Source organism: Musca autumnalis, unplaced genomic scaffold (assembly GCF_047663935.1).
Source record: "Musca autumnalis isolate F117 unplaced genomic scaffold, ASM4766393v1 scaffold_1, whole genome shotgun sequence".
Classification (NCBI taxonomy): Eukaryota; Metazoa; Arthropoda; class Insecta; order Diptera; family Muscidae; genus Musca; species Musca autumnalis.
In genome coordinates, this window is record NW_027411644.1 from 243,598,150 (window position 1) to 243,670,238 (window position 72,089).

General features: G+C 35.9%; 1 protein-coding gene across 1 annotated transcript; it reads right to left on the reverse strand.

Moving 5' to 3' along the window:
• Positions 1 to 11,206: 11,206 nt before the first annotated feature.
• Positions 11,207 to 53,321, reverse strand: slou (homeodomain transcription factor slouch). The gene is made up of 4 exons (XM_073964062.1): positions 51,326 to 53,321; positions 43,113 to 43,428; positions 12,678 to 12,958; positions 11,207 to 12,155 (listed from the first exon to the last, which is right to left on the reverse strand). Exons 1-4 carry the CDS (start codon positions 52,754 to 52,756, stop codon positions 11,940 to 11,942), a joined length of 2,244 nt encoding a protein of 747 aa, XP_073820163.1. The 5' UTR covers positions 52,757 to 53,321; the 3' UTR covers positions 11,207 to 11,939.
• Positions 53,322 to 72,089: the final 18,768 nt, after the last annotated feature.

A 72,089-nucleotide genomic window follows, 5' to 3' on the forward strand; every position in this document is an offset into this window, starting at 1 on the left:
TGTTTAAGATAAATGTACTAAAAACCAAAAAATAATAAAATAGATACAGTCGTGGGAATTATAAACATATGCATAGACTAGACTAAAATAAAACCGTGGGGCACGTCAATTGTCTACAAATTGTCTACTTAATGTGCGATAGAAAAATCGTTTAATTCGTCGTTAGGCAGTTGGCCCGCAGACGGTGAGGAAATTACTTACTATTTCTTGCTCATGGAAATTCCAATAGTTATACACTCCATGTAAATAAAAGAGATGTTTCAACTAGTTTATCGTTGGACATTCACACTGCTGCCTGGCGAGGAAGCGTTTCACTGCTCGTAGTTTGTCTTTAATCGACAAAGTACTACTTGCTCACCACTATGAAACCCTAAAACTCGCTTATAATCGAGCTTGCTAGCTTGTTTCCACATTCTAGCCCTACTTATCACACGTCCATCGTTGTCGGTTGAACAACTGCCTAATTATAGTGTAACATTACAAAACAAACATCAACGATTGTAGACAATTGACGTGCCCCACGGTTTTATTTTAGTCTAGTCTATGCATATGTTTATAATTCCCACGACTGTATCTATTTTATTATTTTTTGGTTTTTAGTACATTTATCTTAAACATTGCAATGTATGTTTAACATAAAACCGTTTAACTTAAAAAGTTTTTTACCTATTTTTATTCATTGTTATACCCTACACCACTATTTCAACGCTTTGTTCTATGCAAAAATCTCAGCTTGTAGTAGGGGTATTCTAAAAGTAGGTTGGTGTACAATTTTTAATTGAATTGAATTCTTATCTTTTAATTAATTTTGAGTTAAATAAACCACGTTTAGGCCCTGTTATGGACCCAGGTGGTCTCATTTACTGTTAATATGGCATAGTACTTTTTTCGATCTGGCAACCCTACCGAGTGAGTTCACGTTTACAAAGATGCAAAGTTTTTGTAGTCACACTACAGGTCGAAATTTTAATTGGATCTTCAGAAATTTAGATGGCTGATGGGGGTCCCAGAGAGGAAAAAGGCTATTGATAGTATTCAGCCGTCGTAATGAAAATATGAAAATATCTCCGCTCTTCTAGTACTGGTATTCCAAAAATAAAGTTCGGCTTTACAAAGATGCAAAGTAGTTTGGCGTACCATTTTAATACCCCACACAACTATGTGGGAAGGGTATTGTATGTCGGTTTTGGCCAAAAAGTTTGTAGCATATCGAAATAATGTTTGTAGGCGTATACTTATACATACCAAAATGAATGTGTCGACGAACTAAGTCGATCTGACTAATTGTGTCCGTCCGTCTGCCCATCTAAACTTTGTAATCACGCTACAGGTCGGATCGTAACGATATGTTGGTGGTTGATGTGGATGTCAAAATGGAAGAGATGTATAGATTTGAGTGATGGACGGATAATATTCAGAAATTCAACGTTTTGTTTTTGTGCTAATATCTTGGCTTCTAATAGGGGTATTCCAAAAGCAAAGTCTATCACCGGAAGAAGAAATGACACTTTTATAATGACGCAAAGTAGGTTGGTGTACAATTTTGTATTGAATTGAATTCTTATCTCTTAATTAATTTTGAGTTAAATAAACCACATTTAGGCCCTGGTTATGGACCCAGGTGGTCTCATTTACTGTTAATATGGCCTAGTACTTTTTAATCGACCTGGCAACCCTCCCGATTGATGTACAATTTTGTATTGAATTGAATTCTTATCTCTTAATTAATTTTGAGTTAAATAAACCACATTTAGGCCCTGGTTATGAACCCAGGTGGTCTCATTTACTGTTAATATGGCCTAGTACTTTTTTAATCGACCTGGCAACCCTCCCGATTGAGTTCTGCTGAAGATAATATTTATTGCAACTCATGGTAGTCTCTTGGTGAACTAAAAAACTCACAAAACGTCTTATTTTTTAGATATTCCCGGTTTAAGGCCTATATGACATTATTTACATTTAATATGATCTGGTACCACTTTGTTCCATATGGTAACCCTTTTAGTAGGGTTATTCTATAACTAATAACGTTGATACTTGTTAGTAGTTAATCCATATTAAAAATAAAATTCATAACATGTTATGGGGTATTTTTGAACCTTCATTACATTTTGAAAATATTTCTTTGGTACCTTGTTGAACTACGTGGGTTAATTCTTTATTTATACATTCAATCTGGTCTTAAAAAGTCGACCTACTAATTTTTGCAAAAAAAAACTGACGTTTTTATCACAACTATTTGTCATTTTTACTAATTAATACATGAAAAGTGTTCGTTTTCGTAGTTTGAAAACAATTACTTGACAAACTGTACACTAATAATGCCTGTTTTGACTTTCTCGTGCTGAGTTTTTCCAGAGGACTCTAATTACATAGTTTGTTGTTGGACCAGTTTTACATGCTGGGGCAGACCATCATTTAATTTGCGGCCATATAGTGTCGAAATTTGAGAATTTATGAATGTTATATACATATTTGTTCATAGTTCCAAAGTTTTACATAGTTTTTCACACGAAAAATCACTTGATGTTAATCACTTGACGCTAATACGCCGCGATAACATTTTTTATATGTTTTTTAAGGACGTTGGTTCAAACCCCAGCTGATTTTTATTTATTTGAAAATTTTGCCTATTAGGGCGAATATTATTCTAATATTAATTATACCTTACACCACAATGTGGAAAGGGTATTATCTGTTGTAATTCCGAAAATTCGAGTAATACCGCGAAATATTCGTCGTAGCTTTCCCATATGGTATCCAAAATTCATATCTCGACGAGATAAAGTGATTTTGAGATGTGTGTCCGACCGTCCTACAGCGGATCCACCCATTGGTACAACATTTTGTTTCATTCGAACGCGATCTTCTTAAGAATAGCTTCAAAAGTTGTTGTTGTTGTTGTTGTAACAGTGTTTTTGTTATGTTTATTTGTTCGTTCCTCTGTTCAATCTGGCTCTGGGTCTATCTCCAGTTCCAGAAAAGTGGCTGCTTCGATGGGATGTAGCCACAGATCCACTGGAGTTAGATGGGTAGGTTTGGCGGGGCAGTTAAAAATGTGTTGTGTGTCGTGCGGACCCATGCCGCATGCCGGCGCGATCGATTTCCGCCCAATAAGAGGCGACTGCAATATCTCGAGCGTAGGTGTGCCAAAACCACTCTAGTTTGTCGTGGCAGCTGACGCTCCTCAGCTGCGATAGATGGAGGATGTACTCCGAGTACTTTATTCACACTATAATTGCTTAAGGCCTTGGCAACTGCGTCCGTGTGAATGCTATTCAATCCTGCTTCATATGCTTGTTGATCTAGGGGTTCTCTCCTGTATCGTTGGACCTCTCCCTCTAGAGCATGTATATCCTTCCTGATCTCCCTGAATGGGCCGGGCCTACCCACAAGATGGTGATTGGGATGGCTCACACGATAACATCCAAGCAGGTACTGCAACGAAAGCATCTCATTGTGTTGCTTTACAGGAAGAATTTTTGCCTCCTCATGTAGATGGTCCACTGAAGATTTGAGGAGGCACCCTGTCGCTTTTCTCAGGGCGGCATTCTGGCAAGTTTGAATCTTTTTCCAGTTCGAATCACACAATCTCGGGGACCAGACTGGAGCCGCATAGCTTACCACAGACCGACCTATCGCGTTATATGTGGTCAACAAGGTTTCTTTATCTGCACCCCAAGTGCTGCCGGCCAGGGACTTGAGGACCTTGTTCCTACTTTTCAACTTGTCGCAGATAGCTGTGGCGTGTGCGCACGACGTGAGTGTAGTGTCGAATGTGACCCCTAAAATTTTAGGGCAGTTTGTGGTCGGAATTCTGCTACCGTCGACCACGACATTCAACTCACGTCCAAACTGCGCTGTCCATGTGGTGAACAGAGTGGCTGTAGATTTTGTTGGGGAAATCTGCATATTCCTCGAATGGAAAAAGGTGGTAAGGTCAGTTAAATAGTTGTTCAGTCTCTCACAGATGTCATCAGGATAGGTACCCGACGCCAAGATCGTGCAATCATCCGCATACGTCACGATCTCAATGCCGTCTGGAGGGGGTGGAATACAGGAGAGGTAGAGGTTAAACAGTTCCGGAGATATCACCCCACCTTGGGGAACTCCCTGTTTCACTCTATGGGGTTTGGACTTCTTATTCCTGAATTCCACGTACGACTGGCGTCCACACGTATAGTTGACTATCCAACGTTTCATGCTTGGCCGGAGGGTTGTCTGCTCAATGTCCTCAAACTGCGTGGAGTGCCTGACTGTATCAAAGGCTTTTGATAAGTCAAGAGCCACCATCACTGTTCTATCGCACGGCCGTCTCTGGTTGAGTCCTTTACAGATATATGTGGTAATGGCGTGCAGCGCTGTTGTCGTGCTGTGCTGCTTACGGAATCCATGTTGATGATCGGCAACTTGATAGCTATTTCTGATACTGGGGAGGATCAAGGCCTCAAGTGTCTTTGCTACGGGCAACAAAAGCGAAATCGGTCTGTACGATTCACTTTTACTGGCATCCTCGCCTGGCTTTCGTAGTGGGACCACCCTGCCCATTTTTCAGACTTCGGGAACAACGAGGGTGGCTAGCGACAAGTTGAAGACTTTGGTGAGATACTCGTCTCCCGGCTCATCCAGCTGCTTCAACATTACCATGGAGATTCCATCAGGGCCCAACGCTTTGGATTATTTAGCGTTCCTGACGGCATTGGCAACATCATCCATTGTAAATTGTGGTGGTTCATCCTCGGCAGGAAGAGATCTGATGCGACGTAATACTCTTCTCTTCGCCCTGTCACTCTCGGGATGCTCGACAAACTGTAGGTTGAAATTACTTGCGCACCTCTTCGGGTCAGTCAACGTAACGTCGCCAAACGTGACTGAGGTCCTATCTTCCCTTCTTCCAGGGTTCGAGAGTGACTTAACCGTTGCCCACAATTCACCTATACCGTCTCCAATGTTGCAGCTCTTCAGATGATTTAACCATTTGTTCCGCTTCTGCTCGCCGACAAGCCTGTTAACTTCCAGTGTCAGCTCCCTGACTCTGGGGTCATTGGGGTTGATACGACGAAGCTCATCACGCTCGTTTGCTAATCCCGTCGCCTCTGCTGGGAAATTTGGTCTTACTTCGGGTATTCGACCAGCAGGGATATGGCGAGCGGCTGCAGCAGTGATGATGTTCCGGAACGTCCTTTCCGCTACCCGAACATCAGAAGGATTGGGAAATTCTCTGAAGCGGTGATTGGTGAACTCTCTGAAACTCGGTCAATCAGCTTTTTTATTAATTTAATTAATCGAGCTTTTTATGACCTAAGGATATTACATTGAAAAATTGATATCTAGCGAAGTCCTACACACACGCATCAACCACTATGCGACGATCGTTTCGTTAGCTGGTTAGGCTAACATCATCAGGCATATTAGATGTTGTTGTTGCTAGACAATTTTCGCCATTTGGAGCTCCTATTTATGATTGACGAACGTGCGGCGTTCAGAGGTGATGAAGTCGGGTGGTCTGCTAATGGGAGATGGTCTGATCCAAGGCAAATGACGGGTTGCCAGGTAACGTCATTTGTCAGACCAGGTGACACGATGGTTATGTCAGGCGAACTGCGACACTCTCCTCTAATTCTGGTAGGGGCGTCCTCATTGACCGTGCAAAACGTAGAGCTATCAATCTGCTCAGCCAGCGCTGTACCTCTCTGGTCGTTTCGGAGGGCCGAATGCCACATCTCATGATGCGCATTAAAATCCCCCAGGACCAGACGATTATGACCTTGCAAGAGCGGGCTAATGTCAGGCCTATAATCAGGGATACAGCTATTTCTCGGCGGGATGTATACATTCAGCAACTCTATCTCGGGAGCTCCACACCTGACTGCTACCCCCATACATTCCATGTAGGGGTCATTAGAGACAACAGGCTCAAGCGAGATTGGACAGACTGGTGCAATAGGAAAGCCAATCCCCCACCTCCACTTCTGGTGCGATCTTTCCTCAGAACATTGTAACCATCACAATGCTCTAAGCTGTGGTTGTTGTTCAGCTTGGTTTCCTGCACCGCCGCGACCTTGATGTTCTTCCGACTCATAAAATCTACTATCTCCTCGATCTTACCTCGGAATCCATTGCAATTCAATTGCAAAAAGGCTGCATTTTCGGGGATTGGGACAACAACGGCTGGTGTTAAAGGCTGCGTGTGCGGTTGTTGTCGAGGGGACTGCGGGGGAGTTTCGTAATCAGACGACGAGGGAGTCTCGTAATCCGACGACGACTCACTGGGAACTGTGTTCACACAGCATGCAGCAACATAGTCCCTGTCGTAGTCCCTCACGTGGACGAGTCCAGAGCAACCCCTTAGATGCACCCACTCCTGACATCTATTGCATCTCACCGAAGCACAGAGGACGAAATCATTGATCTAGCGGCGCGAAAGTAAAAAAATCAGAGTATAAAATTGCGAAATGTTTTCCATTATATCGATTACAGACACTCTGCTGACTAAGATTTTGTTTTTACTTTTTTGTTGTTGTTAATATTCACTCAGTTATTCAGTGTCAAGTGCAAGAAATTTTGACGGATCAGATTTTAATAAAATTGTTGCTAAAAACCTGATCTCATATTTGTTTAATTGTTAAATAAATTCGTAATAAAACTAAACAAAGTTTATTTTTTATTGATAGGGGAGGGTTTAAGTTAAATTAAAATAAAATGTTTGGGGCCTGAAGTTACATAGTTATAAAGCAATAAATTTTCAAAAATTATTATTTTTTGTATGTTTTTAGTGCAATATATACTTTTGTTGGATGGAGCGTAACTACAAAGGTCCACCGAGGTTCGGTCCAGTTATTTTTTTAATAATTAAACTGGACTCCCTAGATTCCGAATAACCAAAATTTAGCTGCAAATCTTGCTGATAAATGGTCTTGAAAAATAACTTAAATTCTCAAAATACCCAAAATCTGTCGGTACGGTTATATGGGGGATATATCAAAATGTAGACCTATGTTCGCAATTTTTGGTGGAGAATTTTTGTGTCCACTGGGAACCCCAAATACCAAATTACACCTAATTTGGTCGGAAAATGTAGCTTTAAATCCCCAAACTACTGAAAGTCGGGAGGTACCTTAAAAGGGGCCTATACCCAAACGTGGATCTATGTCCACAATTTTTGGTGGAAAGATTTAGTGATCACTTAGAACCCTAAGTACCAAATTACAACTAATTTGGAAGGAAAAGGTGGCCTAAATCCTCAAAATATCGAATATCAGGAGGTACCGTTATATGGGGGCTATACCAAAATATTTGCCTATGTTGTTCATATTTAGTCCATAATTACCCACAGACACAGATTGAGTTTGTGCAAAATTTCAGAAAGATATCTTCATTCGTTTCCAAGTTATTAATTTCGCGCCGCTAGATCAGTGGTTTCGACCACTGTGCGAAGGTTGGATGTAGGTGAAGATGCGAATGTGACAAACTGAGCACAGATATATTGATCCTGGGTTTTCCTCCGTCCCGGCTCGGACCAATAGAATACGGAGCAGGCATTCCGGGATATGCTGCTCCCAACACAGAAAAACGAAACAAATACGAACATGTACACACTGAGGTGGCAGCCGCAGGCTGGAACATTGGTTTTGTGTTGTTCCGGGTCAATCCGGTACGAAAGAACCGGTACCGTGGGATTGAGCTTCAAAAGTCGGAACATTTGACTGATACTTTTTGTTGTGAGTACAACCTATATTTTAAGTGCAAGTAAATGTATTCAAAATATCGCGAAACTAATACGTAGAGCAAAATATTATAGTGGATTTTGAAGGGGGAGGTAATAGCTTAATTTTCATTAAAAATTGTGTTTTAGCGTGTTGTGGAATTCTAGTTAGCTGCATATTTTCTTAGTGTATTTTGTAATGCCAATTCGATCATATACTTAAATTTGACCTAAGGTTTTAATCATGATGCCCACCAGTGCCCACCTCGGGAATAATTTTCCAAAGTAGTTCATGGGTTTAAGATTATTCAGTATTAAAATCAGCTGCCATCTAGTGCCAGACAATAAATGGTGGGCCGCTGACTAAAGCTGCCCTAGAATAGGGTTTCTATGGATATATTAGCGTATAACTCTGTTATCTGACCACGTACATTAACATAATTGGTATCAGTGGCAAGATGAAGAAATCTTCTTCCAGATTTGCCTTACGTTGGCGGTACGTGCTTTCCAGTAAGAACGCTATAAGATCAATATTAAAAATTTTACCAATTTTCAGACAAAAATGTTGATTTTTTTAATTCGCTAAATGCTTGGATTTCATGTTGTTTTGGAGATTTTTTTGTTTCCCCAAGCCTATTTTTGCATCATAAGATAATCGGGACCTTTGTTCATGTCATTTTGTATTAACACCATAAAACAATTCTTACCGTATGCCCCCTCCAGAGAGAAAATGGGGAAGAATGTTACGCTCGTGGTTTCTTAAAACGATATTGCAGCGGTTCTAAAGGTCGCAATGATAGTCTGATCTGCGCGAAATTGTACGTAATGTTTAGGTTTACGGCAAGGAAGAAGCGTGCTGTTATCCCACAGTTTTAATTGTGTGTAGTGTAATTATAACGAACCTAGTGGTCACAGTTATAGTTCAATATTGAGGAATTTTGGCACCAGGTAATTGGGTAATGGACTGAGAGTACTTAGCGGGTGAAATTGACTATTATTATTGTGAAAAAAATATCCAAATTTAATTCTATATTTTCAATTCTGGGGACTTATTCCGTCAATTTAATAAAACGAAGCGTGAAAACCAACTGTTAACTACTCCCTTGACACAAATCGGTTATATAAGGGAACCACTATCTAACATATAAGTGGGTTTCCTTTATTCTTGTGGGTTTTTTTGTAGAGAACTAAATTTACCTTCCATGTAGAGTTGTGGCAATCTAGTTCAATTGAACGACCTAGTTTTTTGGCTAAAATTTAGTGCAATACCTCGAAATATTGGCTGGAAAGGCAAGATTCGAACCTACCCATCCACCATTATGTGACCGATTTCGGTTTTTTCCAGTTTTTACTTAGCTGCGTTTTGGCTTTTGCTTCCCAATTCCATTTTTCTTACGTAGAAAAAGTGCAATTTTTATACCCTCCACCATAATATGGAGGGTATAATTAAATTTGTCATTCCGTTTGTAACACATTGAAATATTCAGCGGAGACCCTATTAAGTATATATATTCTTGATCAGGGTAAAATTTTAAGTCGATATAACCATGTCCGTCTGTCCGTCCGTCGGTTCCTCTGTTGAAATCGAGATACAGCTCGCAAGACAAGCTTTGTAATTTGGTATAGATGTTTCTATTACTCCTAGGACGTTTGGTATTGCAAATGGGCTATATCGGCCCACGTTTTGATAAAGCCCCCATTAGCCTCATTATCACACAGAAATGGCTGAAATTTGGTACTAAGTCTTCGTTGTGGGTACAAAACATTTCCCCAGACATTTGTCGGTGTAGGTATACGCCTTCATATAGCCCCCTTAGAACGGTACCTCCCGATTTTCAGTATTTTGATGGTTGTGGCCAAAATAATCCACCGAAATGGCAGAAATTTGGTAGTTGGTCTGCATTTGGGGTATTAAACGTTCATTGAAATTTGTTGGTATAGGTCCACATCTTAATCTAGCACCCACAGCACGTACCTCCCGATTTTCGGTGTTTTGAAGGTTGTGGTCTCAATATTCCTCAGAAATGGCTGAAAGTTGGTATTTAGTCTTCGTTGAGGGTATACAACTTTCCCCCAAGAAACTTGTCGGTAGAGGTCCGCACCTTAGTATAGCCCCCACAGAATGGTACCTCCCTATTTCTGGTATTTTGAAGGTTGTAGCCTCAATATTCCAGCGAAATCGCTGAAATTTGGTATTTGCTCTTTATTTGGGGTATTAAACGTTCCATATGAATTTTGTCGGCATAGGCCTACGCCTTCGTATAGTGCACATAGAACGGTACCTCCCTATTTCCGATATTTTGAAAGTTGGTGCCACCGTGGTGCAATGATATGCTCGCCCGCCTTGCACGCAGAAGGTCGGGGGTTCGATTCCCCGGCCAAGCAACATCAAACATTTTTCAACGGTGGCAAAATACCCCTCAGTAATGTTGGCGACATTTCCTGAGTATTTCAGCCTTGAAAAACTTCTCCATAAGTGGTGTCTTAAGACACGCCATTCGGACTCGGCGATAAACAGTAGGTCCCATATCATTGAGCTAAATATGAATCGGGGTGCACTCATTGATATGAGAGAAGTCTCCCTTGTCCCGTATAGGATGTTGTGGAACAATGTTTTTTTTTGTCCTCAATATTCCACCGAAATGGTTGAAATTTGGTATTTGGTCTAGGTATAGGCCCACGCCTTCATATAGCCCCATAGAACAGTACCTCCCAATTTTAGGTATATATTTTGAAGGTTGCGGCTCCAATATCCCACCGAAACGACTGAAATTTGGTATTTACAGCCAGTTTCTGTATGTCGAAAGAAGAATGTGTGCGAAAGAAACACGTCCAAACTCTTGTGTGTGTTTCAAATTTGTTTTTTGTTGTAAAGCAAAAGCAAAAGTAAAACTATTTCGAAAACTAAATTTCGGGCGTGTTTCATTCGCACACATTCTTCTTTCGACATACAGAAACTGGCTGTTAGTCTTCGTCTGGGGTGTACAAGTTTCCAAATGAAATTTTCGGTATTGCTCTAAGTCTTCATATTTCTAGCCCCTCCGAATTGTCGGTATTTTGAAGATTTTGGCCCCAATATTCCACCAAAACGGTAGACATTTGATATATGGTCTTTGTTTGGGGTATTAAACGTTCCATAAGAAATTTGTCATATAGCCCCCATAGAACGGTACCTCCCGATTTTCGGTATTTTGAAGGTTGTGGCCTCAATATTCCACCGAAATGGTTGAAATTTGGTATTTGGTCTTTATTTGGGGTATTAAACGTTCCATATAAAATTTTTCGGTATTTGAAGCCCCATTAACACACCGAAATGCCTGAAATTTGGTACTTTCTCTTCGTTGAGCGTATAAAACTTTAACCCAGAACTTTGTCGCTCACAAATATTAAACATATCGCATGTTGTGTTTGCATTTAAATAACAATATATTTTGTCCTTGAAAAACCAAATTCACTTTGCTTACAACTGACCCACTTTACCCCATTAAGAAAAACACACAATTTGAATTATTAATTATTTGTTGTCAATAATGCTTAAAATGTATTTATTATTTAATTTAGGTTATTTAATTAATTATTATTTTTGATTTTCTTTGGCTTTTAAATGTGTATTTAATGCTAATTTACAAAACTAATCTGTAATAATAATAATACGTATTAATAATGGCAAACATGTACAAATTTTTCATTTGAATTTCAAAACGAAATTATAAATTCTTATTTTAAAATAAAATTGTCTTCATGTTCATACATAAGTTATTAAATAATTTACAACAAATTTAAATAAATAATAAACGTAATGAATGAAAACGGTAGTTAGGCATTTATTTACATTAAGTAGTTGTTGAGTTTTTCAGTTTTAAATCTCTTGGTAATTGACAAATATTCAAACTATACAGAGAGCGGGGGCGACAATGTGTGAACATTAGTTTGAAATTTTATTTTCAATATTGTGGAAATAAAACAAAAACATAAAATTGCACTGACCCTTCTGCGTAACATTTTTGTTGTTGTTGTTAGGGAATTAAAATAGTGTTGTCTTGTTTTTTGGTTTTAAATAGCTTTGTCATCTTTGTGTTTTTGTTTGTTTCGTTTTTCTATACAATTAACATCACATTTGTTTTTTTGTTTTGTTTTCGAGAGCCCAAACAAAAGTGTTTGTTTAGTCTTTCCTTAGTCCTTGATATTTCCGCATTTCCATTATTTGCAACAACTTATGTTGCATCTTACAATTTTATGAATGCGAATGACTCAAATGATGCGCCGCGCCCAATGGATGAAAATATGGACCATAGGGTGAATAGGGCATTGTGTGTGAATACAGCAGACTACTGGCGTATGCTCCCGGGCCAAAGGATCCTGTGGGTGGAGGAATTGTGGGACTATTGACATCCATACCGGGATTTTGTTTCTTCCACTTGGTGCGACGATTTTGAAACCATATTTTAACCTGCAAAATAGAAGGGAAGAAAACAATTTGAATATAGAACAAATTGGTAAATTTTTTCAGGAATAAAAATGCTAAAGATATTTTTGGAGGGTATACACAATAAGTTACAGTGTTTTATTTATAAATGTACTAAAAAATTCTCATAGCCTCATGATTATCTGAAATAAAACGCTCGTCGTTTATTGGTGGTTAATATTGTCACCATTTTTAATATAAATGTAAGCGTTTTATTTTGAAGAAGAATATATTTATTGAGGCTATGAGAAAAAATATTTTCTTGTTTTTAGTGCATTTATAAATAAAACACTGCAACTTATTTGTTATTTTTATTTTATTTTTTTTTTATTTTTTTTTAATTTTATGCTTTAAATAAAAAAATTTCGGTCTTTCGATTATAAAAAATCGTTTAACTGATTTGTTTCGACCTCTGATTTTTGTGCTTGTTATTGTTGGATTCCGTCCTTTATATCCTGTTCCACACTGAATTAATTACTAAACTGTATTAAAGCTTTCAATATTTACCTGAGTTTCTGTCAGCGATAAACTCAATGCCAAATTCAAACGTTCACACACACTAAGATAACGTGTTGTCTTAAATTTATTCTCCAGGGACACCAACTGTTCATATGTGAATGCGGTACGAGCACGTCTGGGTTTCGAACCACCACCACCACTGCTATTCGATTTGCCATCACCAGAGCGACCATCACCCTTCTTCGAATCAGTTTCACTTGCATGATCATCAATATCACTCATGCCATCATCACACATGTCATCCTGATCCATGTCATTAAGGTCTTGGGCTAGAAAAAAAATGAACAAAAAGAAGAGAAACAAATATTAGATAAATAACAATAGGCAAACAAATACGTAATAAATTAGCAATTATTGATGTTAAATAGAAATAATGGTGGAAAATTGAAATAGGCATCATCATCAATCACTGTAAATGGTCAATTTTATTTTGCTTATTTTGCAAAGGGAGAGTTGTTATGGTGGCTATGTGATGATGATGACGGTGATGGCCGGTCACTGATGACCATTGCAATAAATCGTAACAAAAATTGTCATTCAAAATATAAATTGAAATCAATCACTTTCAATTTTTTTCTCGCAGTTACCACAACCATCATCATCATCATCGTTCACAACAACAGCAGAATGTGTCAATGTAATAGCCAGTCTTTGATGTTGGAAGCTGTAACCTCCCACTCACCATTAAAATGCAATCAATATTTTGTTATCCATTCCCCTACTTCCTCGTTAGAGATATCAAGGGGAAGAAAAACAAACAAAAAAATGGCCAAATTAATTGGAAATAAATCTGTGTTGGTCTCTGGTGAGAGTGAGCATTCAGGTGGTGAGGCATAAACATCCTTGTTGCCACCACTCAATTCAATTAAAATAGATTGTAGTAGCTTTTTTTTCTGCTGTTGTCACTGTTGTTTGCCTCATCCATACATACACATGTACTAGTATGTATGAATATGTAGAGGTGAGAAGGCATCATTTTGAAATTGTGACAACCAATTATTTGTGATGTTACAACAATTTATGTTATAACAAATTTGTTTTCACTTAGAGCGGAGAATAGTTTGTTAAAGTGAATTTAATGACGCAGCAAAGCCAAGTCAACCTTTCGATAAAATACCTAATCATATTACTGAAACTTTTAGGTTAAGATTTCGTGGCAAAATTCTTAGTATCCACATTCTATTAATTTATTTTTATGTTCGCATTTAAAAGTCTTTCCCAATATGTAATTTACATTATCTAATTTTTTCGATTTAAAATAATAGTATATAAAAACTAGGGACAAACAAATCGATGTGAAATCATTATAAAAGTAATAAGTTTTACTTTAAACCAGTGCCGCTCTGACATTGCAAAAGCACTATCTCCTTGGCATTAAACCCTTTGTCTTACATTACACCTCTTTAAATTATTTAACATCATTTTAAGCCTTTAACAACATTTTTTAATAAAATCAATCATCTCCCAACAATTCCATCAAAAAATCAACTTGTTTCACATAAAGCTTCACTTACACACACTGTTGCATTGAACCCTTCACTCAATGGAACCCTTTCCTTAAAAAACAAGCACAATTAACCTAAACTTTACTTGTTAACAAATTAACTACACAACAAAACAATTTAGAAACCTCAGGCAAGTTTAAAACATTTCCATCAAAGCAAAAGCTTCCATCTCCTTAGTAAATCTTAACCAGGCGAAAGTAAAGTTACCAAAGCAAACAATCAAATCGTTTTAAAACCCTTTCGGCATGGTTTTGTAGAAAAATTTCTCCAGCAAATTGGGTGGTTGTTGCTGTTACGTTCTTTAAAACGACATTAGGTAGCATTCAAAGTGCACTCAAGCATTTCGCACCAAAAACAAGTCCGACAACAACAGCGACAACAACACACCATTTCATTCTTGTTAAGGATATTAGTTGAATGTAAATTGGAATCAAATTGTTGTCTACAAATGAAAAGTTTGAGATTTAAATAATTCCCAAAAAAAGGGGTTGCAGAGCAAGTTAAACTGTCAAACCCTTTTCAAAACAAAGGACTACTACCTTTTCGAGAAATGGGGTGTAGGCGTTGTGGTACTTGTTTCATGAACTACTTCGTTGAATGTGTAAATTCCAAGTTGTTGTAAATGTCACCAAGAAGTGGTGTACACAAGAAAATGTGTAAATTCAAGGTATTACCAAGAAGGACTTAATCAAAGGATATTTCCTCATTTCTTAAGGGTGCATGATTCTTTTTGTGTGTGGAATCTGTTCCTGAATATTTAATAGGCAATTGATACATTTTTTCGGAAGGAAGTATGTAAAAAATTCTGTGGATACAAGTGCGTGATGTTCGTCGCAGTTGAAGATCTCCCAACAAGAAAGAAAAATATCTCTAAAAGTATGAACTAGAGGACCTCCCCAGGATCTACATGTGATAAATGAACTTGAAATGGCTATTAAATAGAAGGCCAGCCAATTATTCTTCTACAGCATAGACCTCATGGAGTGTGTAATAGGATGGAGGACCGCACAATGTGTGTTTTACAGAAAAGTAGAAAGACCCGCCTTTAGGGGAGTAGTTCTTAGTAAAGTGGTCAGCCTTGTACACAAGTGGTCTGTACATAATATCTGGACCTCTATAGAAGAGAATATATTATAAACTATAGAATAGAGGACCTCCAATGAGGTCTGACAAATGGTACCTGACCTCGAAAATAACCTTCTATAGAATGAAAGAGCTACCAAGGGGTTTTCTGCACACCACTTGGATGGATGACCACCCAAGGGGTTTTCTACAGAAAAGAAAAAGTTTTCAATAAGGATTTGCTATAATATGTCTCCTGAAGGATTTTACATAGAAAATACTACCTCCCAGATCAGAAACCTCCCTAAAGTCTAGAGCTGTGCCAATTGAACTATATTGAACAATCTAGTTCACTATCAGGTTCAATGGACACCGGCCGTTTGTATGAACAAACTGCGTATACTTAATATCACACGTTAGTTTGTATGACGTTACTCATACGTTTTTGAACTAGGATAGTGAACTAGGTCGTTCAATTGTCCAACTCTACTAAAGTCAAAGTGAGATCCCACGAGTAGAGTGGGGGTCTTCTAGGAATATATCGAATATCCATTGGAAGAAGACGTTTTCAATAGAGTGTTATCCATAGAAAAGTGGACATACCCGGGTGTTTTTTATGGACCCCTAGTTCGAGAGTCTACTCAAGAATATATCCAAGTGGTCATCTATAGGAAAGAAATACTCCCAAGCCACTTACAGAATAGAAGACCACCCAAAGGTTCTGACATATGGTAGCTAAACTCGAAATAGGCCTTCTATAAAAGTGAAGCCCAGGGGTTTTCTGCACATCACCACCCAAGGGGTATTCTACACAAAAGGAAATCTGTCAATATGGATATGCTATAATATGCATACTGAGTGATTTTCATAGAAAATACGACCTCCCAAATCAGAAACCTAAAGTCAAAGTGTATTCAATAGTTCAGGAGACCCCACGAGAAAGACCCCTTTTATAGAAATGAAGATCTTCTAGGACTATATCGAATAGAAAACCATTGAAAGAAGAAGTTGATTGTTGAAGTAGGTTGTTGTCAATAGAAAAGAGAACATAGCCGGGGTTCTTTTATGGACCCCTAGTTCGAGATACCACTTAAGAATATATCCAAGTGGTATTCTATAGGAAAGAAGTTCTCCCAAGTTACATATAGAATAGAAGACCACCCAAAAGATATTTTATGAAAGAAGACGTGTCAATAGAATGGGAAAAACCACTACCAAGGGCACTTCAATGGGTGCCACCGTGGTGCAATGGTATGCACGCCCGCCTTGCACGCAGAAGGTCGGGGGTTCGATTCCCCGGCCAGGCAACATCAAACATTTTTCAACGGTGGCAAAATACCCCTCAGTAATGTTGGCGACATTTTCTGAGTATTTCAGCCTTGAAAAACTTCTCCACAAGTGGTGTCTTAAGACACACCGTTCGGACTCGGCGATAAACAGTAGGTCCCATATCATTGAGCTAAATATGAATCGGGGTGCACTCATTGATATGAGAGAAGTCTCCCTTGTCCCGTATGGGATGTTGTGGAACAATGTTTTTTTTTAAGCGCACTTCAATACCCCTCGATAATGAGAATTTCAGAGATGTACAACTTCTCTAAAAGTGGTGTCTTGGGACACGCCGTTTGGACTCGGCGATGAACAGTAACGTGGTGCACTCAGCGATATGATAAAAGTCTTCGGTTGTCTTCTATAAAGTAACACCTAGCAGGTGATTTCCAAAAGAATTAAGACTTATCAAGGTATCTACTAAAGGAAAAATATATAGATATATAGACATAGAATATGACTCCCAAGGGACCTTCTAAAGAACAACAATAGGAGACTTCGAAACAAGATTTCGATATATTAGCAGACTTCTTTGGGCGTTTTCGATATCTATCGAAGAAGCAAGGGGTTTTCGATAGAATAGAGGAACTCCCATGGGGTCTTCCATGAAAACGAGGACCTGCTAGAAGCTTTCAATATAATAGAATACCTCATACAGGGGTATCTTATCGCCATTTTTATGAACCATCTGTAGAAAAAAGACCTCCCAGCAGAGGTATTCAATGGAACAGAATGCTTAAGATCAATGTATATTTAATAGCTCAGAAGTCCATCTGGAACTTATCCGAAGAGAATTAAAGGGCTCTCAAGAGGATTTCTGTAGAATAGTAGAACTCTAAAGTGATCTTCTACAGGATATAAGACCTGCCAGAAGTTTTCAATAGAATACAAGATCCCCCTAAGTGGACATCAATGGAGCAGGAATCGTCCGTATTGATTGTCAATGGAAGAAAACCTCAACGGGGCCCTATAAGATCAAAATGATCTCAGAAGACATAGGAAGAGAATGAAAGTACATCTAATGGGTCTTATATGGCATATTGAACCCTCGAAAGTGGCTTCCATATAGGAAGAATTCCCTAGAGGGATTTTGTCGACGAAAATATTGCAAGGGGTCTTGATAGGGACATTGCAAGGGGTCTTTGATATGGATTTTGGATGGGATAGGAAACCGACCATGCGGTTTTCAATAGAACGGAAACAGAAGAAAGTGATCTTCTAGAAGTAAACCTCTCGAGGGATTTCCTACAGAAGGGAAAGCCAACCAAGTGATCCTCTATAAAAAAGTAAACCTTCCGTGGGGTCTTTAATAGGATCGAAAAATAGAAGGCTTTCCAACAATTCACCTTTAGAAAAGAAGGCTTACCAAGGACTCATCTATAGAAAATATAACTTTTCAAAATAGAATGGATGGTCACCCAACGAGCTTCCATTAAAAAATAAGATTTTCTATGGTTCCATAGTTCCATAGATGAGGAGACCTTACCAGCAATCTTTCACTAATAAAATACTTTCAAAGGAATCAACAATTTTGAGAATAGAGACCCTAAAATAGAATGTTCCAATATAGAATAGACTACAGAAGGGGTGATCGCATTAAAAAAATAACTTATGCTATGCGATTTGGGTTCTTTAGAGTAGCAGAAATCCCCCCACAATATATCATTCACTAATATAGGGGAGGGTCTTCTACAGAATATAAAACTCCCAAAAAGATTCTTCCATAAAATAGCGGGCCTCCCAATGAGGCTTTCTAAAAAGAGGTAGACTTCCCAGTGAGGTCGTTGTACATAAGGGCCTAACGGACTTTATTCGATTAAGCAATCATCCTAATGAGGTTTTCTATAAAGTAGACAATTTCATTATTTGGTCTTCATACATGCCAAGGGGCCTTCTTAGATTAAGTCGTCCCTGGAGCCCGTTAAATAAAATAGAACATATCTATAGAGATATTCGGAAAAACTTTGCATTGGTTATCAATAAAACATATGGTCATTTAGGGGTCTCGATAGATAAATGCACTTCCCATGAAGTATTTTATAATGCATAAGACCTCCAAATGGAGTTTTATCTACAAACCTTCCACCTGGTATACAACAATGAAAAGAAAAACTCCAAGGGATATAAAGAATAGGCGGTCACATTCGTTGAATTCTCTTGATTGAACGGAATACCTCCGAATTGATGGCAACACTTTTAGTTGTGTGCTACAGAATAAAAGTTGCTTCCAAGGATATGCTCTAATGTAGAAAAATTTCTGTGTTGTTGTTATTGTTGATCTGTTTTGAATTTATCCTTTGTTTGGTTTATTTCGGCTTTAGGTCAATAAAAGAATTGGTATATTTTATTATTTTCTTTATTTTCCAATATTTCGGCTGCAATCTGCAGTCATCTTCAGGGAAATATTTACTGAGAAAAGCAACAGGTTTCTTACACCACGTATAGAACAAGGTTACAATACTAACACTGCATTGACCGTCAGTTCTATGAACTTTATGCAGGGTGAGACCAAAACGTCAGTAAAAAAGTCAAATGATGAAAAGCAACAAGCCACACCTAGAACAAAGAAGAACTTCATTACAGCCAGAAGTTCGGGCCCAAGGAATCCATTCCGATTCATTCCATTCCAAACGAACAATTTTCCTTTTTTGGCCAGTTGTCCTGAAAATGTTCCATGCGGAAAATTATACTGAGGATTTTTGGTACTTGCGCATTTTCTTGACTATTTCTTAGAAGTGCAGAAATCCTAAATGAAAATTAAACTGAATCTATCTCTTCTAGCTACATCCATCTATACCACATAGCAGGCCTAACCTCATTTCAACCTATTTAAAAAAATGATAAATCTGGAGAGCATCTCTCCTCGAAATTAGTCTCCTCTCTCCATTTCAATCCCCACTATATTTTCCATCATGTTGTCCTATGTGTCATTTCAACTATAAAATTGACCATTTTTAGGCAAATAACGTTGCAAGCAAGCCATTAGTCATTATTTTTCTTTCCATTAGGCACAACAGTTTGCAGCCACAACAACAACAGCATCGCACCCACCCGTGATTCGTTCATCTAATTGTAACCCCATTTTATTTACCACTAATTAGTTTAGGTGTAATTCTACTTTTAGCCTAAAAGTAGGCAAATAATCGTTGATTTTAATTGCACCTAAACCACATGCACTTAAATTTGCCACTCACGCTCTACACAAATTGCATTGCAACTCTACATATGGACATGGTGCGTAGTGTGTATTATAGGGCGAAAGAGAGCGACAGACACATGGTGTATAGCACATTAAAAGCGTTGGACTCTCAATATAAACAGTGCGGTAATTAATCAGTTAATTAACAGCAATGCTTCATTTAATATTGAACATTTATTGACCAGTCAGTCGTCGTTGCTGGTAATAAACACAATTACAGAGAGAATTTGCACACATACACATGCAGAGGAGGACATTTGCAATTGCAGTTGTATACCATATATGTACATGGTCGTAGCTTTAGGGAAATATTAAAGGAGTTATAGACGCTTCATTTCTATAAATCGAGTAGCAGTGCAAACTAGACAATGACAAGGAGGACTACAAATACCATTAAAACTCTCCTTAATCTCTTTAAATTCTACAGTCTTCATGTTCTAGCTATTATGTCCCCTTATTGTTTTCCCAGTTCCCAGCTATGAAACGCCCCTGCTGTTGTTTGTCTAAGACCTGCATGTGTGTATGGCACGTATGGTACGCGACGCGTAATGGCGGTTACACTGAGCAAACAACATTTATAAATAGGTTTACTTTTGTAATGGATGTCTGTTTGAATGAATGAACAAACAACAGATTGTTGGATGGTTGGTTGAATGCGTCTCGCAAACTAAAACAACCTGCAGTCAATTTTCATTTCCGGTATACATACAGCGTCAACAATCTAAAAACACACTCCGCGGATAACGTTGCTTACTGTTTACATGATGATGATGATGCTGCTGCTGGTGGTTCCTTTCTTCCTTTGGCTGAACCTGAACTTTTGTTTGAGGTGTTTATTTGATGGTCTGTTAAGTTGCTTTTAAAGAGACGAAACGAAGAGCGGATTTCATGCTTGTGTAGCCATGTAAAGAAAAATGATTTAGTCGAATGCCAAAAGGATGTGCCAACATGACTTACATACATGTCTATATTGTATGAACATACGTCCTATTAGAGTGTTACACAAACACACCATTTAGATTGGTATTAATTGGAAATCTATTCAGACTTGGGTCGTAAAAAAGATAATGTGCTTTAAGTTGATTAAAATTTGGTTAGGTTTTTTTTTTTGAAGGAAGATATGAGCGAGCCCAAGGAAAAAATAGATCCATGCATACCCCTGGTCAGGACCAAAAATTTTTTTATAGATTTTTAGGGAGAATCATGGGGCCTATAAAGTTTGGATTTTTTATTATTTTAAGTGAAGACCTGGACTTTTTATAGATTTTAGTAAGGACCAAAGAGACCATAAGGAATTGATTTTGTATAGATTTTTAGTGATGCCCAAAGACGTGGATTTTTATAGATTTTTATAAGGACCAAAGGCGTGGACTTTTTATAGGTTTCTTTGGGAGGATCAAAGGCAGTGATTTTTATAGATTTTTTGTGAGGACCAAAGGCGTGGAGTTTTTATAGACTTTTTGTGAGGACTAAAGAGGCCATAAGTTATGAATTTTTATAAATTTTTAGTGAGAACCAAAGACGTCAATTACCGTGGATTTTTTATTGATTTTTTAAAGGACCAAAAAGCCCATAAGGCATGGATTTATATAGATTTTTAGTGAGGACCAAAGACGAGGATTGTTTTATAGATTTTTAGTGAGGCCCAAAGGCGAGGATTTTTTTTTATAGTTTTATTTGTGAGGACCAAAGGCGGATTTTTACAGATTTTAGTGAGGACCAAAGGCTTGGAGTTTTTATAGACTTGTTGTGAGGACCAAAGAGGCTATAAGTTATGCATTTTTTAAAGCTTTTAGTGAGAACTAAAGACGTCAATTGGTGTGGATTTTCTATTGATTTTTTGAAAGGACCATGGCGTGGATTTTTATTGATTTTTAGTGAGGACCAAAGGCGAGGATTCAACATAGATTATAGATTTTTTGTGAGGACCAAAGACCCGACAGGGCGTGAATTTTTATAGATTTTTTATGAAGACCAAAGACTCAACAAGGCATGGATTTTTTATAGATTTTTTGTGAGGACCAAAGACTCAAGAAGGCGTGGATTTTTTATAGATTTTTTGTGAGGACCAAAGACCCAACAGGGCGTGAATTTTTTATAGATTTTTTGTGAGGACCAAAGACTCAACAAGGCGTGGATTTTTTATAGATTTTTTGTGAGCACCAAAGACTCAACAAGGCGTGGATGTTTTATAGATTTTTTGTGAGCACCAAAGACTCAACAAGGCGTGGATTTTTTATAGATTTTTTGTGAGGACCAAGGACTCAACAAGGCGTGGATTTTTTATAGATTTTTTGTGAGGACCAAAGATTCGACAAGGCGTGGATTTTTTATAGATTTTTTGTGAGGACCAAAGACTCAACAAGGCGTGGATTTTTTATAGATTTTTTGTGAGGACCAAAGACTCAACAAGGCGTGGATTTTTTATAGATTTTTTGTGAGGACCAAAGACACAACAAGGCGTGGATTGTTTATAGGTTTTTTGTGAGGACCAAAGTCTCAATAAGGCGTGGATTTTTTATAGATTTTTTTGTGAGGAAAAAATGCTCAATAAGGCGTGGATTTTTTATAGATTTTTTGTGAGGAAAAAATGCTCAATAAGGCGTGGATTTTTTATAGATTTTTTGCGAGGACCAAAGACTCAATAAGGCTTAGGTTTTTTAAAGATTTTTTGTGAAGACCAAAGACTCAATAAGCCGTGGATTTTTATAAATTTTTTGCGAAGACCAAAGACTCAATAAAGCGTGGATTTTTATAAATTTTTTGTGAAGACCAAAGACTCTATAAGGCGTGGGTTTTTTATAGATTTTTTGTAGGGACCAAAGACTCAACAAAGCGTGGATTTTTTATAAATTTTTTGTGCAGACCAAAGACTCATTAAGGCGTGGATTTTTTATAGATTTTTGTGAGGACCAAAGACTCATCAAGGCGTGGATTTTTGATAGATTTTTTGTGAGGACCAAAGACACAACATGGCGTGGATTTTTGATAGATTTTTTGTGAGGACCAAAGACACAACAAGGCGTGGATTTTTGATAGATTTTTTGTGAGGACCAAAGACACAACAAGGCGTGGATTTTTGATAGATTTTTTGTGAGGACCAAAGACTCAACAAGGCGTGGATTTTTGATAGATTTTTTGTGAGGACCAAAGACTCAACAAGGCGTGGATTTTTGATAGATTTTTTGTGAGGACCAAAGACTCTCAAAGGCGTGGATTTATTATAGATTTTTTGTGAGGACCAACGACTCAAAAAGGCGTGGATATTTTGTAGATTTTTTGTGAAGAAAAAAGACTCATTAAGGGTTGGATTTTTTATAGAAGTTTTGTGAGGACAAAGGGCTCAATAAGGCGTGGATTTTGTATAGATTTTTTGTGAAGACCAAAGACTCAATGCGGCCTGGATTTTTGATAGATTTTTGTGAGGACCAAAGACTCAACAAGACGTGGATTTTTTAGAGAAGTTTTGTCAGGACAAAAGGCTCAATAAGGCGGGGATTTTTAATAGATTTTTTGTGAAGACAAAAGACTCATTAAGGCATGGATTTTTTATTGATATTTTGTGAAGACCAAAGACTATATAAGGCGTGAATTTTTTTGTAGAAGTTTTGTCAGGACAAAAGGCTCAATAAGGCGGGGATTTTTAATAGATTTTTTGTGAAGACAAAACACTCATTAAGGCGTGGATTTTTTATAGATATTTTGTGAAGACCAAAGACCCAATAAAGCTTGGATTTTTTATAAATTTTTTCTGAAGATCAAAGACCCAATAAGGCTTGAATTTTTTATAGATTTGTTAAGAAGAAGTGGGTACCAAAGACTCCAATTTGCGTTTATTCATTTCCCTCAAACTTTAGTCCGGTATACAACACGCTTCACAGAAATACCCATTTTATGTTGCAATGTATATTAATTCAATCCTTTCCCTTATCAATACAAAATAACCCCCACTTCTACACGAAAAAAAAAATCAATAAATTTGCCACTCACGCTTTCACCAATTTGCATGAATCCCCAATACACACATTAATACCCAATAGCAGAATGAGAAAGAGTTGGTCATTCCATTTCATTGAAGTTTGCAACGACGCGACCACCAAACACTCAATTTAAAACGATAAACAGTACTAATTTCCAGCCGCATTTAATTTGATTTTGTGGCAAATGAATGTGGCATCGTCGACTACTACGTGGCGGAATTGAACCACATCACCAGCATGCCACCACCAAGCAAGTATAAAATGGAAATTTGCACCTCGCGCACCAACACTCAAATGACCACAAATACGCAATGAAAGGAAATAAAAGGTGAAAGCCTTTTTTCGTTGATGTTGGCTTAAACAGATACCAGTTTTCCCTGTATGTTTATGTAAACCGGTTGTGTGTTTGGGCAAATAAACACAGACATTACTCAGTCCATGAAAGGTGGGAGCTTCGGAGAGATTTTTTTGCACATTATATCTGGACAACACTTTTGGCGGTATGTTTTACGAGTCAAGCGAAACTTGAAATCGATATGAGGGGAGTTGATTTGGGTACCTGTTAAAAGGAATTACATTCGATTGTGCAGCTGTGAAAGTATAATTTCGTTTAATGCTAGGGAAAGGGAGCTATTTAAGATGTTTGCACATGAACATGATCTTTTTGGGGTATATTAAGCCCGTATATCATCACTTAGAAAGAGTTTCGACATTGGAAAAACCTACACCGAAGGCCAACCACTAGAAAAAATATCGAATTTAGAACAACTTTGGTTCGCTTAGTGGGTAATCGTGTGTGTCGCTCAGAAAAAAAGAAAAGATTCTTGTATTGAGAGTAAAACAACCTACATGGAGAAAAAATATTGGGAAAAAATCGGAAAATTTTTACAAATCTTCAACTGTTCTTTTATTTGCCATAAGCTCCAAATATTTCCCTCCACTCCCTTGAGTCCATTGGTCAATATTTTTTCAGCCATTTTTAATTTATTATTATTTAGTTTCCCTTCTTTCCATTTCACTTTTGCTGCCTTTCACAATTTAAAAGAAAATATACGTGGGGGGGAGAATACAAAAATACTCTCGTAACCACCATTACTTCAATATGAAAACATATTCCATGCTTCTATGGTTACGATGATTTGGTCTGGTCTGTTAATACACCCACAACAACAACAAACAGTCTTACATCCACACAAACACACACACCTGCACACAAAGTAATAGCATACGAGACTACTGGTTGTTGTCACTACAGCTTTAACAACCATCGTCTACTGCCAACAATCCAATGGGAAAAAAAATCCTCCACCAAAGTTCTTTGTTACAAATCTGTGAACAAACTCCCCCGCATCAAATGGCGTCACATAAATAAATGGGTATACAGTAGTTATGGACTCCTCGCCCGCCACTTCACATCCCCAATAGTTGTTGTTTGTTTATTACAGCGGGTTCGGTAATGGCTGCAAGCAACCCCTAAGTTGTTCTCTGTATTGGGATATTGAAGTGGGTGTAGGTGTATGGATGTGTAATATCTGCATACATATAAGGGGTAGTTTTTTTTTTTTTGGTTTGGTTTGCTTGTTGAGAACTTCTTTAATATCCCAACCACTCAGTTTTATTTATTTTTTTCTTTTCACGGCTTTTATTTCCATGTTTTCACAATTTTCCATGATTTCTTTTAAATTGCTACATTTATTTATATTTTCTGTTGTTGTTTTTGTTTTTTTTTCATTCTTGAATGCAGATCATCATTTATGCATGAGATTTTTCTTGCGTCTGTTTTTTATGTGTTATTTTTTCCACAGCTAAGGGATATTGAAGCTTTTCTTGAACGCATCATTGCCATTTGTTTTGTGAAGGCCAATGACCATTATTATATATCATTGGAGGGAAGAGTGAAATTTTGAGTTTAAAAATAGTTCTTCTTTGTTTTCTTAAATATGTTAAATTAGATATTTTATTACGAGGGTGATTTCTTGAAATATTTTCTGTACTTCTGAATGAAATATGCGTAATTGGAGATTAGGGGCAAAATTGCTACACGCAAACATATATATTAGAAATATGTTTGGATCCAAACAACTATATGTTTAGAACTGGTTGCAAACAAATATAAGTTTGGATCCAAACATATTATGTTTGGGTCTAAACAAATATATGTTTGCAACATTTTGTTACATATCTCAAATTTATTTGTTTGGGTGCCAACATATTTTTATCTTAGAACATATTTTTGTATGGATGGAGAAAGGATTTTTGCCAAAGAGCGTAACAACAGGGCTCTCGCTTAAATTATTATTATGTAGAGCAGTGCGTATGGTGCCAATGAAGACGCAGAAGCCACGACGGGAGGGTGAAAAAGTTTGGTTTTGCTTTGGTGGTGTGTATGTGGCCAAATATTTTTCATATACATGCGTATATTTGAAATATATATGTACTTATTTATTACGTTTCAGATAATTTGGAGACGATTATATATCGTTCGTCCGTCTGGCTGGGTGGTGCATACTACACTTCACTCTCGTAGTATTTTGTCCAAACATAGACCAAGTACGATCCACTCATTCGGTCCAATTTGAAATTGTATAATTGAATCAAAAAGGTGAATGGAAATATTTCATTGGACAAAGAAGAAATCGCATTTAATATTGGTAATGACATTAATACATTTTTCATATACATACATGCATATATTTGACTTATTTAATTCCAGATACCGGTTTCGCGTTTATGATTTCAATGTGTTTTAATTAATAACTAACGAAAATCGTTCCGTGCTGTTTCATTACACTGTGCAACATTTTTGAGGTAATCTTGTGCAAACAATTTGAGCTGAGGATTTTTTTAAAGTACATAGCCAAACGACAAAAACCCTGGTTGGGTTTTGTTGTGTCAGATCCAGCATGGATTTTATGGCCAAATCTAAATGTGGTTAAATATTGACTTTATAAACCAATTCTGGGCTATATCTCGGAAACCAGAACACACCATTGTTGTAGATTGCCACTATCATGTCGTTTTCAGTATATTTTTCAACGACGATTTAATAAACATTATTTGGAAGATTTTTGCAAAAGGTTACTTTGCTCAACTCCCAATGGCTTAGCTGATACTGACCAGAATTTCAGCAATAATGTAAAATTTTCTATATTTTATCGATTGTGATGTCCTAGATGGAGTTTTTCGTATAAAGTCTGTTCAAAAGATAAGTTCTACTAGTTTAGGGCTACAATACTCGTATTGCCAAAGTCAACAACACCAAATTCCTAATCGTTTCTGAGATAAAGGCCCGATAAATGCAAAAAAACTGTAGACAATTTGGAGTCAATTTAGCAATGTCCGTCCATCTGTCTGTCCATCTGTCTATCTGGCTGGAGCGCACGATAATTCTCCAATGGATTAGCCGATTTGATCCCACACGTCGCTTTCGTTTAAGCTTTGTTTAAGCTTAGTTCAAGTTCGAATATGGTCCATATCGGTGCACCTCCCCCACAAAGTTCAATTTTTTCGCAAAAATTATGCGTACGATAACTCTCGAAGGGACAAACTGATTTGGTCTATACTTTGCACATCGTAATATTTCTACAAGACATAGATCGAATATGGACTATATCGGTCCACTACTTCGGTTGCCTCCGACACAAAATTTCGGTATAGTGCAGATTAAGATCTCCTCTCGAATCCTTTTGATTTTTGTTGTGGTAACATGTATTCACTGTCCCCATTACGACGGTACGAGTTTTTTCAGGGGTAAGTCCATACTTCCTGAGAATACGGCCAGAAAGCTGTAAAAAATTTGCTCGCGAAAGGTTAAACCGATTCTATCAAAAATTTGACAGTCTTAATATGTTGACCAAACTTAAGATGAGCTTTATCGGTCTTTTGGCTTCCTCCCCCACAAAAGTTCAAAAGTTTTCGCTAAAATGGTGCGCACGATAACTCTCGAAAGCAACAAACAATTTGGTCCATATTTTGGGCATCGTAATATTTCTACGACTCATCATCATATCAACTTCTTCGGATACCTCCCACAAAATTTCGGAAAAGTGCAGGTTAGAACCTCCTCTCGAATAGTTGTGATTTTTCTTGCAACAGGTTGCATTCAAGGTCCCTATTACGATGGTATAAGTTTTTTCTGTGGCAAGTCCATACTTCTTGAGAAAATCACCCGAAAACTGTAAAACAAACCCCTAGGGCCAGCATGTGTTGTGGCTGGTGCGCCCGACGATCCTCCAACCGAATAGTATTCGGTCCACACATTGCATAAGGTAATATTTCTTCGAAAATTAGATAAAATTCGAAGATGGTGCTTACAGGTCTACGCCTTCCGGTACCTCCCCCACAAAAGTTTGAAAATATTCGGTAAAATGGTACGAAAATGTTTTATAAACGGAGCAACCAATGTGGTCCAAAATTTGGATATCGAAATATTTTGTCCAAACTTAGTTTATGTTCAAATGTGGGCCCTGTCGGTCTACTTCTTAGGGTACCACCTACACAAATGATCAATATTTTTGTTTAAGTGCGGTTAAGGGTATGTTCGAGGAACCTATGGAAAGGTACTAATAGTGACCAAGTCAATTTTTCATGATATAATGGTCTTATCGATAGAAATGACTCCCGTAAAAAAGATACACTTCCAAAATGGACTATGTCGGCCCATTCCTTTAGGTTCCTCCCCAGCAAAAATGTTGATATCTTATCAAAATAAATATCTTTTTCGGCAAGTTCTTACGCCCAAAATTTTGAATACCCCCTAAAGACATAGTTTTTTTTTTGGGAAAAAGGTGTTTCAAATCACACAGGCTGCGGGTATATCTCTGCCGGCAAAGCCGACTGATGCTTGTTACTTGTTTTTTCCCTTCTAAAAGTGTGACAATACATTTTTATTTATTTTTTTATAAATATTTCTATTCTGTTTTTCATTCATTAAAGTCTGTTATGCATTTCTTGTATTTGGAATTTTGTATGTACCTATGCGCCTGTTGTTGCTTTTGTGTATGATATTTCTATGCAGTTCAATAAAAGAAGCAATCAGCGTTTATAAATGTGTGTGTGAATATTTTTTAAGGTTTTTGGATTTGTATATTTGTTTGCTCCCAAACATATATGTAATTGTTTGCAGAGCCAAACATTTTTTATGTAAGTGACTGTTGCAAACGTATATATGTTTACTGCAAAATCTGTTTGGGACATATATTAGAGAGACCTTATTTTCCTACGAATTTTTCATCAGTACATTATTTTCCGCTTCTTTGGTGCTGGTGGCAATCTAAGAGCCTTGTATATAGAGGCTTATGAGGTGACATCTTGGATTTATGACCAACAGATATATCGACTTATGTTGCTGCATACAGTCAAAAATATTTGACGTATGTCTATAGTAGCTTTAATTATTTTTTTAGCATTGCAGTACAGATATGAACGCAAAATATTTTTAGGTGGCCCGGCTCCTAACCCAAGTTATTTTTTTCATACACTTTTTCAACATTTTGTTTACAAAAAGATCTATTACTCTCTCCCTCCCTCTTTACTTTATGTTTCCTGATGTTATAACTTCGATAGTATCCTACATGTTGCCAATTTTTTTAATCTTCCACTTTCTTCCTATTATTTTGCAAAAATTCCTAATTTAAATTTCCATTACAAATGATGCCCATTCAAAATTTGTTGTTCACTTATTCCTCTTTTTGCTTTAATTTACCAAAACTTCCTACTTCCAACATTAATTGTCCTTTTGATGTTATTTATAATTCCATATATAGCAAATGAAACAACACAATTCAAATGCTCCCCCGGGAGCCATTCACCATATGATGATGAGCTTGAGTTTCATAACAATAATTGAAGTCATATTAAAAACCACAAAGTATACAGGACTTGGCAGGAAATTTAAATGACGACGATATGGCTTGGCTGTAGTAGCTCTAAGGACAAAAATCTACAATAAACATAGGCTATGACAAACTTTTGGTTCCAACTTCCATAAACTTGTTTCTCTTGTTGTTGTTGTTGGAGAAATAAATGTTACCTTATTTTGTTTGAAATAAAAACCAACAACGACAACAAGTTTTATGGATGGCCATCATAATTAATACTCTCTGATTTTATAATTAAGTTTATGACTTTACAGAAAAACACCAAACGACAAGAAAAATATTCATGTATATCTTGGTGTATATTATTAAATCTCTCACAACACTCACACCCGCACACACCCATACACATAGACTGGGTAAATAAAGTTTTCCTTCTCTTCAATTATGTTTGTCAACTTGCCAACCAAAAGAGAGGTAGGTGATAGGAGCTACATTCATTTTCATTTCATGACTAAAGTTGATTGTCCTTGCCTTGTTTAATGTATGTGTGTCGAAATTGCGTTGTGTTGGTGAATATAAAAGAGATGGCGTAAAACTCGTTGTCGTGTTGCTGTTGTTGCCACCATCGCTTTTCTCTCCGTGTATATTTCATAAATGTAATTTCACAAAACGGTTTGTTTAATGACTGTTGAAGAGCTTTTAAGTTAATTATCGCCATAAACGGATGAAATTACTTCCAGTATGGTGGTTTAAGTGAAGGTCTATTACATTGTGGTTTGTTAAAAAATGTGTGTACATTTTAAGCAATTAAAAATAAGTTGGGAGGTAGGTTTCCGAAGAAATAACATGGTAATGGTTTGATGAAGTACTGGATGTTAGGCTAAGGAAGTATTTTAATTATATTTCATGTGGAAACATGTGTACCCCACAGTGTAACCAGGACCCTTAACGCCCCCAGAAGAGACACGAAAAAATAGTAATAATAATAATGGCGAAAGCAATGCTCAAGGTGAGCCTTAACTATCTCTCAATGAAAAGTGCTTACACCTGAAAAGTTTTCTTCGGATTCTGAAACTACAATGTTAATATATGAGAAAAATAAAAAAAATCGCTGGAGGGACTCTTAAATAAATCGCGGTCAAAGGTCATATTTTTAGGGTGTTTTTAGGTTTTCAGGATAATGCTTGGAAACCACAAGCAATATCGAAATGGGACCAACCCAAATGTTTTAGCAGTGCAAGTTATCTACATTTTCTTTATGGCCTGTTTCTCTAAGACGATTCGAATTCTATTTCGTTCGAATTACTACCAAACTCCTATTGTTGTAAAAAATGTTGTTTCATTGAAAACAAAATTAAATCAAATATTTTTCAAAAAAAAACCGAAGTTTCGTAGTACATAGTTCGAACGAATTAGAATTCGAATCGTCTTAGTGAAAAAAGGCCATTAGTTTCATTTCGATAGGGCTTCCGATTTCCAAGCAAAATCCTAAAAACCTAAAGAACCCCTAAAATGTAACCTTTGACTGCGATTGCAAAATTGGAAAAGAGGACATATTTTAACCTAAGCCTCGAAAATGTTTCCATTAAAAGAATGAGGCTAATAGACGTGTGGCGAAAACACAGCTACCACCAGGCCAAGTCCCAATATATTCTGATAGTTGGCGGGCCTTCCATTGCTATTGGAGTGTGTTGGACATCCGGTCGATTCAAAGTCAGAACATCGACTCGGATCACTATCGCGATGCAGCATAAATTGCACACTATTCAACTTAGGGAACAAAATACGATCGAACACGAAAGGTGGACTTCGAGAAGATGCACTCATCACAGACAGCAACAACAACAGACTCCACTCAATAGCATGACGAAGGTCCTGATATAATATCAGTGAAATGAAAAATAATTACCGACTCCATATTAATAGCCATAAGACTACTCTTCAAAAAGTAGTAAGACGCAAATCACGGGAGTGGTACCAGGAAGAAAAGATAAACGAATCTGTTTCCGCAGCAAACAAATGAAAATTGATAAACGGAAATTCAGAAATATTGGAATGTGCAGGAGTCAGAATGAAGCCCGAGTGCAACTTAAAACTGATGTAGAGATGGCCAATGTTTCTGGCAGCAGGTCCAAACCCTGATGATGTTATGGAAAGTGAACTGTTCCTAGTTTTGGAATAATTGCTATTGGTCAACAATCACAGAATCAATACTTGGGATTGATATGGGACCTGATATGTGCTGAGGGGAATCGAAATGGTCACTGTAGCTCCGTGGTAAGCACGATAAGTATCCTGCGCAGTACCTGTTTTCAACTTTTGATCAAGCGCTAGATGGAATTTATCGGTCCAATACTTCAGGCAGTTCAACTATTGAAATTCAAAACTTTTCGGCTAGAAACAGTTTGATGCCGCCGCAGTGACAATTTAAATTTTTACAGCAGGTATTTCTTAGAAGTTAGCATTAGAATATTAGAATGTTGTTGTTGTTGGGGAAGCTCATAAGTAAAAAGATGAGGGTCCGGAAATTTCCTAAATTTTGTGTAAAAGAATGGGGAAATAATATATCGCATTTGAATCCAATTTAGGACACACTCGTCAATGGTTTTTACAGCGAGTAGTGTTAATGGTCCTGATAACAAGGGTTTGTTTGCTGAGGGTATACAGTCGCCCAGGGCGATTTGAAAACTTAAAAGGGCGCGTCGCCATTCAGACTCCTTGGATTGTACTGAGCAAAAAAGTCTACTGGACCATATGTCTACGGTGAAAATCGAGCCTCTCGATTTAGACTTGAAGTTTTTTATCTACGTTTTTTGCATATTATTTGGCATATAACAGCCAAACCATTGAGATTTTCGATCCAACACAAAGAAATTGAAACGCTCCTTCAGTCAGTTTTGGCCTTGAGAATGTGCACATTTGTCGGAAAATGTCGATAAATGACATTGTGCTACAAAAGTTGACCAGAAAAGTATTCAAACGTTCTGGTGCAACAATTCTATCATGTTGAGGTTCGTGGATAACAAAATTTTTTGGTTTGTTTGGGTAACTTCTTCCTGAGGATTTCTAATTATTGTCTTGGCTAAAATTTTTGTCTTAGTATTGGAACGAAAATCTCAATGGTTTGGCTGTTATATGTCAACATATTTAAAAAAAAAAAACGTGGACAAAAAACTTCAAGTCAAAATCTGAGGCTTAATTTTCACCGTAGACATATGGTCCAGTGGACTTTTTTGCTCAGTACAATCCCAGGGATCAGAATCACGACACGCCGGTTAAGGTTTTGTTCCTTCCATACAAAACGCCCCGCCCTAGTATACAGCCTTAAGGCTAATTAGGGTACATAAACTTTGATGCAATCAAAAATGTTCCGCATGGAAATATTGTTTCCAGACTCAACATATTTTTGTACGAAATCTGTTTCAGACAATGTGGAGTCAATAAAGTCCTGTTCGTCCGTCTGGCGTGCACTATAACCCTGGAAAAGGTCAACTGATTTTATACAAAAAATGCATCTCGTAATATTCGGTCCAATTTTTCTCTAAAATAAATAACTTTCGAAGGCGTCAACCGATTCTAAAATTTGGTTCTCATAATATTTCTTCGAGACAGAGATAAGGATCGATCATGGACTATATCGGTCAACTCCTTCGGGTATTTCTCACACACAATTTCAAAACATTTCGCATAAGTGCAGTCTATTTAGATGTTTTTTGCATCAACTTGTCCTGTTTACTCCTGTTGCAACTGTACAATTCCTCGAGAGCAAGTCCATACTTCCTAAGATAATAGCCCAAAAGCACTAAAAACCCTGCCGGCAACAACTAAAATGACTGATGATCCGATTACTTACTAATTGAGTATTTGATTTGGCCAAAACTTTTCATTTCGTAAAACTACTTCCGAATTTACATTAAGTTCCAAGAAGATCCATATCGGTCTACACTTTCGGGTACCTCCCTCACAAAAGTTCAAAATGTTCTCTTATGTGTTCTTTAAGACCTGTTCGATAATGGTTTTTTTGTGGCCTTGTTTCTACTTCAAGACATTATGTTCCAGAACCATTTTCATTTCAAATGTTCATAGAAACAAAATTGAGCCTCAGCTAAAAGGCACATTTATATAGGGTAGAAGTGACAATCAGCTGTATTTTTACTTTTTTTTAATGTCAAAGGGTCTACTCATGGAATTTTAAACTTCAAAATTTGCTACCATAAAATACTTCTTTTCATCGTAAACATGTAATAAAAATAACCTACCACCGTACTGAATGCTTTATATTTACATTTTGATTCAAATTTGTTCTGTTTTAGAGGATTTTCAAAATTAATTTATGTTTTTTCCTGAGAAAAATTTTAGAACGACCCTATTATTCAAAATTTTCTTTGACATTAAATGTTCTATAACAACAATGTTGTTTTTGTAAATTTGTTAATTGTTGTAATTCATGCATTTACCTTATATAAATATGCCTTGCTCAGTTACATAAAATGTGACAAAAAATATAAATAGTTCATAGAAAAAAGAAAGGTCTGCTCCCTACAGACAACTCCTGAAATGTCTTTCGTCCCAAAGAATAGGGATTTGGTAATTGTTTTAAGGAATCAGAACTAGAACTACCACCATAATCCTGTCTAAAATCAGATAAAATTTTTCAAGATACCTTATGCGAAACGAAACATTATAAACATTATCAATAGATATTCGGCCTACATAAAACGTTCTGATGTGAAATGTGTTCCACATTAAAGGACCTTTCGAAAAACTTGTCACCTATAGAAAAGCTCTGAATATGATCCCTCTCACAGTATATACAGTCGGACACTCAGCCCAAACTAGTTAGCCCTGACTATTTAGTTTGCTGTCAAATACATTGTTGTGACATAAAATACAAAGGAAATCAAATCACAATAATGAACAATCTATTATTTGTTTGTTGTCAAAAGTTGTTAACAGAACTCTGAATGGCCGACTTTCTGTAGGCCTTGATCCCTCTATTGAATATCTACTATTGTTGTATAAGACATAAAAATCCATTACATTTCCGTATTTAATATTTTATATTTTCCGTACAATTTTGAATTCCAGAACACTGTGCACCCCAGTAAAACATTCTAGTAGAACAACATATTTTGTTAATTTCACATTAATTGAGAAGCTTGTTAATTATGACAAAGCTTAATAATCAAACACACTACAAAGGGGATGCTAAAGTTAGCTCCACATTGTGGCCTGAGGAAAGAGGGAGGAAACTGGTAGTCAATGTCTGCATTTACAATAAGTTTGTTTTTGAAAAACTTACACACAAAAGGGTAAACCCCAAATGCATACTTAAAATTATGGCAACACAACAATGATTGTCCCCAAACTCACACACACACGGACACAGAGTTATTATAAACTACCCCAACAGTAATAAAACTGCAGTATTGAGTCATGGTTGTAATGGCAACCATTGAGTAGGAAGCCACCAGTCTAACCGTTTGTGTGTATCCCCTCTTTTAAAACCATGGAGTTATGGTATGTATAACAACGGGGCTGTGTGGTATGTGTGTGTGCGTGCTTGCTTGCTTTGTGGAACATGCGCACTATAACTTGTCACTTAGCCACCATGGCAGACTTAATGACGTTAAAACGATAAATTACGTTTTATTATGTTTTTAAGGTGTTAAGTGCTTATATGATGGTCGGCCATAATTAGCAATTTGGGGCAATTGGATGGATGTTGAATGTTTACCAGGCGGCATGAATGGCTGGCTGATTGGTTGCCCAGTTCATTGCCTACGGTTGGTGGAGACAGGGGGGTCACTGTTGATTAGATTGTCGTTGTAGTAGTCCATGCAATGGATGGAGATATAAAGGGGTAGTTGGAAGGAATCCTATTGTTTAGCTTGAATTTATTATTGCCAACACCCCAGGCAAATTACGTGTCGCATTAAGGAAGGATGCCTTGTTATTATTAGATTTTGAATTTCATAATATGCCGTGATGATGATGACGTTGAGTGAGTGGGTGTTTGAATGCTGGGTTATGGGCCATGATTTCGAGCTGTGGCATAATCAAACAGCAATTATTATTGTTCGACGAGATATAAGATATCAGTTTTATGCTATTGTTCAAAATGACAATAGTCGAAAACAATACAAGCGAAATCCTAATGATTTTGGGCATCAGTAATTTTTGAATTTTAATGAATGTTTTAGTGTTAATTGTTAAACAAATGATAAGAACCCTCCGCCCGTCGGGCCATAATGAAATGTAAACAAAATTCTGCGGCAAACTAATAACTAAATAAATATTTGCATACAGATAACATTGTTTGCAGCGAGCAAAGTGAGGCTATTGGTTGATTGATATGCACGTTTATATGTATATATGTACGTATTTTGCCTTTGGTAGTTTTAATTTGTATTATTTATAATAGGTGGCATGAATAAATTTATGAAAGAAAATTAGCAAAGTGTCAGGCAATTTAATTATTATTTATTGTGTCTCCAAACCAAATGGGGATTATGGTGAAATTAATAGGATAAATTGGAAAAATGGTTTAAATTGAGAATTATTAGCAAAGGAGAATGAGCGCAACTAAAATGGAATTTAAAATAAAATAAATTAAAAGGAATAAAAGAGAAAAGCCTAGGACAGTAAAGAAATAAAAGAAGAAAAAGACTTTAATGTCCTGACGCCCACCGGTCTCAAAAATAATTTTAAATTAATAAATCAATTAATTTATTGGAATAAAATTATTTAGTTTGCGACAGTAGGCCAATTATTCCACTAACAGATTACAGAAATTTCTAAATTTTAGTCCATAATCCATAGATGTATGGTCATTCAAATTAATAAAATTATATCAATGTAGAAGAAAGCACTAGGACTATAAACTTTATAACCATTCGAGTTTTAATATTGAACTGCACATACATAAGTTCAGCAATTTCGATGGAAGCTATCTTTGGGAGTTTTTCTTTCCTTTAATTTTATTTTTAGTGTGAAAAGTTAGGCCTACGTCAATTAATAACTATAATGTTGTAAACAGGACCAAAAGGATTACCTGATTAAAAAACATCAAGGCGATCTAGGCAGTAGTCTAAAAGTGCAGTTAACTGATAATTTGCTAACTTTTGTGGGTTTGTACCAGAAAAAGTGGATCGAGATGGAATTACTCACAAATGTAAGCTTCGAATAAATATTACGGTTTTGTTTAAACTTCGTACATTTTAATGATTTAAGATGAACCAAATCGGTTTACACTGGTAAAACGGGGCGGAAGTAACCGATATGGACCAACCTTTCCTCATCGTAATATTTCTTCAAGGCATAGATCAGGATATATTCGAACCTATATTTCAGTATCCAATAAGGATCGCCGAATCTTTGCATATAAAAAAATTGTTCCTCCCTCACGAAAGGTCAAAATTTTGTCTAAAGTGCAGATTAAGGGCTGTTCGGGGATCATTTTGAAATTGGTTTTAACAGGTTTTCCTGGCAGCACCTATTACGACTGTACAATTATTTCGAGATCAAGCCCACAATTCCTAAGATAATTACCAAAATGCACTAAAACAGAGAGTCTCGGATCTATCTGATACTCAATTCGTATGTTAGAGTGGCCCGAAACCTGGCACATCGCAAAATGTCTTCCAAACGTACATCAAGTTCCAAGAAGGTCTATATTGGAAAATATGTTCAGGTATGTCCCTCACAAAAGTTCAAAATCTATGCTTAAGTGTACATTAAGGGATGTTTGAGGATTTTTTAGTATTTTTGCAGCAGATTGTCTCAACGGCTCCTATTACGACGGTACAATTGTTTTTGGGGCAAGTCCATACTTCCTGAGATAATGGCCCAAAAGCTCTAAAAACCTCCGCCGCACAGTGTCACGACCGTGGCCAAAAATGGTCAAAATCAAGTACTTCGGAATACAAATTTATTGATGAGAATTTATAGTAAACATTTCAATTTAAAGGAATTTGAATTATGGTATTGATTTGTCAAGTAGTTTTGTCCAACCCGACAGTTGTTGGAAATATGCATTTTGTCCTTATTTTACTAAAATTAATAACTGTTATTACGCTCCAAAATTTTAATATTTAAAGTCATTTATCGTTCTAAAATAAATGTCTAAAGTTGCTTTGGGTGTAATAAACATAGATTTAATTTTGTTTGGAAGTAAATAGTCATCATATGGTGTTTACAGTTACCCAAGGCTGTGGTTTTTAGTACATAGATTTTGTGAACCAAATTTTAAAATTTGTAGAGTGGGAAAAAATTTTATGAAATTGTATATCTATATTATTTGTTGTTTAAATTGTTAAAAGTGAGGTTTGCAGAAGAACATGTTATTTCTCTTTTTCAGCGACCACCTCACTAGGGGTTACCCCCTATTCGAACAAAGCGTTTTGCGGTGTTGGCTGTAGCGCGAAAACGAATGAACCGATCATCACATATTTTTGTGGGCTTATTAAGTACGTAATAAACTTGCTTTACATTGAGAGACTTTTAAAAATATCAATTTAAAAAAATGATGAATAGCGAAAATCAAAATTCGATTTTTTACAAAAATGGACCCTTTTTGACCATTAATCGGTCAAAAACGTTTTTAAAGGAAAATTCTCATATATAAAGACAAGATTTTGATGTATTCAATATTCAATTTCAGTAATTTCGGGTGGATATTAAGGCCACAGCATTCAAAATATCGAAAATGGGGAGGTACGGTTCTATGGGGGCTATAGGAAGACGATGACCTATACTGACAGATTTCTGGTGCAAAATTATAAGCCCACAACGAAGACTTAATACCAATTTTCAACCATTTCGGTGTGTTAATCAGGCTAAAACCTCCAAAATTCTGAAAATCGGGAGGTACCGTCCTATGGGGACCATATGAAGGCGTGGATCTATGCAGACAAATTTCAAGGTGAAAGTTTTATGCCCCCAACGAAGACTAAATACCAAATTGCAGCAATTTCGGTGTAATAATGAGGCTAAAATCTTCAAAATACCGATAATCGGGAGGTACCGTTCTATGGGGGCTATATCAAAACGTGGACCTACACCCAAAATTCTCAGTTGGAATGTTTCATACCTCTGCTGAAGACTAACCAGAAAATGTCAGTAATTTCGTTTGGTCATTATGACTAAAACTTTCAAAATACTGAAAATAGGAGGGAGGTACGGTTCTATGGGGGCTATATGAAAACGTGGACCAACCATCCCAATTTTTTGTGCTGCACCTACAGCAACTCCTTTTATTTTTGGCCACAGTTAATATGAACACGCGAGATAGTGCGCCGCCTCAAGCTGAAATGCCTGAGGAGCGCAATAACTTCCTAACTAATGAGTATCAAATTTGCCCAAAACCTTGGATTTCGTAAAATTTCTTCCAAACGTACATCAAGTTCTAAGAACGTCTATATAGAAATACATCTTCAGTTACCTATCTCACAAAAGTTCAAAAGTTATGTTTCAGGGCTGTTTGAAAATCGTTTTGAAATTTTTATCGAAAATATCCCTTGCGGTCCTGTTTATAGCGATATAATGTGGCATAATGGTCCAAAAGCTCTAAAAATTCCTGGGTGACCAACTGAATTGGCTGTTGAAAATCGTTATATATATATATATGTACCTCTTAAACTTAAATAAAGTTCGATGATGGACTAAATTATATAACTCTTTCCAATACCTCCCTCAAAAGCGTTAAAATACTTGCTGAACTGCAATTTAACGGCTGTGAGAGGATTATTTAGAAATGTTTGCAACGATAGAATGTTTTTGGTGGGCATCCTGACATAATGCTTTAAATTCCTAAGAAAGAGACCAACACCTAAGATTTCTGTTTGGCACGATAACTATCGAAAGGAATAAAATGCTGTCACTTTATTCTCTTTATTTTTGTAATTTTAGAAGGGTTATATGTCTATTTTACCTGTCCCATAAACGCCTATCAGAAATTGATTTTCCTGGCCAAAAACCCAATTTGTTGTCGTCACCGATTATCAATTTCCATATGGGACTCCATAGTAAACATATCAAAACTAAGGAAGTCAAAAACTGAGGATAAAATATTGGAAGGTGTTGGCGTGGTGTGCCCTTAGAGACAACAATTTTTTTTTTCGCAATTTTAGAAAATACGTCATTATGGCAAATTTCTAGATAAAGAAATAGCTATTTCTCAGAAACTTAACAGATATTGAATTTTTTCCTAGGTAGGTAGCATTGTTGTTGGGTGCCACCGTGGTGCAATGGTATGCACACCCGCCTTGCACACATACCGTCGTGAATTCGATTCCCCGGCCAGGCAACATCAAAACACTTTTCAACGGTGGCAAAATACTCCTCAACCATGTAAAACTTCTCTACAGAAGTGGTGTCTTAGACACGCCGTTGTAACTAGGCGATAAATTGTTGGTCCCATATCATTGAGTTAATATGAATGGGGGTGCACTCATTGATATGAGAGAAGTCTCCCTTGTCCCGTATGGGATGTTTGTGGAACAATTATTTTAGGTAGCATTGTTGTTTTTATAAAACTATAAATAAATTTCCGTAGCGTTTACACGAAGTGAGCTATTTTATTTTTCCTCAGGTATTAAATTTTAGTGAAATTCCAAATTTAGTGGACTAGAACTTATAGGGAACAACATGGAACAAAGTTCCGTTTTCACAGAATGATGCCTGAGATTGTCCTCTTTCAGTCCATATGTACTTTTGTTCCCGTTCCGCCCGTTTAACATTTTTTTACATTAGTTGAAATGGCATGGGTAAAAATGTGTGTTTTTTCATAACGTTTCCCATAAAAATTACAGCTTTTTTACCCAAATGGAATTTTTATAACACTTATATGAAAAACCAAGGAGTACTTTTTTATTTTTGGAACAAATTTGTATTTTTTATTCTTTTTTATACATTTTTTTTAAAAATTTTAATTTAATTTTTATTTTTTGTCAGCTACGAAGAGGCTATTTATTTTTTATTTAAGGAATCTGTGCATGGAAACTTTAGATCCACCATTCCTGTTATTTTTTTATTTATAGGTTGAGGATTTTTTGCTCTCGAAAAAGCAGACTGTTTCCTTTTACTTTTTTAGATTTTTTTTAAAATATAATTTTTTTCGCGTAAACAGTTTAGAATTTTTCCATAGAACGAAGTTATCTACTGTCAAAATTTAATGTCAGGGTTTTTGCTTTGTCACTAATACCTCTCCTCTGCCTCTCCTTAACTATTATTACGGGGATTTGCTAGTTGAAAAGTCATTTAAAGTTCACAAAATTCCGTGAGCTTTACACACACACACATTTCAGAATCGTGTAATAGCTTCAAAAACTCCTGCAACAAATATTAACAATGTCACGCACACATTCTTGCCACAAGAATCCAGTTCAACGGCAAATTCCGAACAAAACAAAAATCACACACCCACACACACTCAATTTTCCCAAGCACACTCCAACACACCATTATGTCGATGTTTTATTATGAAAGTTCAGTGTGGCGTATACTTAACGCCAATTTATGGATTTTGTCCGCAACAGAGAACAACATCAATCTGTAAACGTTTATGTCTGTGTATGAAGTTATTCCATGAACATGATATTTCCTAGAATGAACAGCTAGCTATAGACGACGTGTCACTGTATGTGTGTTGATTTAAACCAGCCATCATTGATGAAGTTAATTGTGTTTTATTAACACAAACAATAGCGTTAACATGTTACCGAAGGCTTCAACGAGATGAGAAGAGAAAAGCTGATGACGCTGTCGATGACGAAGCCAACAACAACAACAATAATAACAATGATGATTCTTGTTAATTGTGTGTTGTTGTTGCCTCTGCCATAATTTTACATAATTGGCACTTTGTGATAAACATCCCATTTATAAAATTGTCAGACCAAATTGTCGGCGAGGAAGGAGACTGAGTGAGAGAGAGGAGATGTGTGTATGTGTCATACTTAAATCTTACCCAAGAATAAAATACCTTTGGGGTAGTTAACAAAAGAGCCTTATAATGACATAAGTTTTAATTACATCATTAAATTTTAAATGCAATCTATTTATGGGACGTGATGTGATAACAACAAAACACATTTTATTAAAAAGTTTTGGAATAATTATTGGAAATTTATATTTTTAAATTTCTGTTGCAGTTATGATTTCCAGAGATAAACGAAAATGAAGTTCCTAGGAAAATTCATGAGGTTATAGGAGAGACTTCTATATATTGACAGAATAAACCTGACTCTACTTTGGCTGATGAGATGAGGTCATCTTTTTATCAGCTACTCCGAAGGACGTGGAGAACATAGTACGACACCACATTCAGTCATGTTGTGCATGGCTGAAAAACTTCGCAAAATATATCCCAATATTAAACTGTGGCTAACAGATGTGACAGAGAGTTTTCCAACTGATAAATTAAAGTTTTTTTAATAAAATATTAAAACAACGACTATGGAATTAAGCCAGACAATTTTGAAAAGCAAACTAGAAGTCGTCATCCCAACCCTGCTAAGAGTTGAAAAATAATTTTTGTTAGCAGAAAACTCGAACTCTCGGCCTTCTGTGTAACACTTCATACGGAGTCACGGGGGGTACCTTAAAACACTCTTCCCAATGATAGCAGATTAAGGTAGTACCACTTTCTCTACATAATTTTTCATCAATATATTTCTAACAGGATTGTGTTAATTTTCAAAAATATTACAATTGCTTATTAAAAAAGCTCGCACATTTGTTTCCCATTCATTCTAATGCTTTATTCCAAAAATATATTTAATATGAAAAACAAATTGAAATTTGTTATTCAATCTCTCCCTTACAAATACTAAAATCAAATAAGTCTACAAATCTCAAAGCTGTTTTTCTCTATATTTTTACAAAATTCCAAAGTGTTTATGTGGGAAGATGATGGAATAGTACTGGGAATTTAAAAATATTATGTATTTTACAACAACGTTATGCTGGAATATTGCACTCGAAATATTTGTAGTAAAAGTTTTCAATTTGATTGAATGTATTTGTAGTTCATATGTTTGGGCACTTATGTAAATATACATGCACACATACATGTGTGTGTGTAACTGTAGACATTCACATATGTATATGCATTGTATAGAAAACAAATAGAATTTTGATTGAAATATTCGTACTTTTTTACGAATTTTTATATTGCACTTGCCAAAAGGGGGGAATAACCAAACAAACAAAAAACGGCTCATCGTATTTCATTCACACACACTCGCACAACCAATATGTGCCTTTTATTAGATATTTTGCAAATCTTGCTTTGGTCAATTCAACGCACACATACATACACAACAGTATTTTAATTGATTTTTACACAGCCATACATAGACATTTTAGAAATTTTTGTACAAGGACTTATAAAAAAGCGTTGAAAAAAAAACAATGGCATTCAGGTGAAAATTGAAAAAAGGGATTACAGTTATTTTTCCACAGTGCTTATATTTCGTTTTGCATGTTAAAAATACATTTTTTCAATATTTGTTTTTTATAAAACTTACCCGACATATCTTCACTATGTTCATCGTCATGCATTTCTTCATCGCGGTCATAGTTACTGCTACCACTACAACTCCATTGTCTTTGATTTGCATAGTGTTGTTGTTGCATTTTTCCCGTGAATTTTGTTGGATCCAAAATATTTTCCACGGAAAATGCTAAACGTTTAGTTGTTTCTTTTTCGCTGGTGGTCGTGTTTGGTGTTGTTGTTCCTGCTCCCGCTGTTGTGTTGTGTCCTGAGTTGGTCGATGTTGGTGAATTTGTTGTTGAATTGAGATGTCCATTCGGTACAGAACGGGTTAAATCAACCGGGCAGACCTGAAGGGAAGAAAACAAAATGGAATATTATATTTTAATGAAATTGCAATTGGATTTATAAACAATATATTGAATAAAATGGGTATTTGAAAATAAAATTAAGTACATTATCAAAGAAAAAAGAAAAAAAAAACAAGAAAAAAAGAATTAACTAAATACTCTCAGCCTATGACTGCACAAAAAAACAATAACAGAAGTGGTGGACCTAAATATACTAAGTAATAATTGCTTAAGTCTGGAGTATTCCCCCATTGGCTTAACTTAATCATTACTTTCTATTACAGAGAGTAATGTTTACAAAACGCACTGACAACCTGCAAACATTTACTGATCGCTACCAATATCATGATTTCATCCCGTCGAAGGGATTTATCAATTGGCTTTTCAGTTTTCACTAGAAAAATCATCATTTCAAAAACTGAAAATCCAATTGATAATTCCCTTCGGCGGGATGAAATCATGATATTGGTAGCGATCAGGCTTCAGGCTGTCAGTGCATTTTGTAAACATTACTCTCTGTAATAGAAAGTAATGATGAAGATAAGCCAATGGGGGAATACTCCAGACATAAGCAATCATATAATTGAATCTTCAACTATAACAAAACAAACAATATACTATGTAATATTTTAAAAAAAAATCATTTTCCAAGCTTCTCGACTATTTGGAATTTTCCAGTGTACATTTTTAGACGCTTGTGGGTTTGGCACCCTAAACAGTTGGCCTATTCAATTGACAAAGCTAATTACTACATTAAAAAAGATGGGTTTTTTGAATATACAAAGTGACATAAGGAGAAACGGTCGTAACCGGCTTTACCTTGGCAAGGCCCAGGACTTATTATGGCCCCTCTTTCACCTCAAAAGGAACCATCACCTGGAACACTGCCATTAATACCCATAAAACAATAAAAACCGGGTGAGTAAACTACCCATATAAAACAAGTAACAGAGGGCTATAGTCGGAGGGATTGGTGGACCATGTGATACCCTACACCATTTCATCTGGGCACTTGTCATTCATTATTGACATAATTTACATCAAAAAAGAGGTCAAGAATTGGCTTTCAAGTTTCGTGTTCGTAATTTGTCGGAATATGGCACCAAAATTTAAAATTTGGACAAAAAATTTAAATTTGAATATTTTTCCCACAATGCACAGTGGTGGCACTTACAAGGGAAGGTGTGACAAAAATACTCTGACAAAAATATTGTAGTCCTAGGTCCAAGTTTTCGCCTGGTTCCCATGAAACGAATCATCCTGAATTGTAATATTTTACTGTTACCAACACATTGTTCAATCGAATTTGCTGTAATCCGGTACCAGGAATTCTTATTTCATAGTAAACCTTGCCGCGGAAATTTGTCAGTATTGGTCCATGATTTGGTATACTCCCATATGATTTATATCTCGATTTATTGTTAACTAAATATTCAAATTCAATGGGTTTTAGTAATGAACTCTGACACCATCTTATAAAGAAATGTGATATTGGTCCACTTTTTACCACAGCCTCCATATGAGGTTACCATCCATTTTTCGACACTTTATAAGATTTAATCACCTTTTTCTGCTGAATTACCTATAAACCGGTACCGGTAAATGGCCAACTTCTCCCGTGATAATTTTTCAAAACATTTGTCATTTTCCTGAACCACACTTTTTACTTCAAAAATTTGTCACTATTAAAATATACCTGCGACCTCTAGCGTGATTATGGTTACACTATACACAATTTACACTGTGGTACCCTGTATATACTAGACATCAGTGGAAAGGTCAAGAGGTCCTCTTTTAAATAAAGACGTACCCCTAAGATAAATAGGAATAAATATTTAGTAATTATACTAGACATTTTACCACCCGCAAAATATTACCTGTTCATCATCTTAAATTGCATGCTTCTTCTTCGTCGTAAACCCAAACCTTATTTAAAATTTCGCACCGACCACAACATCATTGCGACCTATGGAGCCGCTACAAAATGGAATAAAACTGGTTTTTGGTATATTTCACCCTCTAAATATTTAACGATCTAATCGTTTCTATTTCCGACCTTAATACAACATTTCGTGACGATTGGTCCATAATTGCGGCCTGGAGTTTGATTACAATTTGTAATGGACGGACGGACACACATCTAAAAATCGCTTCACGTTGTCAAAATATGATTTTTCGGAAACACAATCTTATAAATTCCTATAATTTTCCCTTTTCAACACACTGTGGAAAAAGAAATTATAGGAAATTATAAGTTTGTTTACCGAAAATCGGTATATACGTCTATAACAAAAAGTGGAACTATATTGAACATTTTTGGTGAAAACGTTTTGTGACGACTGGGAATTTCAAATGCCAAATTACAGCTAGTTCGGTTAAAATTTGTAGCTAAAATCCTCAAAATACTCGGGAGGTGCCGTTACGTGGGTGCTATTCCAAAACATGGACCTATGTTCAAAATTTTTGGTGGAGATGTTTTGGGCCTCTAGGAATCTCAAACGTCAAATTACAGGTAGTTCGTTCAAAAAATGGTTGCTAAAACCTTCAAAATACCGAAAATCGGGAGGTACTGTTTTATTGGGGCTGTACAGAAATATGGATCTATGTTGATAATTTTTGTTGAAGATGTTTTGTGATCGCTGGGAATGTCAAATGTTAATATGCAGGTAGTTTGGCCCAAAAATATAGCTAAAATCCTTCAAATACCGATAATCGGGAGGTACCGTTATAGAGGGGCTATATCCAGTCATGGACCTATGCGTACAGTTTTTAATAGAGAAATTTTATGACCCCTGGGAACCTTAAACATCAAATTACAGGTAATTCGGTCAAACATTATCCTCAAAATAACTAAAATCGGGTGATGCAGTTATATGGGGGTTATACCAAAACATGGACCTATGTTGAACATTTTTGGTGGCGATGTTTTGTATCTCTGGAAACCTCAAACGTCAAATTACAGGTAGTTCGATCAAACAATTTTTCTAAAACCCTCAAAATATCTAAAATCGGGAGATACCGTTATATGGGGGCTATATCGAAACGTGGACCTACGCTGAAAATTTTTAATAGAGACGTTTTATGACCCCTGGGAGCCACAGGTAGTTGGGTCAAAAAATGTTTGTTAAAATCCTCGAAATACCGACAATCGGGAGGTACCGTTATATGTGGACCTATGTTGAACATTTCGGGAAGAGTAGTTTTGTTACAACTAGGAACCTTAAACGTCAAATTACAGGTAGTTCGGTGAAACAATTATGCTAAAATTCTCAAAGTACCGAACATCGGATGGTACCGTTATATGTGGGCTATACAAAAATGTGGGCCAATATAGCCAATCGTCTAACTTGATCTGCCTAAGAAAAAATACACTCGGGTGCCAAATTTAGCATTGTAGCTAAATTTTGCGGACGCTAGACGAACATGGTTTTATCTACTCTTAATTTTATACTAATCAAGAATACGAGGAGTACCAAAAAACCTTCTGGCGCGCAGTGTCGCCAGGCGTCATTCGATTTTTTTTTGTGGAAAGTTTGACAGTTTTTAGCCTTAGCGTATTCAGGACAGTTTGACATGCGACCATGTGTTGAGTTGTTTTCAGCGGCTTGATTGATGCACCTCAAAAACATGGTTTTCGAACGCTTTTACAGCAATTTCTGGCGACGAAAATCGTTGACCACGCCCTTTTTTCTTAATATGCTGCAATCAAATGAATCCATTGGATCCCCAGTCAGGGCCTTACGGCACATGACCCATCAATTCCACGTTTTGTCTGGTCAAACAGGCGCTGGTTTGAATCGATGTGTGAGAGCTCGCATTGTCAGGATACAGAACGACTCGTCTTCTCTTGTTCGTTTTTCGAATTTCTCAGGAGACTTCAGGCAAACTAATTGTAGTGTAATGCTCAGAATTGTCTGTCCTACATTTTCCAAGCCAGGCGACCATTTGCTTCGAAGGACTTCTTCCCTGAACAACTTTCGTTGGATTTGGCTTGTTTACGAAGACCCAAAAGGTCGATTTCGGTTTTGTTTCGGGCTCCTAAGCATAGATACGACGATCTTATAAATGTCGTTTGAAGCATCGCGATTGTTTTTTTTCCACAATTTCTTTGCACAAATCCACAAGAGCCTTTTTTGAGCGATTGACCAATTTTGCTGGATCTAACGAGAAAAATCCATTTTTGCGGCCAGGTGTTCATGCAATATCAAATTTTAGTTGGCGGAAGAAATGCCGAAGGATGTCTCTATCTCACGGTATATAACATGGCGTTCCTGCATTATTCGTTCACTAACGGCTTAATTTTATTCTGGCACAGCGTCCGATTTTGGGCGACGCTCACGAACTTCGTTTTTTTGCGAGTGTCGGCCACGATTAAATTAATTAAGCCAGTTTTTCATAGTGCTATAGAATGGCCCTTTATCGAAATACAAAGATTTAATTTGATCGATGCACTCTTACCGTGATAATCCACGTCGAAAATTTTGAAAAATTATAGGACGAAAATGTTCCCAAATAAATTCCATTTTTTCGCAAACTAATTTTTTCCAGTCACTGTAAGCAAAAAAATGTGAAATGACGCCTGGCGACACTGCGTGTTGCCTAGGCCAGAAGGTTTTTAGTACCCCTCGTATATTGTAATATGGGGAGGCTTCGGCACGGTTTCGTTCAAAATGTTCTCATATCGATAAGGTTAAAATTTTTTCAAATATTATTTGTTCTTTATTTCAAATATTAGCATATCTTGACTATAAGTTTTGATGTATAAATGATTATAATTTTGTTTTTAAAATATAATTCTTGAGAATTTACAAAATATATAGAAAGTGGGGAAGCCTCCAACGGACTCTAAAATTGTAATTTACCATACTTCTTCCTTAAATATCAACATTATACAAAAAAGGGACATGTTTTCTATTGAATAATCAGAAATGATTCTAAAATTCGCAGAAAGAAACAAATTCTAGCAGTTATTTGAAGTACAGTATCGGCCAAAACTAAAGCACCCCCTCAGTAAATTTTTTTGAAATGATAATTTTTTATGAAAACTAAATTATAAATTTATATTTTATTTTTCTTTTTATTTATTTATATCTTTATAATTGAAAAATACAAAAATAAGGAATTCAGAATTTAATAAACAAAAGTTAAAATTCGAAAAATATTTTAGGTCGCAAATATAAGCGGACAAAACTAAAGCACCCCCCAATTTGAGGTACAACAAAAAATATTGAATTCAATATTTCGTTGCATATCCTCTATTCTGGATGACACAGTCACATTTTTTAGGCATAAAGGATACTAAATTATTAATTATTGCAGGCGAAATAATCAATTTTCGGAAAATTTAGCTTAAATCCTCAAAATACTGAAAATCGGAAGGTACCGTTATATGGAGGCTATACCCAAACGTGGACCCAGGTCCACGATTTTTGGTGGATATGTTTTGTGACCACTAAGAACCCTAAGTACCAAATTACAGCTAATTTAGTAGGAAAATGTGGCTTAAATATCCAAAATACCGAAGATCGGAAGGTACCGCCTTAAGGGGGCTATACCAAAACATTAGCCGATATTGTTCATATTCATCCAAAAATGATGCTACAGCATTCTCTGGTCAAATACAATACGCTAACGTTTAAAAATTAGCAAAAGAACGAATTACAGAAGAACGATAGACGCCGGCTTATTCAGTCGACGGCCAGCAAAAAAAACTTTCATATCGACTAAAAATGAAGGAGCCAGACTGACATTCGCCAAGACCCATTTGAACTGTTTTCCGATGAATCTATGTTTAATTTAAAGTATTCAGATGGTAAAAGGCTTGGACCAAATGGGCAACCATTAAATCCTAAATATTGCAAAGACGCTGTAAAACATGGAGGCGGAAGGTTTTTTGCTGGTCGTCGACTGAATAAGCCGGCGTCTACCGTTCTTTTGCAGTTCGTTCTTTTGCTAATTTTTAAACTAAATTTTTAAACTATTTGACCAGAGAATGCTGTAGCATCATTTTTGGATGAATATGAACAATATCGGCTAATGTTTTGGTATAGCCCCCTTATAGCGGTACCTTCCGATCTTCGGTATTTTGGATATTTAAGCCACATTTTCCTACTAAATTAGCTGTAATTTGGTACTTAGGGTTCTTAGTGGTCACAAAACATATCCACCAAAAATCGTGGACCTGGGTCCACGTTTGGGTATAGCCTCCATATAACGGTACCTTCCGATTTTCAGTATTTTGAGGATTTAAGCTAAATTTTCCGAAACCCGATTATTTCGCCTGCAATAATTAATAATTTAGTATCCTTTATGCCTAAAAGATGTGATTGTGTCATCCAGAATAGAGGATAAGCAACGAAATATTGATTTCAATAGTTTTCGCTGTACCTCAAATGGGGGGGTGCTTTAGTTTTGTCCGCTTATATTTGCGACCTAAAATGTTTTTTGAATTTTAACTTTTGTTTATTAAATTCTGATCTCCTTATTTTTGTATTTTTCAATTATAAAGATATAAATAAATAAAAAGAAAAATAAAAAATAAATTTATAATTTAGTTTTCATAAAAAAATTATCATTTCAAAAAAATTTACTGAGGGGGTGCTTTAGTTTTGGCCGATACTGTAGGTACCTTGAATTTAGATACAGAAATCACAATATTACTAAAATAAGATACGTTTAGCATAATATTTAATTTTAACTTCACTTTATAGTGTGATATGTCTATTGGAATAAGTATTTAAGTTAAACCTGACAAATTTATTACATTAACCCACCAAACCCCTATCAAGGCGTAGATGCCCTTAGGCACAAATGTCGCCTACGCCATGATACTTTTTTTATGCAAATTGTTGGGATTTCTATTCTTTAGAATTTTTTTAACTGCATAAAATATATTTTTGATATCACAAAAGGTAAACAAGATATCACAAAATATACCTACCATGTTTTTTTTCGCAATACTCTGAAAACACAAAACCTCGTTCATCCGCAATCATATCATTGACACAAATGCCAACTTATTAATGTTTATAGATCTTCGATAAACACACTATTTTTTCTTTAGCGGATTTTTTTCTAGCACTTGTTGTTTTTAAGAAAATCGACGATGGCAAATGATTATTTCAATGCGTTACAAACGGAAGAAAACCCCTCTTCTGGAGTGTATAAAAAGGTGTAGAGGTATAAGTCGAATATATGTATACGGTGCTGTTGAGCCTATTGTGTGAACGGATAAAACCTATGGCCAATGGAATGAACAGGTCTTATCAATGCGGTTTTAGAACTGCCAAATCTACAAAACACCCAATATTCACTCTACGCAAAACCCATGAAAAACTTATCTACACATACTACCTATTCGTTCTCTATAGGGCCGCCAGCGACAGCCCAATAAGTCTAAGCTTGCCAAGCCATGTCTTAGCTTGCCATTGCAACAAGATTAAGACTATTATGCACGATAACATAAACTGACACTATATCAGCAGTGAAAAATAGGAAAGAATCTCTCCGGGAATGAATTCCAGAAGATCGGCAGTTAAAAAAGAAAAAAATGCTCCCACCGTTTAAGTACCAAACGAGGTTTTATACAAGGGGATAGATAGTCTATCATGTGAACTACTTAACATCTTGCTGACAGTGGTCATACGAGATGCAGTTGTGTATACACGAAATGCGAATTTATCCTTCAAATTCTCTTTCACACTTTAAAAACAACAACTACTTAAATTATATAAGCGAAAAAATAAACCTCTTCTAATAGAACAATATTTTTGATAAAAAATCAATTTCGTCTATTATTATCATTAATGTGTCTTCTATTAACCTCACGAACATTTCAAATTTCGATTTCTATTTTCACTACAATTACAACAAAAAACATGCATTACTATCAACTTACCGACGGTGGACCCTGTGATCCCTCATCATTACTCTCCTCATCGTTGCCATCGACATTCAACTCCTCACTTGTATCACTGCGAGCATAATTTGCGGCGGCAATTTGTCTCGATGTAGCTGCCGCTGCTGCTGCAGCCGCCGCCAAGCCACCCAATTGTATTCTAAAACCATAATCGCTTAAATCCGGTCGATTGGAGACAACATTTTGACCCGTCGCCACAGCTGTAACTGCAGACCGGGCAGCAACTGCTGCCTGGGCTTGGGCAACCAATTTCAACTTTTCCAAATCCATATCATGATGTTGTTGTGTACTGGACGAGCTTGATGATATTGTGGTCGAAGATGATGAGGGACTTAAAGATAAATGGGCTGATGTTATTGCTACTGGAACATTGGTTGGATGTGACGAGGGTTGTAAAGAAATTGTTGACAGTTGGGGATTAGGAACATTTGAGATGGCAGATGGAGCAGCGGAGGAGGAGTTGACGGCAGAAGAAGACGATGAAGTTAAAGGCATTTGTAGTCCATTTGGCAGATGTTGTTGATCGGAATGTGGTGGCGAATTGGGTGGTGATAGAGGTGAGTGGGCCGGTGAGGGAGCATGTGTGTGACCAGGCAAGGTAAGTGTGGAAGTGGCCCCCGGTGGTAATGGTGGACCCCTTAAATGAAATGCTGTTGCAGCCACTGCTGCAGCCGTCGGTAAGTGGGGATGAAATACTGGATGTCCAGGATGATGATGATGCGGATGTCCATGACCATGTTGAGCATGATGATGGGCTGCAGCTGCCAAAAATTGCGGATTTTGTAATAGATGAGGATGTTGCTGTAGCAAAGCAGCATGGGGATGTTGCAATGGTTCCGGTCGTGCTAATTGGCGTACAGAGTTCAATTCCAAAAGTTTCCTGGGTGGTGTGGCATTAATAAATTGCAATTGTTGTGGAGGTTGTTGCTGCTGTTGTTGTTGTTGTCCAGGTGTGGGAGGTGTTTGGGAACGTCTGTTGTTGTCACGTGAATTTTCTGTTTCTGAATCCTCATTTTTAGGTGATGTGGAACGCCTTTGCTCGGTCATTTGTTTAAGTCTTTCCATGGAATAGCGTAAACTTTCTTCGTTGTTTTTCATGTTGCTGATGTTGTTATTGTTATTATTGGAATTGTTGTTGTTATTATTGTTCACAGCCTGTTGATTTGTTTGCGGGGTAATAATAAATTTAGGTATTTTGGCCGTAGGTGATGGTAATCCCGATGATGGTGTGGTTGGTGTTGACAAGTTATTGTCATTATTTGCACCGGCGGCCGATGATTTGTTTGTTAGTTCCGGTGACGTATTCGACTTGGGAGAATCGGGCTGTGAATTGGGACTCATTTGAGAGCTGTTGATTGCAGTTTGAGCTGCAGTATCCGAGGGTTTTGTAGGTGATTGTAACATCACCATGTTTGTGGGGTTTTTTAAGAAAGTTTTGTTTTTAAGATTTCAAACACTAATTTTAAAAGGTTTTTTTTTTTAACTTTTAAGATTTTTTCTCAGTTCTTTTTCACTGAAATTTTTGATAAATTTCAGTTTTTTCTGAATTTATTTTTTTTAAATTATTTTCAAATATTTCCAATCACTTCACGTTAATTAATCCCATTTGATTATTTTGTTTTATTTTCACGATTTTGTACGTTATGAAATTATCTTTGGCACGCGTTCAGTAATATTTTGTTTTTGCCGTTCCGATTGTTGTGTTCACTTGAAAGTCAACCAATCGACTGTTTACACCATCGACATCCGTTTGCGTTAAACTGCTGCGGTGATAATCCTGTTTAAAACTAATCTTCAACTAAGGGTTGCTTGTGATGCTGCTGCCCCTTGTTTTTCAAAACTACTCAGATTTCAAATTGAGAGTCAAAAGAACAAAAAGAAAATCCAATTTGAAAATCAACACTCTCTTGTGACACCCTGGCAAGCACTGTGACACCAGCCACCACAAGTGCAACAGACAAGTTGGACACAGTCTGGCAGATGCTTGCATGGAAATTCACAGCATCCCTCTTTGAGTGATTTAAAAAATATTTCTCTCTTTTGACTCTTGTAAAATGGGGGTGAGTTTTTCTCTCTTGTAACATTCACACACACACTCGAGCTATGCCCGCCCCTAACTCTCACTATTGTCTATATTTCTCTCTGCTTCTTTCTTTCACAACAAAATGGGTTGTGTGGCTCCTCCTTTATGTGGCTACAAGAATGAGTGTTTTTCACTTTGGTTTCATGGTTTTTCGGTGTGTGTACAACACAAAAAATAACCCAAACGATTTAATCTTCCAGCTCCATTAGCTTTTTCAGCTGCTTGTTTTTGTTTGTGGTTAGAAACGCTTTTTTCGGCTTGTAATAAAATCCTTAGCACTCCATTTCCTTTTAAACGTTCTCGTTAGCCAGCCACCTTCCGCTTGCCTTTCTCCCTCCATTCCTTTGCCACCCATTCTTTTCTCTTTATTCAGAGTTTATTTTGCTCTGAACAAAAAACCCCAAACGAGAAAGAAAAAACAAACAATAAAAGGCACAAAATCCCTCCAACGTTGCTTACACTTTATCTTAAAAGGATCTATAACACAAACTAAATGATTTAATTTTCCTCTTCCTTCCCTCTTCCCCTTTATTCTAGGCAAAAAAATGTTGTTATGGGCGCTCCTATAACAACCTCCTACACAGCTCAATACCAATCATACCAAAGTATTATCATCACCAATATTCGTTTTTTCTGTTTTTCTTCTTTGCTTTCGTTATTATATTCTTGTTATCCGCCCGCTTCCCAAGAGAGAATGTGAGTAATTGTCAAATTATTTAGCGCAAAATTTGTTTGTTTATACGCTTGGTTGAATCGAAAATGAAAATTGCTTCATTTCATTCTTTACTTATTCCATGTCTCAGTGACTGACTGGCTGGCTCTTCTTTCTTCATCTCCACCTCTGCAGCTATTTTGCAAGGGAAAGGTATCCATTTGTTGCGGTAAATCAGTGAGTTGGTGTGCGTAGAGATATGTATTTGTTTGGCCATGTCCTTAATGGTTCGTTTGTTATTAGTCATATATGCATCAATGCATTTCTGTATGTGTGTGTAGTAGCTACGTATTACCATGGCTAGCTTTCTGTAGTACCAACATTCTTCCCCCAAGTATCGCTTGTTTTGTTTGTTTGTTTCATCTAATTTTCTTTTAATGAATGATATAGTGTGTGCACATCATTGGTGTGTGAGGGTGTGGGTTCCGAACATGTCGTATAGTATGTTAATTAATTATTGTGCAATTTATTTTTGTGTTATTTTTATAATGGATGCTACTTTTTTCTAGTTTTGCTGCTTGTTGAGCCTCAGTCTCCTCTGGCAGGGCCATTTGCATTTGTTTGCTAATTAGATGCCATTAAAATGTTCTGCTTTCATTGGGCTCAACTAGCTGTGGCTGCATGCATTCATTCTGTGAATTATGTTGGACGTTTCTTGTCAATAGTGTAGAGTGTTTTATGGTGATTTTTAGTATTTAGTATTTTGGTTGAATACTTTTTTGTATTCAAGGAATTATGGTTGCATCTAATCAACATATAACAATATGAATTGTATGCATGCAATGCTTGTCATAAAAGTTCGTTAAAAATATACAAAATGAACAAGTAAATCTGTTAAAACAAATTAAAAATTTTTCTAAAATTGTACAAGTCCTGACTTGGATGACCTTTGTCGCGGTTTTACATTTTTATGTCTACTTATACGAGGAGGGCATACCATAAGAACCGAATGTATATCCTCAGCATCCAATCGAAACCATGTATTTCCCCGAAATAAATGAGGACGAAACAACGAGCTTTACTCCTGAGTATGTTGTTGTACGTTTTTTTAAGGGCGGGTAACTAACCTCAACAACCAAAACATGGCTTCCCGAAAGCGTGGAATACAAAACACTGAGAAAAATGAACAAGTAACAAGTCCAATAAATCGAAGTATCAGTCGGTGTACCGACTGCTTTATACCCTATGGCAGGGAAAAATAATGCAGGACAAGACGTGAGTAAAATAACATTTGCTTGGACTTACCTATAGAAAATACATTAAACAGTCGAAGTGTAAAATTGTAAAGTTTCGCGGGGGAGGTACCCGAAGGAGTGGACATAATGATCCCTCTCCGAACTTAAACTAAATTTGGACAGGAGGACGCTGCAGTCAGAAAGGAGGACGGACATGGCTAAATCCACTCCAAATATTTTGCAACTTATTTCGATCAAACATGCTTGTAGTTTAAAAAAATTATTTCTAAGAGACACATTTTGGTCGTGCTTGAAGCTGAGGTTTAAGTTTTTATAGATCGCGAACTGCTAAAAAAATATATATAAAATAAATGCATTTCTGTAAAATGAATTTTTGTATGAAAAATCTCACATTATCGACCATCAAATATTACCTTCGTGGAAGCTGTGTTGCTCTCAAGGTAAAAAATGGTTAATAAGTAAAAAAAGTATGTTCGGCCGGGCCGAACTTTTTATACCATCCATCATAAAATATTCTGAATAAAAATGGAGTAATTAGTTTCCAGTTAGGTGCAAGATCCTCAAATGTAAAATTACAGCTAGTTCGGTCAAAAAATTTAGCTAATACCCCCAAAATACCTTAAATCGGGAGGTACGGTTGTATGAGGACTGCACTAAAAAGTGGATCTATCTTGGCAATTTTTAGTGTAGAAATTTGTTGGTCATTGAGAACCTCAAATGTTAAATTTCAGCTAATTCGGTCAGAAAATATAGCTAAAAGACTAAATTGGGAGGTACCGTTATATGGGCGGAAAATGTAGCTAAAATCAGCAAATTACCTTAAATCGGGAGGTACCGTTATATGGGGACTATATCAAACAACAACAATTTTTAGTTGTGAAATTTCTAGGGCATTGGAAACCTCAAATTTTAATTTCGGTCAAAAAATGGAGCTTAAATCCTCAAAGTACCTTAAATCGACCTGCCATATAGCCGTGGAACTCCTATATAGCCCATCTTCGAATTTGACCTGGTGCACAATTTTAGCGTTCTATCTCAATTATTGCGGTAGCTAGAGTGATTACAACAGGCGGAAAGAATGGCATGCCTAGATCGTCTTATAATTTTATCTAAATCAAGAATATATATACTTTATATGGTCGTAAATGATTAGTTCGATGTGTTACAAACAGAAAAACAAACTTTATGTACCCACATTACAAAAAAGTCGAGTTTTGCACTTTTAATAACGCGAGTTTTCTAATTTGATTTCATGAAAGAACATGCCAAATTATAAGTATATGCAATTTGTTTTCAAAAATATTCCAAATTCGCGGTATAATTCGAAGTCAAAATCAAAATTTCGAAGGCAAAATAAAAAATAATAAAAAATATTAAAACTTAGAGCAGAATTTAATCGCAATTTGTTAAAGTTTGGTAACAATCAAATAAATAGATATGATATTCAGTGAAATGGTGGCGTTGCGTACTTTCTATTATAAGATATAATTTTCTTCAAAAAACTAAGACTTTTTTTACAAAATCATAGATATGATATTATAGACTTTTACAAAATTGTCCAACTTTGTCTGAAATTCGGCCACCGGAAATAGCATCAGAAAAGGGTTCTAAATCAACTACATAATATACCATGTTGCGATTTTTTGAGTTTTTAAATTATATCACTTTTTTGCAGAAAAAGTATTTTTCTTTATTTTTGGTTTGGTGAAGAAGATATTAAACACAAAAAAGCATCCGGCCAACATTTTTGTTAATTATATGTGTAATACGTTCATTATAGTTCATTATAACCTTTTTCTTTTGTTTTAACCACGTTCTTTGGATTGGAACGAATAAAATAGGTAACATGGGAATAGGGGTAGGAACAAGAAAATTTGTTTTTTATATCCGGCGTTCGTTATAAATGTGTTCATCTGTAAAATTCTTATTAAAGCTTACTTTTAAATATCATATGTTGAAATATTTGAAACAGTGCTTAAATTCGTCGCTATCCGCCTTAAAACCGGGCCTATAAATCCTAACAAATTGTAAAAAATTCTACTAGCGGGTTGACAATTTTTGTTCGTTATAATAGTGGTCGTTTTAATTAGTTGAACGTGTGTACAAATATTAAGAAAAATTCTTTGGGAAGACAAAACTTTGTTCGTTATAAACGTAGTTCCTTATAACCGATGTTCGCTAAATCCGAATTTTGCTGTTTAATTCTTTGTTGAGCTTACTTTTGCATTTAAAGCATTAAAAATGTATAAAAAACCCATAAGTCCAACGCTATTATTTTTTGCCTCAAAAACAGGCCAAATTACCTATAGTGCTATATTAGATAAAAATCTTATGAACATTGCGCAATTTGTAGCCACTTTAAGATTTTTTCTTGGTATGATGGAACTGACGCCACAATTTGGCCGCTGAGTGAATAATCGAAAAATGCATTGATATTAAATGAGATTAATTCGCCCTAAATGGTAATGAAAATCAAGTCCTTAATTTTGAACCAATCGTAATGAAATGTTGTATGGAGGTATGGTTTCGACAAGAATATGGTTAATATCCAAACCTGAACTTTTGTAAAATACCGGACTTACTGTGACCATCTGAATTTTTCGTTCAGATACAAACCTGAAACTTTTGTACCGAACAAGAAACTTTTGTAATGTCGCCACCTGAACTTTTCGTTAATATACAAATCTGACATTTTTGTAAGACACCGAACATACTGTCGCCACATATTTTTTCGTTACTATCGAAACCTGAAACTCTTGTAAGATATTGAACTAAATGTCTTCATCTGAATTCGGCGTTTGTATACAAATCTGAAACTACGATACTGAACTTACTGTCACCTGAATTTTTCCTCAATATCCAAACCTGAAACTTTTGTAAGATATTGAACTAAATGTCGCCCCCTGAACTTTTCGTTAATATCCAAACTTGAAAGTTTTGTAAGATACAAAACAAAATTGTATGAAGATGCGTATGCAGAATATGCTGCTGCACCAAAATAATAATATTTAATCAAATATTTTAATTTAAAAAGAAACTATAGACTTAAGAGATCAATATGTATCCCAAATATCATAAATTTGAACTTAGAAGTAAGCCAATACTTTAATTTTTGTAACGATTAAAATAAATTTAAATAAATGGTAATTTTAAAAATAAAGTAAAATTTTGTAAGATACCACACTTACTTTCCCCTCCTGAATTTTTTCGTTAGTATCCAAACCTGAAGATATTGAAGTAAATGTCGCCACCTAAATTCTTCCTTGTTATATATTGGATGTAATGGCAACACCTGATTATAAGAAGAGGAACGTTTTTCCTGATGCCAATTATGGTAAAGTACGTGGTCTAGTAACAGAGAACAGCCTAGTATATTCATTAGAGTTATTACTTTTTTACATCCTCGTATCCCGGTATCATATTTTGAAGAGTTTTTACCTAATATTAGATAAAATTTTAATTATAAGATGATTCGATCAAAATACCACACGCACAAAACCATTTGAAAATATTAATTTGTGATCATTTTTGAAAAAAGTGTGGAGTCAGAACACCGAAGGACAGATCCCCCGTGAGTCCCACTTATGATTTATCGCGTCATAAATATTTACCATATCTTTGTTCGCTGTTGTTTTAGCTTATTTTTAAGACGACATTTCTGCAGTCAAATCAAGTATTCGAAACTTTCCTAGAATATTTCGACCTTCTAACTCGCTTCCTTCAATGTCCTTTTCGTCCTTTATAGCCAAAACCCGCAATAAAAGTACCACAAGATGACATATTCAGCTTCGAAATGTTCTGCAGAAATTTCGCTCAGAAGATTTTAGGTTATGAACCGTACCTATGAAATCGATATCATCTCGTTTAAGCGATCTTTTTCACATTTACTCGAATCTTGCTATGTATATTCCTTTAACCTATTGATGATCTAGATTTCTCGGATTCGTTAAAAATATTGAGCACAATTGGACCTCGTTTGCCGAGCACGTTAATATCATTGTTTTGTGGGATATAGATCTGTATATCCGAATTTTGGAACCGGTTATTCTGATATTAAAACCGAATTTTTATAAGCCGAATAACCATATAAGTATATAATTAGAAAGCTATTAAAATTTCAATCAGATATGATTAAGATCCATTAGATATTTTATACTGTTATGGTGCTTGAACAAAAAACCTAATTCTTTAACCGTTTCTTAACGCTTGCGGGGATATATTTCTGTGCGTGAAAAAATTATAATTTTGATCTGGCGGTGGAAAATCCCTTTTGTGGGTAAGAACCCTTGGTGACTGTATATAGAATTCCGAAGGACAGAACCTCCGTGTGTCGAACTTTTGATTTACGGCTGGTTGAATTCTGGTGACCCTTTACTACTAGTGTAAGAAAGTTATGTGACTCAATTTCTAGCGGTTTTTGGGTGTTTCACGGAACATACCAAATTGATACGGAACCTGCACTTTGAAGGTGCCTTTATATGAGGACTTTATCATAAAATTAAAAATTGGCTCGAGAATTCAAAACCCTTTTGGGGGTTTGTTCTTCTGACCTAAAACCACCACTATACTTACAAAAAGACCAAAGTATAAATTTTAGCGGAATCGTTTCGGAAATGTGGCCAAGACCCTCGAAATAGGTAAAATCAGGAAGTATCTTTATATGGGCGCTACTCCACAACAGGGAACTACATTGTATATTTTCTTCGAAAACGTGTGCTACCTCCTGAAAAACGAAGATGCCAAATTAGAGCTTCATCAATTGGAAAATTTGGTAAGGCCCTAGAAATAGCAAAAATCAAGGGGTACCTATATATGAGGACTATACCAAAACGTAGACCTACATTAATTTTTTGCATATATGGTTTATATTTACTAAGAACTCCAAATACCACCATTTTGCGAAAATCTTTGGAATATATGGATAAAACCTAAAAAATACTGTAAATCGGGGTATACCATTATATGGGGGCTATAACAAAAAGTGGACCGACATGACCCATTTTTGTACCAATGAATCTTTATGTAATCCAAAGGCCCCTATCAATTTTTAAAGCATTATCTTAAATCTTGCAAAGTATAGCACATATTATTGGGGACCCATTGCCTTTGGTTATGGTTATATGTATATAAGGGGCTCAAAAACAGTTTGGCCTGAAAACACAAAACCCTTTTGGGGGTTTGATCAACTAACCGAATACTATCACCTCCACTTTGAATTTTCCACATCCCAGACCATGACTCGAAAATTATTGCAAAGTGTTATTCCAGACATTAATAGGCAATTTGTCGTTCAGCAACAGCAACATAATATTTTTTGAGAATTTTTTTTCGTATCTTTCGCCTTCAGCGTGCAAGGCGGGTGTGCATATCATTGCACCACGGTGGCACCCCACAAGTCCCAATCGAAAGCTACGATCATAGGATGGAGCAGGCCAATGGAGAAATTCAGTCGAATTGTTTTGGAATCACTCCTCAACCACTTTCGATACATGTTTTGGCTCATTATACCCTACACCACTATGTGGAAAGGGTATTATAAGTTTGTTTTGGTAAAAATTCATGTAACGCCGCGAAATATTCGTCGGAGACCCATAATGTGGTATATCAATCTTCATATCTCGGTGAGATAAAGCGATTTTGAGAGGTGTGTCCGTCCGTCCGTCCGTGTGTCCGCCTGTCCATTATAAATTGTAATCAAACTCCAGGCCGCAATTATGGACCGATCGCCACGGGTGAAATGGACCAAAAACATAATTTTTATCCGATTCAGTAGCGGCTCTGTAGGTCGCAATAATAGTCCGATTAACGCGAAATTTTAAATAAGGTAAGAGTATATGACAAAGAAGAACCTTGCAATTTGAGATGGCGATCAGATAATGTTTAGATGGACCACAACTTTTGTGTGAAAATTGTGAAAATTTTTAATATACAGTTTATATCTTTGTTCCTGAAAGACACATTCCTTCCTCGTGAGTTATATTTGGAAGACGATCTCTTGACCTTTCCATTGATGTCAATTATGTTGATGTACGTGATCAGATATCAGAGTTAATATATATATTCAGTTTTTTGTTTGTAGTGTAATCATAAACACGCTAGAGGTCGCAATTATAGGTCAATAGTCACGAAATTTTGCACGAGGTGAGAGTTTAAGTTGAAGAAAATACCTATAATTTTGCACGATGATCTGATATTATTTAACGATTGAAATAGACTATTACTTTTGTAAGAAAAATATACAAATTTTAATTTTGGTCCACATTTTATTTCATGGAGGGCATATACCGGCAAAGTAGCCTACATATGGAAAAATAACTACTGACCTTTCCCCCTGATGCAAATTGCTGTAACGTGTATGCTAGATAATGGGCCTACTGCCTAATATATAATGGGTTTTGTGTAGATAACCACAATTTCCTCCCATGATATAAATTGTCTCTATCATGACAGAGAAATTTTCAGTTCAATTGTCCGATTGGATTTTTTATACAAATATTGCAGCATGGGGTTGCCTCGCCTCCTATTTTATACCTCAGGATTTTGGGTAAAGGGGATGCGTACAAAATACGACCAAAGATGTGTCTCATCGAAATAATGGTTTTAGACCCCAAGTATGTGTGGACGAAATGCGTTTCAGACAATTTGGAGTCGATTAAGCCCTATCCATTCATCTGTTTATCTTACTGTCAGCTGGATGGTGTGCACGATAATTCTCGAACAGATCTACCTATTCGAACCAAATTTTATACTTCGTAATTATTTGCCCAAACTTAGTTTAAGTTCGAATATAGCCTATATATGTAGGTCCACACCTCCCCCACAAAAGTTCAAAATTGTTTTCGAAGAATTGTGTGAACGATAAATGGCGAAGTGAGCAATCGATTTGGTCCACACTATCTATATATTATTATTCCTTCCAGATATAGATCGGGTAAGACTATATCTGTCCACACCTTCGTGTACCTCCCACACAAAATTCGGAAAAGTGAAATTTAAGAGTCCTCTCGAATCGTTTTGAATTTTTTCAGCAGATTGTTCTTGCGGTCACCTTTACGATGGTATAATTGCAATGGCAAGCCATTACTTCCTGAGATTATGGCCGCAAGATAATTCTCAAAGGGAGCTTCTGAATGGTGCAGACTTTGCACATAATGTTATTTCATCCAGTCATGTATTAGGTTGGAATATGGACTTTATCGGTCTACTCCTTCTTGTACCTCCCACACAGAATTCGGAAAAGTACAATTTAAGAGTCCTCTCGAACAGTTTTGAATTTCTTTTCAGCAGATTGTCCTTGCGGCCACCTCTACGATGGCACAATTGCAATGGCAAGTCCATACTTCCTATGATTATGGCCGAAAATGGCAAATCCGCAAGATAGCTCTTAAGGCGATTTTCTGATTGGTCCAAACTTTGCACATATCAGGTTGGAATATGGACTATATCGGTCCCCTACTTCGAGTATTCCCACACAAAATTTGGAAAAAGTGCAGTTTGAGGACTCGTATCGGATCTATTTCAATTTTTTTAAGAAGGTTATTTTCATATTCCCTACTGCAACGGTACAATGTTTCCGGGGTAAGTCCATTCTTCCTGAGATAATGGTCCAAAAGTTCCAACAACCCCTGCCGGCTCCAACTAAAATTACAAATCCCAAAAATAATTCTCAATTTATTGTAAAAAATCAGAAGTTAGTTCACTAAAATTGATTTGGTATAGCCCCTCATTACGATACCTAAAGATTCTGCGTATTTTGAAGAAAACTCGTGATAGAATTGAATATGAATTATTTTGGAATTTATAAATTTGTTTGAATTATTCATCAGTATTAGTTATTTCTACCCGTATAAAGTATATTTTTGATATCACAATATATACCCACAATGAAATATTTTCGAAATACCCATAATTATGGTGTTTGGTTTTTTTTTGGTCAGAGGCTGAGAGTATATCACCGTTAGCGCAGCTGATTTATATCTATCTTCTTTAGTGTGTAATTGAATATGAATTATTTTGGAATTTATAAATTTGTTTGAATTATTCATCAGTATTAGTTATTTCTACCCGTATAAAGTATATTTTTGATATCACAATATATACCCACAATGAAATATTTTCGAAATACCCTGAAAAGCACAAAACTGCATTATCAAGCATATATGAGGTACAAGTGCATAATTTTAGGACGATAAATCTTCAATAAACTCACAATTTTCCCAAATATCAAATATCAGAAATATAGCGAATTGCATTGTATATGGGGATTTCTGAGTGAAATCGGACACTTTTTCAAGATGAGGTTTTTGATTTCCTTTATATTTTGCTGTGGCGATGCTGCTGATTAACAAAACATTTTAGTATATTTTCAAATTTTTTTTGACTAACGGTTCCAGAGATATCGCGCCTTGAAAAAGTCAAATTCTGTAAAAACTACATGCAAAGAAATACTCATAACTTCTTTAATATTGGTCCAAATTAGACCATCTTTTTTTTGATTTGTTTGTTTTTTTATCAGCTATCGAAAGAAATATTTAAAAGAAAAATGCACAGTGGGCTTCAATGCAATTTTCGGGATTTAATATTTAAAATCAATTTTTAAACATGATTGCACCCTTCGATTTTTTCAAAAAAAATGTATGTTAAACTACAATCAATTACAAAAATTTTAAGCCTTATGTGGTAATGGGATTCGGACGATTACTATTTTTTCTGAATTTTTTAAAATTTGTCAATACAATTTTTCCTTTATACCTTTGTCCAAAATTTATTATTTTATTAAAAAAATTAAAAATTTCATTTATAAATATTTGTTTTGATTTTATATTTATGAATTTATCTCAAACATCTTAAAAACTGCGTCATTTTTCGATTTTGAAAATGCATCAGCGAAAATTCCATTAAAGTCCACTGTGGATTTTTTTTTCTATTTTTTATGATAAATATATAATATATAATGATAAATATGTACTCTTAGCTTCAAAAATACAGGAAATACAAATTTTGGACAAAGGTGTTAAGGAAAAATTGTATTGACAAATTTTAAAAAATTCAGAAAAAATAGTAATTGTCCGAATCCCATTACCAAATAGGGCTTAAAATTTTTGTAATTGAACGTAGTTTAACATAAATTTTTTTTGAAAAAATCGAAGGGTGCAATCATGTTTAAAAATTGATTTTAAATATTAAATCCCGAAAATTGCATTGAAGCCCACTGTGCACTTTTATTTTAAATATTTCTTTCGATAGCTGATTAAAAAACAAACAAATCAAAAAAAAGATGATCCCATTTGGACCAATATTAAAGAAGTTATGAGTATTTATTTGAACATAGTTCTTTAAAAATTCGATAATTTCAATAGGCGATATCTCTGTACCGTTGGTCAAAAAATAATTTTAAAATATACTAAAATGTTCTGTTGGCTAGGAGCATAAATTGAACCAAAAACAATTGAAATCAAAAATTACTTTTCTCCGAACTGTCCGATTTCACTTGGAATTCCCCATATATATTTATTTATTTATTTTAGGTGTATTCCAAAAAGGAACCTGATATTCAAAGACAATTTGAAGATGTAGCAGGAGGGGCTAATCAATGTGAGACAAGGGAAGCTTTTCTTCTATCAATGGATTCATATTAAGCTATTGATATGTGATCTAGTTTTTATCACTAGATTTTCATGAGACGATTTTCATGGCTGAAATACTCAGGAAATATCGTCAACATTACTAAGGGGTATTTTGCCACCATTGAAAATTTGATATGGCAAGGCTTGGGAATTGAACCCGGACATTCAGCGTGCAAGGCGGTTGCACAAAGCTAATTCCTAGAGGCTGTGGTGTAGGGTATCACATGGTCGGTCCCGTCCGACTATAGCCTTTGCTTACTTGTTTTCTTTCCGGAATGTCCATCTAAATGACATATTTTCTTCAATACAGACAAAATCACGCCATTTAATACGTTACGATACTTGAAACAATACATTATTCCACCAATTTTATGAATTGGTCCAAGAAACAATCGCAGACCATTATGTTGTCGCCTCCGTGGGTTTCAGTGCCTATGCAATATTTAGGATTTACCCGTTGCACATTTGGCCTACTCCTTATGCCACTTGAATCCTTTAAATTACAATTAGATTCGTCAGAAAACATCACAGTCCTTCATTTTTGGATATCCCAGCTCAAATGGGTCTTAGCGAATTCAAGTTTGGCTTTTTTAATTTTTTGACGATATGAACGTTTTTTTGTTGGTCGTCGGCTTAAGCGGACTCTACCGCTCGTCTGTGAATCGTTAGTTTGCTAATTTTTTAATCTAAGCGATATTGTATTTGACTGGAAGATGCTGTAGGATCATTTTGGATGAATATAAACAATATCGGCTAATTTTTTGGTATAGGGTTTAAAAGCCAGCTTCTAAAAACATTAGCATTAGCTGTAGTTTGCTGATAACCTGGCGTTGAAACTTTGTTGCTTATTCTCTTTTCTGATATGTGTTGATCATGTGTGCTGCAAAATATGAGTATGCGTGTGCGATGCTTTTTTATTATAGCAACAATATCAAATAGCATCAGCATCGCTAGCAATATTTTTGTGAAATTTGTTGGTACGTGTTGCCGTTGTTCATTGTTGCTAAACATATTTGGAAGAAATTTTAGCACGCAAAGCTGCATATATTCGGTGCTTTTGCTAATATGGCGTTACCATTTTAAACCCTGGGTACAGCCCCTTAAAACGTTCCCTCCCGATTTTCGGTATTTTAAGGATTCAAGAAACATTCTCCTACTAAATTAGCTGTAATTTGGTACTTAGAGTTCCTAGTGGTCACAAAACTAAAAATTGTAGCTTCCATATAACGGCACCTTCCGATTTTCAGTATTTCAGGACTTAAGCTACATATATTTTCCGAAAATAATTATTTCTCCTGAAATAATTCATAATTTAATATCATCTATGTCTACAGATGTGAGTGTATCATCCAGAATAAAGGATACGCAACTAAATATTAGTTTTATTAGATTTTTTGTTCCTTGAATTGGGAGGTGCTTTCGTTTGGTCCACTAATATTTTCGACTTAAGGGGTGACCCCGCTTGTAAATTTCAGAAAATCGAAAAAAATTACTGGTTTATTTTATAGTATAAATATCATAGAATATGTGGTAATATTTTCAAATCGATCGGAACAATATAGCCGGAGATATGAGTATTAAAAGGATAAATTAATTGTGTTTTGTATGTAGCATAGAAATTAAAAACGCGTTTTCCTCGAAATGACATTTTGAAATCGGTGCCAACTTACGTTCGAAAAATAATAAACCGATTGTTCTACAATTATGTGGGGTTATCAAGGACATAAAAATCTAGTCCTTCATCGATCGAATTTATTTTTAATTTTTTTGGCCGTTTTGTGACCAGAAAACGTCTGTTTTTAGGCCAAAAAATTTGAAATGTTGACTTTTGGGGCCGCCATTTCAGTAAAATATAATATTTGAAAAATTCGATCGATGAAGGAATTGATCTTTATGTTCTAAATAAGCGCACAAAAATATATGAGTTATATTAGAGTTGGCACCGCAAAACGCTTTTTCAAAAAAGGGTTTCGTGGACGGGCATTTGCCACAAAACCCCATAATATTTTTCAACAAAAAAATTTCAGGCACTAGATTAAAATGTTTTCTTTCTGATAAGATAAGAAATCTTCCGAAAAAGTTTGGTAGTTTTCTTGAAAAAAAAAAATCAAGAAAAGTTGACTTGTTTGGCCTTGAATTTAACTTTTTTTAATAAAATTCGGAATTCCTTAAATTTGTGTTTTTATACCCTCAGCCTTTAGGCTAGAAAGGGTATATACACTTTCATACGGGCAAAATGTGCCTCATCGAAATAATAGTTTTAGACCCCAAGTATGTTTGGACGAAATGTGTTTCAGACAATTTGAAGTTGATTTAGCAATGTCCGTCCGTCTGTCTGTCTGTCCGTCTGTCTGTCTGGCTGGCTGGTGCGCACGATAACTCTCGAACGGATGAACCGATTTGGTTCAAATTTTGGTTTTCGTAATATTTTGTCCAAACTTAGTTTAAGTTCGAAGATGAGCTATATCGGTCTACTCCTTCCGGTACCTCCCCCACAAAAGTTCCAAAATGTTCGGAAAATTTATGGGCATGATAGCTCTTGAAGGCAGTAACCGATTTGGTCCATACTTTGCACATCGTGACATTTCTACCAGACTTAGATGAGGTTCCAATATGGACTCAATCGGTTCACTCCTTCGGGTACCTCCCCCATAAAATTTCGGATAAGTTCAGTTTAGGACCTGCTCTCGAATAGCTTTGATTTTTGTTGCAGCAGCTTGTATTCACTTTCCCCCGTACGACGGTACAAGTTTCATCAGGGGCAAGTCCATACTTCCTGAGAAAATGGCCGGAAAGGTGCAAAAAGCCCCTATGACCCCTTGTGTAGTTGTTGGAGCACAAGATAACTCTCGAAAGGATCTGTCGATTCGGTCCAAAATTTGGCCTTCGTAAAATTTTATCAAAACATAGTTTAAATTCGAAGATGGGCTATATCGGTCCACTCCTTCAGGTACCTCCCCCATAAGACTTCAAAAATGTTCGGAAAATTTTTGCGCACGATAACTCTTTTAGATCATGTTCGAATATGGACTATATTTTTCTACTCCTTCTGGTACCTCTCACACAAAATTTCGGATAAATTCACTTTAAGACCTTCTCTCGAATTACTTTGATTTTTGTTGAAGCGATTTGCATTCGCTACCTCCATTACGACGGTAAAAGCTTTTTCAGGGGCAAGTCCATATTTCTTGGGAAAACAGCCCGAAATGTGTAAAAAACACCTGTGTCACCATATGTGGCGGTCGGATAGAACGATAGCTCTCGAACTGTTCAACCGATTCGGTCCAGAATTTGGTCTTCGTCATATTATATACAAACTTAGTTTCATGGGCAATACTGGTCCACAACGTTCGGTACTTCTCCCCAATATTTAAAAAATGTCACTGAAATGCTAGGACGATATCACTTGAATGGGGCAACCAATTTGGTCCAAACTTTGGATCTCCCAACATTTTATCAAAATTTAGTTTAAGTTCTAAAATGGCCCATATCGGTCCTCCTTAAGGATATCTGCCCTACAAAAGTTCAAAATTTGTGTCTTAGTGCAGTTAATTCCTATTCCACATTTTTGTCGGCAAGTTCAAATGTCCAAAAAGGGCCACAAATGCATTCGATCTGTCCGGAGGTAAAAGTTTCGCTTCACATTGGCTGAGGGTATATATCTGTCTCAAAGCCGACTGACACTTTTTTACTTGTTTAATAATAAAAATGTAAATAAATAAAAAGAAAAATAAATTTATATTTTTTTTCTCAAAAAATTATCATTTAAACAAATGGACTGAGGTTGTGCTTAAGTTTTTGCCGATACTGTATATGGAAAAATAAATCTTGAATTTTCCCTTAAATCAAATCAGTGATTTGATTTGAAATCACAATTGGATAACGGAACTACAGTCTAATGTATACATGTCTAATGTATATATGTCGCAATTATAAACATTGCAATAAATAACCAAAAAATATCTTTATATGAGGGCTGCACGACAACTATCTGGACTAACAATGAAAACGCGAATATTTACCATCGAAAATAGTTTTATTGTTTATTTTTATTATTCCTAAGTAGTCTCCAGCGTAATTTTATACAATTTTTCAAACGCTCAATCCAATTGTTGAATCAATTTTCCACTCTGATTGAGACAACCCCAAAACATGGTTTTTGAACGCTTTTACAGCATCTTCTGGCGACAAAAATCGTTGACCGCGCCTTTTCTTGGTGTGATGAAATCATGTGAAGTCATTGGATCTCCAATCAGGGCTGTACGGCGGATGATCCATCAACTCCAAGTTGTACTGTCAAACAGACGCTAGTTTGAATGGATGTGTTTGAGCTCGCATTGTCATTTTGCAGAATGATTCATCTTTTCTTTTTCGTTTTTCGAATTTCTCAAAAAACTTCAGGCAAACAAATTGTAGTGTACCGTATAGTCGCCACAAGGTCAGTTTAACCGAAGAAAATTCGCTTCCAATTGCTTCTTAGATGATTTGGATTTGGCTCGCTTTCGAAGACCCATACGGTCGATTCCTTTTTTTGGGCATTTAAGCATAGATCCAAGATTCGTCGTATACAACGATCTTCGTTTTTTTTGGCGAGTGTCGGTCACGATTGAATTTATTAAACCAGTTTCTCATACTGCTATAGGATGGTTCTTTATCGCCATACAAAGATTTGATCGATGCACTATTGCCGTGACTATCCATGTTGAAAATTGTGAAAAATTTTCGGACGAAAATGTTCACAAGTAAAAGTTTTTTGCAAAGTTATTTTTTCAAGTCACTCTAAACAACTCATCACATGGTCGTATGTCAAACTGTCCTGAGTACGTTTAGTCTAAAAACTGACAAACTTTCCAAAACAATTTTCACGCAGTGTTGCCTAGGCCAGATAGTTTTCGTGCAGCTCTCGTATATCCGTCGACCGTCAAGAGAGTTCACATAAACATATGTATGCTTATGCTATATATCTGGTGTTTTTTCATGTACTTAACATATGGATATATTACTGTATGGCTACAAAATGTCGCAATTTCGCGGAGACAAGCGAAAAGCATCTGCACTCATGATAGAGCAATGATTTTTCTAGCCAGCCGTAGTGAGTACTTGTGATTATTTAGCAATTCTCCATTACCGGTTTTCGGTATTTTGTTTATCCTTAATAGCTCCCTTTAGCTCCCAATATAATATTATCTTTTAGTCGATAACATTAAAGTCAAAACTATGTAGAAATGTAAGAAGAGCTTGAAAGCTTGCGGATATTATATATGTTATAATACGAGCCCTAACCACTATTAATTCTTACTATAATGACTACACAAATAAACTTTTATTATTCATATAGATTATTTTATTCTCTTTAGATATACATTTGATGTTTATTACGTTTCATGTTAAAAGGTGGAAAAATAACTGGCGTATGAATTAATTGTGGTTAGGGCGCGTAGTCCAATTTTTTCCCAATAACGAAATACCAAAATATTGTAAATCTCTATGCGACCCAATGTACAAATTCAAACATCAAAGCACAAAAAAGCATCAGGAATTACTGAAGAGTATCGAAACAATACTTGAACTCCATTGCAGAAAATGGGGAGAACAATTTTATAAAATTGCCTCGAATAAATTCTTCTTACATCCCCCCAGAGCACACAAATAAACCTAAAGATGTATGAACAAGTGCTCACATGAAAACACACACAGACACATACAAACAACTAAATATGAACACAATGATTCAAGCGTTTTAATCCCAAAGATACATTACAATTATGAATCGTTGTGCTCACACCACACCATCCTTGGACATACAACCAAGTCACTCAAGGCTACAAAAACCCAACAAAACAAAGAAAAACAAAACTTGAAGCAATTGAGAGTCACTTCTGGCGAATAAGGCAGACAGATGGAAAAGGCGTAGTGCATCCTTTATGCATAAGACAAAAACACATTTTTACTCCTCACTTTGAAAAACGGGGGAGAAAATTTGAGGCGCAAGCGCTATTCATTTACACTCAATGAGTTAGTTCATCATGGTGAGATGGATGCTCATCTCTTTTTCTTTCATTTGTGTGGTCTCCAACAAGTTTTTTTTTTTTGCTTTTGTTTTTGGAAAATCATTTAACTTGACGAAAATTTATTGCTAATGGCAGCAGAGAGACACAAGTAGCAACAACACACATCGTTCTACAAACCAACTGTTCCGTTCTGTTCTTTTTTGTTTCTTCTTGTTGTTGTCTTGTGTTGCACGAACAATTTAATATCGCTTCCAATTTGCGGTTTATATGCTTGATATCGTTTTTGATACTATAAATGTTTTTTCCCATTCAGTGTCCAGGATTTGTGTACGGGTAAATCTAAGTGTGTGCATGTGTGCGTATGTATTTATTGAGTCTTGTGTCATTAGTGTTTATGACTGTGTGTGTGAACAAAAAGTCGAGTTGGGGACAGGGATGCCAGATAAGTTTGGTCGAAAATCGGCACTTTTCGGGTGCCAAAATCGGCAAAATCGGCAAAAAATTTTCAAAATCGGCAAAAAATCGGCAAATTAATAAACATTTATTTCAGTTCAAATTATCGCTTTATTTAATAAGCATAAGTTTAAAAAATAACATTTTAAGTACAACAAAACAATTAACAATTCATAAAACAAGGCAAGAATTCAAAATTCATAAATCAAGGCAATAATTCAAAATATGTATGAAAATAAATGGTTTTACCATATGCATATGAAGCATATATTTATAAGTACGTGTATATATGAGATCAATATTAGGGTTATGACTTTTTTACAACCTCATATCCCTGTATCATAGCGTGATGAGTTTTGCCATAAGATTACATAAAATCTTAATTATAAGGTGATTCGGTTAAAAAACCTCACGCACAAAATGATTTTAAAATTTGAATTTATCAAAATTATGGAAAATTTTTTGAAGTCACTGAAAACAGATATATAATTGAAAATAAACTTTAGAGCCACATGAGATAATTAAAATGACATAAAATTTATTTCTCACTATTTTTCCTCAATTCTGAGAATCGTAAAAATGTCGTAAACGCTTTTATTCAAAAATATAATTTTTTAACAAAAAACAAAAAATTTAAAATTTTTTCAAAGTGACTTTTTTCG

Excerpts from the sequence above, each read along its gene's own strand:
- slou (XM_073964062.1), bottom strand. The coding sequence starts at position 52,756 with ATGGTGATGTTACAATCACCTACAAAACCCTCGGATACTGCAGCTCAA. Across the intron at positions 43,429-51,325 it reads GATCACAGGGTCCACCGTCG|GTCTGCCCGGTTGATTTAAC; the intron begins GTAAGTTGATAG and ends TCTTCCCTTCAG. Across the intron at positions 12,156-12,677 it reads TATCGCTGACAGAAACTCAG|GTTAAAATATGGTTTCAAAA; the intron begins GTAAATATTGAA and ends TCTATTTTGCAG.